We start from the raw sequence: 69583 nt of genomic DNA, 5'->3' as shown, positions 1-69583 counted from the left end.
CCCCAGTGCTCTGCCAGCTCTCCAGGACAACAGCAACTCTGGGGCTCTGTGCTTCCTTTCGTTCTGAACAAGTGTTACTGTTTTCTGCACAAAAGCGATTCTGCGAAGCAATGGGAACACTTCTGCTTCCCAGGCACAGAGAAGGTGCTAGCAGGGAATTCTCTGCCTGCCTTTCCCCAGTGCTCTTCAAGCTCTCCAGGACAACATAAAATGTGGGGCTCTGTGCTTTCTTTCGTTCTGAACAAGTGTTACTGTTTTCTGCACAAAAGCGATTCTGCGAAGCAATGGGAACACTTCTGCTTCCCAGGCACAGAGAAGGTGCTAGCAGGGAATTCTCTGCCTGCCTTTCCCCAGTGCTCTGCAAGCTCTCCAGGACAACATAAAATCTGGGGCTCTGTGCTTTCTTTCGTTCTGAACAAGTTTTAGTGTTTTTTGCACAAAAGCGATTCTGCGAAGCAGTGTGAATACTTCTGCTTCCCAGGCACAGAGAAGGTTCTAGGAGGAATTCTCTGCCTGCCTTTCCCCAGTGCTCTGCAAGCTCTCCAGGACAACATAAAATGTGGGGCTCTGTGCTTTCTTTCGTTCTGAACAAGTGTTACTGTTTTCTGCATAAAAGCGATTCTGCGAAGCAATGGGAACACTTCTGCTTCCCAGGCACAGAGAAGGTGCGAGCAGGGAATTCTCTACCTGCATTTCCCCAGTGCTCTGCAAGCTCTCCAGGACAACATAAAATGTGGGGCTCTGTGCTTTCTTTCGTTCTGAACAAGTGTTACTGTTTTCTGCACAAAAGCGATTCTGCGAAGCAATGGGAACACTTCTGCTTCCCAGGCACAGAGAAGGTGCTAGCAGGGAATTCTCTGCCTGCCTTTCCCCAGTGCTCTGCAAGCTCTCGAGGACAACTTAAAATCTGGGGCTCTGTGCTTTCTTTCGTTCTGAACAAGTTTTAGTGTTTTTTGCACAAAAGCGATTCTGCGAAGCAGTGTGAACACTTCTGCTTCCCAGGCACAGAGAAGGTGCTAGGAGGAATTCTCTGCCTGCCTTTCCCCAGTGCTCTGCAAGCTCTCCAGGACAACAGCAAATCTGGGGCTCTGTGCTTTCTTTCGTTCTGAACAAGTGTTACTGTTTTCTGCACAAAAGCGATTCTGCGAAGCAATGGGAACACTTCTGCTTCCCAGGCACAGAGAAGGTGCTAGCAGGGAATTCTCTGCCTGCCTTTCCCCAGTGCTCTGCAAGCTCTCCAGGACAACAGCAAATCTGGGGCTCTGCGCTTTCTTTCGTTCTGAACAAGTGTTACTGTTTTCTGCACAAAAGCGATTCTGCGAAGCAATGGGAACACTTCTGCTTCCCAGGCACAGAGAAGGTGCGAGCAGGGAATTCTCTACCTGCCTTTCCCCAGTGCTCTGCAAGCTCTCCAGGACAACATAAAATGTGGGGCTCTGTGCTTTCTTTCGTTCTGAACAAGTGTTACTGTTTTCTGCACAAAAGCGATTCTGCGAAGCAATGGGAACACTTCTGCTTCCCAGGCACAGAGAAGGTGCTAGCAGGGAATTCTCTGCCTGCCTCTCCCCAGTGTTCTGCAAGCTCTCCAAGACAACAGCAAATCTGGGGCTCTGTGCTTTCTTTCGTTCTGAACAAGTGTTACTGTTTTCTGCACAAAAGCGATTCTGCGAAGCAATGGGAACACTTCTGCTTCCCAGGCACAGAGAAGGTGCGAGCAGGGAATTCTCTACCTGCATTTCCCCAGTCCTCTGCAAGCTCTCCAGGACAACATAAAATGTGGGGCTCTGTGCTTCCTTTCGTTCTGAACAAGTGTTACTGTTTTCTGCACAAAAGCGATTCTGCGAAGCAATGGGAACACTTCTGCTTCCCAGGCACAGAGAAGGTGCGAGCAGGGAATTCTCTACCTGCCTTTCCCCAGTACTCTCCAAGCTCTCCAGGACAACAGCAAATCTGGGGTTCTGTGCTTTCTTTCGTTCTGAACAAGTGTTACTGTTTTCTGCACAAAAGCGATTCTGCGAAGCAATGGGAACACTCCTGCTTCCCAGGCACAGAGAAGGTGCTAGGAGGAATTCTCTGCCTGCCTTGCCCCAGTGCTCTGCAAGCTCTCCAGGACAACAGCAAATCTGGGGCTCTGTGCTTTCTTTCGTTCTGAACAAGTGTTACTGTTTTCTGCATAAAAGCGATTCTGCGAAGCAATGGGAACACTTCTGTTTCCCAGGCACAGAGAAGGTGCTAGCAAGCAATTCTCTGCCTGCCTTTCCCCAGTGCTCTGCAAGCTCTCCAGGACAACAGCAAATCTGGGGCTCTGTGCGTCCTTTCATTCTGAACAAGTTTTAGTGTTTTCTGCACAATAGCGATTCTGCGAAGCAGTGTGAACACTTCTGCTTCCCAGGCACAGAGAAGGTGCTATCAGGGAACTCTCTGCCTGCCTTTCCCCAGTGCTCTGCAAGCTCTCCAGGACAACATAAAATCTGGGGCTCTGTGCTTTCTTTCGTTCTGAACAAGTGTTACTGTTTTCTGCACAAAAGCGATTCTGCAAAGCAATGGGAACACTTCTGCTTCCCAGGCACAGAGAAGGTGCTAGCAGGGAATTCTCTGCCTGCCTTTCCCCAGTGCTCTGCAAGCTCTCCAGGACAACATAAAATCTGGGGTTCTGTGCTTTCTTTCGTTCTGAACAAGTGTTACTGTTTTCTGCACAAAAGCGATTCTGCGAAGCAATGGGAACACTTCTGTTTCCCAGGCACAGAGAAGGTGCTAGCAGGGAATTCTCTACCTGCATTTCCCCAGTGCTCTGCAAGCTCTCCAGGACAACATAAAATGTGGGGCTCTGTGCTTTCTTTCGTTCTGAACAATTGTTAGTATTTCCTGCACAAAAGCGATTCTGCGAAGCAATGGGAACACTTCTGTTTCCCAGGCACAGAGAAGGTGCTAGCAGGGAATTCTCTACCTGCCTTTCCCCAGTGCTCTGCCAGCTCTCCAGGACAACAGCAACTCTGGGGCTCTGTGCTTCCTTTCGTTCTGAACAAGTGTTACTGTTTTCTGCACAAAAGCGATTCTGCGAAGCAATGGGAACACTTCTGCTTCCCAGGCACAGAGAAGGTGCTAGCAGGGAATTCTCTGCCTGCCTTTCCCCAGTGCTCTTCAAGCTCTCCAGGACAACATAAAATGTGGGGCTCTGTGCTTTCTTTCGTTCTGAACAAGTGTTACTGTTTTCTGCACAAAAGCGATTCTGCGAAGCAATGGGAACACTTCTGCTTCCCAGGCACAGAGAAGGTGCTAGCAGGGAATTCTCTGCCTGCCTTTCCCCAGTGCTCTGCAAGCTCTCCAGGACAACATAAAATGTGGGGCTCTGTGCTTTCTTTCGTTCTGAACAAGTTTTAGTGTTTTTTGCACAAAAGCGATTCTGCGAAGCAGTGTGAATACTTCTGCTTCCCAGGCACAGAGAAGGTTCTAGGAGGAATTCTCTGCCTGCCTTTCCCCAGTGCTCTGCAAGCTCTCCAGGACAACATAAAATGTGGGGCTCTGTGCTTTCTTTTGTTCTGAACAAGTGTTACTGTTTTCTGCACAAAAGCGATTCTGCGAAGCAATGGGAACACTTCTGCTTCCCAGGCACAGAGAAGTTGCTAGCAGGGAATTCTCTGCCTGCCTCTCCCCAGTGCTCTGCAAGCTCTCCAGGACAACAGCAAATCTGGGGCTCTGTGCTTTCTTTCGTTCTGAACAAGTGTTAGTATTTCCAGCACAAAAGCGATTCTGCGAAGCAATGGGAACACTTCTGTTTCCCAGGCACAGAGAAGGTGCTAGCAGGGAATTCTCTACCTGCATTTCCCCAGTGCTCTGCAAGCTCTCCAGGACAACATAAAATCTGGGGCTCTGTGCTTTCTTTCGTTCTGAACAAGTGTTACTGTTTTCTGCACAAAAGCGATTCTGCGAAGCAATGGGAACACTTCTGCTTCCCAGGCACAGAGAAGGTGCTAGCAGGGAATTCTCTGCCTGCCTTTCCCCAGTGCTCTGCAAGCTCTCGAGGACAACTTAAAATCTGGGGCTCTGTGCTTTCTTTCGTTCTGAACAAGTTTTAGTGTTTTTTGCACAAAAGCGATTCTGCGAAGCAGTGTGAACACTTCTGCTTCCCAGGCACAGAGAAGGTGCTAGGAGGAATTCTCTGCCTGCCTTTCCCCAGTGCTCTGCAAGCTCTCCAGGACAACAGCAAATCTGGGGCTCTGTGCTTTCTTTCGTTCTGAACAAGTGTTACTGTTTTCTGCACAAAAGCGATTCTGCGAAGCAATGGGAACACTTCTGCTTCCCAGGCACAGAGAAGGTGCTAGCAGGGAATTCTCTGCCTGCCTTTCCCCAGTGCTCTGCAAGCTCTCCAGGACAACAGCAAATCTGGGGCTCTGCGCTTTCTTTCGTTCTGAACAAGTGTTACTGTTTTCTGCACAAAAGCGATTCTGCGAAGCAATGGGAACACTTCTGCTTCCCAGGCACAGAGAAGGTGCGAGCAGGGAATTCTCTACCTGCCTTTCCCCAGTGCTCTGCAAGCTCTCCAGGACAACATAAAATGTGGGGCTCTGTGCTTTCTTTCGTTCTGAACAAGTGTTACTGTTTTCTGCACAAAAGCGATTCTGCGAAGCAATGGGAACACTTCTGCTTCCCAGGCACAGAGAAGGTGCTAGCAGGGAACTCTCTGCCTGCCTTTCCCCAGTGCTCTGCAAGCTCTCCAGGACAACAGCAAATCTGGGGCTCTGTGCGTCCTTTCATTCTGAACAAGTTTTAGTGTATTCTGCACAAAACCGATTCTGCGAAGCAGTGTGAACACATCTGCTTCCCAGGCACAGAGAAGGTGCTAGCAGGGAATTCTCTGCCTGCCTTTCCCCAGTGCTCTGCAAGCTCTCCAGGACAACAGCAAATCTGGGGCTCTGCGCTTTCTTTCGTTCTGAACAAGTTTTAGTGTTTTTTGCACAAAAGCGATTCTGCGAAGCAGTGTGAACACTTCTGCTTCCCAGGCACAGAGAAGGTGCTAGGAGGAATTCTCTGCCTGCCTTTCCCCAGTGCTCTGCAAGCTCTCCAGGACAACATAAAATGTGGGGCTCTGTGCTTTCTTTCGTTCTGAACAAGTGTTACTGTTTTCTGCACAAAAGCGATTCTGCGAAGCAATGGGAACACTTCTGCTTCCCAGGCACAGAGAAGGTGATAGCAGGGAATTCTCTGCCTGCCTCTCCCCAGTGTTCTGCAAGCTCTCCAAGACAACAGCAAATCTGGGGCTCTGTGCTTTCTTTCGTTCTGAACAAGTGTTACTGTTTTCTGCACAAAAGCGATTCTGCGAAGCAATGGGAACACTTCTGCTTCCCAGGCACAGAGAAGGTGCGAGCAGGGAATTCTCTGCCTGCATTTCCCCAGTGCTCTGCAAGCTCTCCAGGACAACATAAAATGTGGGGCTCTGTGCTTTCTTTCGTTCTGAACAAGTGTTACTGTTTTCTGCACAAAAGCGATTCTGCGAAGCAATGGGAACACTCCTGCTTCCCAGGCACAGAGAAGGTGCTAGGAGGAATTCTCTGCCTGCCTTGCCCCAGTGCTCTGCAAGCTCTCCAGGACAACAGCAAATCTGGGGCTCTGTGCTTTCTTTCGTTCTGAACAAGTGTTACTGTTTTCTGCATAAAAGCGATTCTGCGAAGCAATGGGAACACTTCTGTTTCCCAGGCACAGAGAAGGTGCTAGCAAGCAATTCTCTGCCTGCCTTTCCCCAGTGCTCTGCAAGCTCTCCAGGACAACAGCAAATCTGGGGCTCTGTGCGTCCTTTCATTCTGAACAAGTTTTAGTGTTTTCTGCACAATAGCGATTCTGCGAAGCAGTGTGAACACTTCTGCTTCCCAGGCACAGAGAAGGTGCTATCAGGGAACTCTCTGCCTGCCTTTCCCCAGTGCTCTGCAAGCTCTCCAGGACAACAGCAAATCTGGGGCTCTGTGCTTTCTTTCGTTCTGAACAAGTGTTACTGTTTTCTGCACAAAAGCGATTCTGCAAAGCAATGGGAACACTTCTGCTTCCCAGGCACAGAGAAGGTGCTAGCAGGGAATTCTCTGCCTGCCTTTCCCCAGTGCTCTGCAAGCTCTCCAGGACAACATAAAATCTGGGGCTCTGTGCTTTCTTTCGTTCTGAACAAGTGTTACTGTTTTCTGCACAAAAGCGATTCTGCGAAGCAATGGGAACACTTCTGTTTCCCAGGCACAGAGAAGGTGCTAGCAGGGAATTCTCTACCTGCATTTCCCCAGTGCTCTGCAAGCTCTCCAGGACAACATAAAATGTGGGGCTCTGTGCTTTCTTTCGTTCTGAACAATTGTTAGTATTTCCTGCACAAAAGCGATTCTGCGAAGCAATGGGAACACTTCTGTTTCCCAGGCACAGAGAAGGTGCTAGCAGGGAATTCTCTACCTGCCTTTCCCCAGTGCTCTGCCAGCTCTCCAGGACAACAGCAACTCTGGGGCTCTGTGCTTCCTTTCGTTCTGAACAAGTGTTACTGTTTTCTGCACAAAAGCGATTCTGCGAAGCAATGGGAACACTTCTGCTTCCCAGGCACAGAGAAGGTGCTAGCAGGGAATTCTCTGCCTGCCTTTCCCCAGTGCTCTTCAAGCTCTCCAGGACAACATAAAATGTGGGGCTCTGTGCTTTCTTTCGTTCTGAACAAGTGTTACTGTTTTCTGCACAAAAGCGATTCTGCGAAGCAATGGGAACACTTCTGCTTCCCAGGCACAGAGAAGGTGCTAGCAGGGAATTCTCTGCCTGCCTTTCCCCAGTGCTCTGCAAGCTCTCCAGGACAACATAAAATGTGGGGCTCTGTGCTTTCTTTCGTTCTGAACAAGTTTTAGTGTTTTTTGCACAAAAGCGATTCTGCGAAGCAGTGTGAATACTTCTGCTTCCCAGGCACAGAGAAGGTTCTAGGAGGAATTCTCTGCCTGCCTTTCCCCAGTGCTCTGCAAGCTCTCCAGGACAACATAAAATGTGGGGCTCTGTGCTTCCTTTCGTTCTGAACAAGTGTTACTGTTTTCTGCACAAAAGCGATTCTGCGAAGCAATGGGAACACTTCTGCTTCCCAGGCACAGAGAAGGTGCTAGCAGGGAATTCTCTGCCTGCCTCTCCCCAGTGCTCTGCAAGCTCTCCAGGACAACAGCAAATCTGGGGCTCTGTGCTTTCTTTCGTTCTGAACAAGTGTTAGTATTTCCAGCACAAAAGCGATTCTGCGAAGCAATGGGAACACTTCTGTTTCCCAGGCACAGAGAAGGTGCTAGCAGGGAATTCTCTACCTGCATTTCCCCAGTGCTCTGCAAGCTCTCCAGGACAACATAAAATCTGGGGCTCTGTGCTTTCTTTCGTTCTGAACAAGTGTTACTGTTTTCTGCATAAAAGCGATTCTGCGAAGCAATGGGAACACTTCTGCTTCCCAGGCACAGAGAAGGTGCGAGCAGGGAATTCTCTACCTGCATTTCCCCAGTGCTCTGCAAGCTCTCCAGGACAACATAAAATGTGGGGCTCTGTGCTTTCTTTCGTTCTGAACAAGTGTTAATGTTTTCTGCACAAAAGCGATTCTGCGAAGCAATGGGAACACTTCTGCTTCCCAGGCACAGAGAAGGTGCTAGCAGGGAATTCTCTGCCTGCCTTTCCCCAGTGCTCTGCAAGCTCTCGAGGACAACTTAAAATCTGGGGCTCTGTGCTTTCTTTCGTTCTGAACAAGTTTTAGTGTTTTTTGCACAAAAGCGATTCTGCGAAGCAGTGTGAACACTTCTGCTTCCCAGGCACAGAGAAGGTGCTAGGAGGAATTCTCTGCCTGCCTTTCCCCAGTGCTCTGCAAGCTCTCCAGGACAACAGCAAATCTGGGGCTCTGTGCTTTCTTTCGTTCTGAACAAGTGTTACTGTTTTCTGCACAAAAGCGATTCTGCGAAGCAATGGGAACACTTCTGCTTCCCAGGCACAGAGAAGGTGCTAGCAGGGAATTCTCTGCCTGCCTTTCCCCAGTGCTCTGCAAGCTCTCCAGGACAACAGCAAATCTGGGGCTCTGTGCTTTCTTTCGTTCTGAACAAGTGTTACTGTTTTCTGCACAAAAGCGATTCTGCGAAGCAATGGGAACACTTCTGCTTCCCAGGCACAGAGAAGGTGCGAGCAGGGAATTCTCTACCTGCCTTTCCCCAGTGCTCTGCAAGCTCTCCAGGACAACATAAAATGTGGGGCTCTGTGCTTTCTTTCGTTCTGAACAAGTGTTACTGTTTTCTGCACAAAAGCGATTCTGCGAAGCAATGGGAACACTTCTGCTTCCCAGGCACAGAGAAGGTGATAGCAGGGAATTCTCTGCCTGCCTCTCCCCAGTGTTCTGCAAGCTCTCCAAGACAACAGCAGATCTGGGGCTCTGTGCTTTCTTTCGTTCTGAACAAGTGTTACTGTTTTCTGCACAAAAGCGATTCTGCGAAGCAATGGGAACACTTCTGCTTCCCAGGCACAGAGAAGGTGCGAGCAGGGAATTCTCTACCTGCATTTCCCCAGTCCTCTGCAAGCTCTCCAGGACAACATAAAATGTGGGGCTCTGTGCTTCCTTTCGTTCTGAACAAGTGTTACTGTTTTCTGCACAAAAGCGATTCTGCGAAGCAATGGGAACACTTCTGCTTCCCAGGCACAGAGAAGGTGCGAGCAGGGAATTCTCTACCTGCCTTTCCCCAGTGCTCTCCAAGCTCTCCAGGACAACAGCAAATCTGGGGTTCTGTGCTTTCTTTCGTTCTGAACAAGTGTTACTGTTTTCTGCACAAAAGCGATTCTGCGAAGCAATGGGAACACTCCTGCTTCCCAGGCACAGAGAAGGTGCTAGGAGGAATTCTCTGCCTGCCTTGCCCCAGTGCTCTGCAAGCTCTCCAGGACAACAGCAAATCTGGGGCTCTGTGCTTTCTTTCGTTCTGAACAAGTGTTACTGTTTTCTGCACAAAAGCGATTCTGCGAAGCAATGGGAACACTTCTGTTTCCCAGGCACAGAGAAGGTGCTAGCAAGCAATTCTCTGCCTGCCTTTCCCCAGTGCTCTGCAAGCTCTCCAGGACAACAGCAAATCTGGGGCTCTGTGCGTCCTTTCATTCTGAACAAGTTTTAGTGTTTTCTGCACAATAGCGATTCTGCGAAGCAGTGTGAACACTTCTGCTTCCCAGGCACAGAGAAGGTTCTATCAGGGAACTCTCTGCCTGCCTTTCCCCAGTGCTCTGCAAGCTCTCCAGGACAACATAAAATCTGGGGCTCTCTGCTTTCTTTCGTTCTGAACAAGTGTTACTGTTTTCTGCACAAAAGCGATTCTGCAAAGCAATGGGAACACTTCTGCTTCCCAGGCACAGAGAAGGTGCTAGCAGGGAATTCTCTGCCTGCCTTTCCCCAGTGCTCTGCAAGCTCTCCAGGACAACATAAAATCTGGGGCTCTGTGTTTTCTTTCGTTCTGAACAAGTGTTACTGTTTTCTGCACAAAAGCGATTCTGCGAAGCAATGGGAACACTTCTGTTTCCCAGGCACAGAGAAGGTGCTAGCAGGGAATTCTCTGCCTGCCTTTCCCCAGTGCTCTGCCAGCTCTCTAGGACAACAGCAACTCTGGGGCTCTGTGCTTTCTTTCGTTCTGAACAAGTTTTAGTGTTTTTTGCACAAAAGTGATTCTGCGAAGCAATCTGAATACTTCTGCTTCCCAGGCACAGAGAAGGTGCTAGGAGGAATTCTCTGCCTGCCTTTCCCCAGTGCTCTGCAAGCTCTCCAGGACAACAGCAAATCTGGGGCTCTGTGCTTTCTTTCGTTCTGAACAAGTTTTAGTGTTTTTTGCACAAAAGCGATTCTGCGAAGCAGTGTGAACACTTCTGCTTCCCAGGCACAGAGAAGGTGCTAGGAGGAATTCTCTGCCTGCCTTTCCCCAGTGCTCTGCAAGCTCTCCAGGACAACATAAAATGTGGGGCTCTGTGCTTTCTTTCGTTCTGAACAAGTGTTACTGTTTTCTGCACAAAAGCGATTCTGCGAAGCAATGGGAACACTTCTGCTTCCCAGGCACAGAGAAGGTGCTAGCAGGGAATTCTCTGCCTGCCTTTCCCCAGTGCTCTGCAAGCTCTCCAGGACAACAGCAAATCTGGGGCTCTGTGCTTTCTTTCGTTCTGAACAAGTGTTACTGTTTTCTGCACAAAAGCGATTCTGCGAAGCAATGGGAACACTTCTGCTTCCCAGGCACAGAGAAGGTGCGAGCAGGGAATTCTCTACCTGCCTTTCCCCAGTGCTCTGCAAGCTCTCCAGGACAACATAAAATGTGGGGCTCTGTGCTTTCTTTCGTTCTGAACAAGTGTTACTGTTTTCTGCACAAAAGCGATTCTGCGAAGCAATGGGAACACTTCTGCTTCCCAGGCACAGAGAAGGTGATAGCAGGGAATTCTCTGCCTGCCTCTCCCCAGTGTTCTGCAAGCTCTCCAAGACAACAGCAAATCTGGGGCTCTGTGCTTTCTTTCGTTCTGAACAAGTGTTACTGTTTTCTGCACAAAAGCGATTCTGCGAAGCAATGGGAACACTTCTGCTTCCCAGGCACAGAGAAGGTGCTAGCAGGGAATTCTCTACCTGCATTTCCCCAGTCCTCTGCAAGCTCTCCAGGACAACATAAAATGTGGGGCTCTGTGCTTCCTTTCGTTCTGAACAAGTGTTACTGTTTTCTGCACAAAAGCGATTCTGCGAAGCAATGGGAACACTTCTGCTTCCCAGGCACAGAGAAGGTGCGAGCAGGGAATTCTCTACCTGCCTTTCCCCAGTGCTCTCCAAGCTCTCCAGGACAACAGCAAATCTGGGGCTCTGTGCTTTCTTTCGTTCTGAACAAGTGTTACTGTTTTCTGCACAAAAGCGATTCTGCGAAGCAATGGGAACACTCCTGCTTCCCAGGCACAGAGAAGGTGCTAGGAGGAATTCTCTGCCTGCCTTGCCCCAGTGCTCTGCAAGCTCTCCAGGACAACAGCAAATCTGGGGCTCTGTGCTTTCTTTCGTTCTGAACAAGTGTTACTGTTTTCTGCACAAAAGCGATTCTGCGAAGCAATGGGAACACTTCTGTTTCCCAGGCACAGAGAAGGTGCTAGCAAGCAATTCTCTGCCTGCCTTTCCCCAGTGCTCTGCAAGCTCTCCAGGACAACAGCAAATCTGGGGCTCTGTGCGTCCTTTCATTCTGAACAAGTTTTAGTGTTTTCTGCACAATAGCGATTCTGCGAAGCAGTGTGAACACTTCTGCTTCCCAGGCACAGAGAAGGTTCTATCAGGGAACTCTCTGCCTGCCTTTCCCCAGTGCTCTGCAAGCTCTCCAGGACAACATAAAATCTGGGGCTCTCTGCTTTCTTTCGTTCTGAACAAGTGTTACTGTTTTCTGCACAAAAGCGATTCTGCAAAGCAATGGGAACACTTCTGCTTCCCAGGCACAGAGAAGGTGCTAGCAGGGAATTCTCTGCCTGCCTTTCCCCAGTGCTCTGCAAGCTCTCCAGGACAACATAAAATCTGGGGCTCTGTGCTTTCTTTCGTTCTGAACAAGTGTTACTGTTTTCTGCACAAAAGCGATTCTGCGAAGCAATGGGAACACTTCTGTTTCCCAGGCACAGAGAAGGTGCTAGCAGGGAATTCTCTGCCTGCCTTTCCCCAGTGCTCTGCCAGCTCTCTAGGACAACAGCAACTCTGGGGCTCTGTGCTTTCTTTCGTTCTGAACAAGTTTTAGTGTTTTTTGCACAAAAGTGATTCTGCGAAGCAATCTGAATACTTCTGCTTCCCAGGCACAGAGAAGGTGCTAGGAGGAATTCTCTGCCTGCCTTTCCCCAGTGCTCTGCAAGCTCTCCAGGACAACAGCAAATCTGGGGCTCTGTGCTTTCTTTCGTTCTGAACAAGTTTTAGTGTTTTTTGCACAAAAGCGATTCTGCGAAGCAGTGTGAACACTTCTGCTTCCCAGGCACAGAGAAGGTGCTAGGAGGAATTCTCTGCCTGCCTTTCCCCAGTGCTCTGCAAGCTCTCCAGGACAACATAAAATGTGGGGCTCTGTGCTTTCTTTCGTTCTGAACAAGTGTTACTGTTTTCTGCACAAAAGCGATTCTGCGAAGCAATGGGAACACTTCTGCTTCCCAGGCACAGAGAAGGTGATAGCAGGGAATTCTCTGCCTGCCTCTCCCCAGTGTTCTGCTAGCTCTCCAAGACAACAGCAAATCTGGGGCTCTGTGCTTTCTTTCGTTCTGAACAAGTGTTACTGTTTTCTGCACAAAAGCGGTTCTGCGAAGCAATGGGAACACTTCTGCTTCCCAGGCACAGAGAAGGTGCGAGCAGGGAATTCTCTACCTGCATTTCCCCAGTGCTCTGCAAGCTCTCCAGGACAACATAAAATGTGGGGCTCTGTGCTTTCTTTCGTTCTGAACAAGTGTTACTGTTTTCTGCACAAAAGCGATTCTGCGAAGCAATGGGAACACTTCTGCTTCCCAGGCACAGAGAAGTTGCGAGGAGGGAATTCTCTACCTGCCTTTCCCCAGTGCTCTGCAAGCTCTCCAGGACAACATAAAATGTGGGGCTCTGTGCTTTCTTTCGTTCTGAACAAGTGTTACTGTTTTCTGCACAAAAGCGATTCTGCGAAGCAATGGGAACACTTCTGTTTCCCAGGCACAGAGAAGGTGCTAGCAGGGAATTCTCTGCCTGCCTTTCCCCAGTGCTCTGCCAGCTCTCTAGGACAACAGCAACTCTGGGGCTCTGTGCTTTCTTTCGTTCTGAACAAGTTTTAGTGTTTTTTGCACAAAAGCGATTCTGCGAAGCAGTGTGAATACTTCTGCTTCCCAGGCACAGAGAAGGTGCTAGCAGGGAATTCTCTGCCTGCCTTTCCCCAGTGCTCTGCAAGCTCTCCAGGACAACATAAAATGTGGGGCTCTGTGCTTTCTTTCGTTCTGAACAAGTGTTACTGTTTTCTGCACAAAAGCGATTCTGCGAAGCAATGGGAACACTTCTGCTTCCCAGGCACAGAGAAGGTGATAGCAGGGAATTCTCTGCCTGCCTCTCCCCAGTGTTCTGCAAGCTCTCCAGGACAACAGCAAATCTGGGGCTCTGTGCTTTCTTTCGTTCTGAACAAGTGTTACTGTTTTCTGCACAAAAGCGGTTCTGCGAAGCAATGGGAACACTTCTGCTTCCCAGGCACAGAGAAGGTGCGAGCAGGGAATTCTCTACCTGCATTTCCCCAGTGCTCTGCAAGCTCTCCAGGACAACATAAAATCTGGGGCTCTGTGCTTTCTTTCGTTCTGAACAAGTGTTACTGTTTTCTGCACAAAAGCGATTCTGCGAAGCAATGGGAACACTTCTGCTTCCCAGGCACAGAGAAGTTGCTAGCAGGGAATTCTCTACCTGCCTTTCCCCAGTGCTCTGCAAGCTCTCCAGGACAACAGCAAATCTGGGGTTCTGTGCTTTCTTTCGTTCTGAACAAGTGTTACTGTTTTCTGCACAAAAGCGATTCTGCGAAGCAATGGGAACACTTCTGCTTCCCAGGCACAGAGAAGGTGCTAGGAGGAATTCTCTGCCTGCCTTGCCCCAGTGCTCTGCAAGCTCTCCAGGACAACATAAAATGTGGGGCTCTGTGCTTTCTTTCGTTCTGAACAAGTGTTACTGTTTTCTGCAGAAAAGCCATTCTGCGAAGCAATGGGAACACTTCTGTTTCCCAGGCACAGAGAAGGTGCTAGCAGGGAATTCTCTGCCTGCCTTTCCCCAGTGCTCTGCAAGCTCTCCAGGACAACAGCAAATCTGGGGCTCTGTGCGTCCTTTCATTCTGAACAAGTTTTAGTGTTTTCTGCACAAAAGCGATTCTGCGAAGCAGTGTGAACACTTCTGCTTCCCAGGCACAGAGAAGGTGCTATCAGGGAACTCTCTGCCTGCCTTTCCCCAGTGCTCTGCAAGCTCTCCAGGACAACATAAAATCTGGGGCTCTGTGCTTTCTTTCGTTCTGAACAAGTGTTACTGTTTTCTGCACAAAAGCGATTCTGCAAAGCAATGGGAACACTTCTGCTTCCCAGGCACAGAGAAGGTGCTAGCAGGGAATTCTCTGCCTGCCTTTCCCCAGTGCTCTGCAAGCTCTCCAGGACAACATAAAATCTGGGGCTCTGTGCTTTCTTTCGTTCTGAACAAGTGTTACTGTTTTCTGCACAAAAGCGATTCTGCGAAGCAATGGGAACACTTCTGTTTCCCAGGCACAGAGAAGGTGCTAGCAGGGAATTCTCTGCCTGCCTTTCCCCAGTGCTCTGCCAGCTCTCTAGGACAACAGCAACTCTGGGGCTCTGTGCTTTCTTTCGTTCTGAACAAGTTTTAGTGTTTTTTGCACAAAAGCGATTCTGCGAAGCAATGTGAATACTTCTGCTTCCCAGGCACAGAGAAGGTGCTAGGAGGAATTCTCTGCCTGCCTTTCCCCAGTGCTCTGCAAGCTCTCCAGGACAACATAAAATGTGGGGCTCTGTGCTTTCTTTCGTTCTGAACAAGTGTTACTGTTTTCTGCACAAAAGCGATTCTGCGAAGCAATGGGAACACTTCTGCTTCCCAGGCACAGAGAAGGTGCGAGCAGGGAATTCTCTGCCTGCCTTTCCCCAGTGCTCTGCAAGCTCTCCAGGACAACAGCAAATCTGGGGCTCTGTGCTTTCTTTCGTTCTGAACAAGTGTTAGTATTTCCAGCACAAAAGCGATTCTGCGAAGCAATGGGAACACTTCTGTTTCCCAGGCACAGAGAAGGTGCTAGCAGGGAATTCTCTACCTGCATTTCCCCAGTGCTCTGCAAGCTCTCCAGGACAACATAAAATCTGGGGCTCTGTGCTTTCTTTCGTTCTGAACAAGTGTTACTGTTTTCTGCACAAAAGCGATTCTGCGAAGCAATGGGAACACTTCTGCTTCCCAGGCACAGAGAAGGTGCTAGCAGGGAATTCTCTGCCTGCCTTTCCCCAGTGCTCTGCAAGCTCTCCAGGACAACATAAAATGTGGGGCTCTGTGCTTTCTTTCGTTCTGAACAAGTGTTACTGTTTTCTGCACAAAAGCGATTCTGCGAAGCAATGGGAACACTTCTGCTTCCCAGGCACAGAGAAGGTGATAGCAGGGAATTCTCTGCCTGCCTCTCCCCAGTGTTCTGCAAGCTCTCCAAGACAACAGCAAATCTGGGGCTCTGTGCTTTCTTTCGTTCTGAACAAGTGTTACTGTTTTCTGCACAAAAGCGATTCTGCGAAGCAATGGGAACACTTCTGTTTCCCAGGCACAGAGAAGGTGCTAGCAAGCAATTCTCTGCCTGCCTTTCCCCAGTGCTCTGCAAGCTCTCCAGGACAACAGCAAATCTGGGGCTCTGTGCGTCCTTTCATTCTGAACAAGTTTTAGTGTTTTCTGCACAATAGCGATTCTGCGAAGCAGTGTGAACACTTCTGCTTCCCAGGCACAGAGAAGGTTCTATCAGGGAACTCTCTGCCTGCCTTTCCCCAGTGCTCTGCAAGCTCTCCAGGACAACATAAAATCTGGGGCTCTCTGCTTTCTTTCGTTCTGAACAAGTGTTACTGTTTTCTGCACAAAAGCGATTCTGCAAAGCAATGGGAACACTTCTGCTTCCCAGGCACAGAGAAGGTGCTAGCAGGGAATTCTCTGCCTGCCTTTCCCCAGTGCTCTGCAAGCTCTCCAGGACAACATAAAATCTGGGGCTCTGTGCTTTCTTTCGTTCTGAACAAGTGTTACTGTTTTCTGCACAAAAGCGATTCTGCGAAGCAATGGGAACACTTCTGTTTCCCAGGCACAGAGAAGGTGCTAGCAGGGAATTCTCTGCCTGCCTTTCCCCAGTGCTCTGCCAGCTCTCTAGGACAACAGCAACTCTGGGGCTCTGTGCTTTCTTTCGTTCTGAACAAGTTTTAGTGTTTTTTGCACAAAAGTGATTCTGCGAAGCAATCTGAATACTTCTGCTTCCCAGGCACAGAGAAGGTGCTAGGAGGAATTCTCTGCCTGCCTTTCCCCAGTGCTCTGCAAGCTCTCCAGGACAACAGCAAATCTGGGGCTCTGTGCTTTCTTTCGTTCTGAACAAGTTTTAGTGTTTTTTGCACAAAAGCGATTCTGCGAAGCAGTGTGAACACTTCTGCTTCCCAGGCACAGAGAAGGTGCTAGGAGGAATTCTCTGCCTGCCTTTCCCCAGTGCTCTGCAAGCTCTCCAGGACAACATAAAATGTGGGGCTCTGTGCTTTCTTTCGTTCTGAACAAGTGTTACTGTTTTCTGCACAAAAGCGATTCTGCGAAGCAATGGGAACACTTCTGCTTCCCAGGCACAGAGAAGGTGATAGCAGGGAATTCTCTGCCTGCCTCTCCCCAGTGTTCTGCTAGCTCTCCAAGACAACAGCAAATCTGGGGCTCTGTGCTTTCTTTCGTTCTGAACAAGTGTTACTGTTTTCTGCACAAAAGCGGTTCTGCGAAGCAATGGGAACACTTCTGCTTCCCAGGCACAGAGAAGGTGCGAGCAGGGAATTCTCTACCTGCATTTCCCCAGTGCTCTGCAAGCTCTCCAGGACAACATAAAATGTGGGGCTCTGTGCTTTCTTTCGTTCTGAACAAGTGTTACTGTTTTCTGCACAAAAGCGATTCTGCGAAGCAATGGGAACACTTCTGCTTCCCAGGCACAGAGAAGTTGCGAGCAGGGAATTCTCTACCTGCCTTTCCCCAGTGCTCTGCAAGCTCTCCAGGACAACATAAAATGTGGGGCTCTGTGCTTTCTTTCGTTCTGAACAAGTGTTACTGTTTTCTGCACAAAAGCGATTCTGCGAAGCAATGGGAACACTTCTGTTTCCCAGGCACAGAGAAGGTGCTAGCAGGGAATTCTCTGCCTGCCTTTCCCCAGTGCTCTGCCAGCTCTCTAGGACAACAGCAACTCTGGGGCTCTGTGCTTTCTTTCGTTCTGAACAAGTTTTAGTGTTTTTTGCACAAAAGCGATTCTGCGAAGCAATGTGAATACTTCTGCTTCCCAGGCACAGAGAAGGTGCTAGGAGGAATTCTCTGCCTGCCTTTCCGCAGTGCTCTGCAAGCTCTCCAGGACGACAGCAAATCTGGGGCTCTGTGCTTTCTTTCGTTCTGAACAAGTTTTAGTGTTTTTTGCACAAAAGCGATTCTGCGAAGCAGTGTGAACACTTCTGCTTCCCAGGCACAGAGAAGGTGCTAGCAGGGAATTCTCTGCCTGCCTTTCCCCAGTGCTCTGCAAGCTCTCCAGGACAACATAAAATGTGGGGCTCTGTGCTTTCTTTCGTTCTGAACAAGTGTTACTGTTTTCTGCACAAAAGCGATTCTGCGAAGCAATGGGAACACTTCTGCTTCCCAGGCACAGAGAAGGTGATAGCAGGGAATTCTCTGCCTGCCTCTCCCCAGTGTTCTGCAAGCTCTCCAGGACAACAGCAAATCTGGGGCTCTGTGCTTTCTTTCGTTCTGAACAAGTGTTACTGTTTTCTGCACAAAAGCGGTTCTGCGAAGCAATGGGAACACTTCTGCTTCCCAGGCACAGAGAAGGTGCGAGCAGGGAATTCTCTACCTGCATTTCCCCAGTGCTCTGCAAGCTCTCCAGGACAACATAAAATCTGGGGCTCTGTGCTTTCTTTCGTTCTGAACAAGTGTTACTGTTTTCTGCACAAAAGCGATTCTGCGAAGCAATGGGAACACTTCTGCTTCCCAGGCACAGAGAAGTTGCTAGCAGGGAATTCTCTACCTGCCTTTCCCCAGTGCTCTGCAAGCTCTCCAGGACAACAGCAAATCTGGGGTTCTGTGCTTTCTTTCGTTCTGAACAAGTGTTACTGTTTTCTGCACAAAAGCGATTCTGCGAAGCAATGGGAACACTTCTGCTTCCCAGGCACAGAGAAGGTGCTAGGAGGAATTCTCTGCCTGCCTTTCCCCAGTGCTCTGCAAGCTCTCCAGGACAACATAAAATGTGGGGCTCTGTGCTTTCTTTCGTTCTGAACAAGTGTTACTGTTTTCTGCAGAAAAGCCATTCTGCGAAGCAATGGGAACACTTCTGTTTCCCAGGCACAGAGAAGGTGCTAGCAGGGAATTCTCTGCCTGCCTTTCCCCAGTGCTCTGCAAGCTCTCCAGGACAACAGCAAATCTGGGGCTCTGTGCGTCCTTTCATTCTGAACAAGTTTTAGTGTTTTTTGCACAAAAGCGATTCTGCGAAGCAGTGTGAACACTTCTGCTTCCCAGGCACAGAGAAGGTGCTATCAGGGAACTCTCTGCCTGCCTTTCCCCAGTGCTCTGCAAGCTCTCCAGGACAACATAAAATCTGGGGCTCTGTGCTTTCTTTCGTTCTGAACAAGTGTTACTGTTTTCTGCACAAAAGCGATTCTGCAAAGCAATGGGAACACTTCTGCTTCCCAGGCACAGAGAAGGTGCTAGCAGGGAATTCTCTGCCTGCCTTTCCCCAGTGCTCTGCAAGCTCTCCAGGACAACATAAAATCTGGGGCTCTGTGCTTTCTTTCGTTCTGAACAAGTGTTACTGTTTTCTGCACAAAAGCGATTCTGCGAAGCAATGGGAACACTTCTGTTTCCCAGGCACAGAGAAGGTGCTAGCAGGGAATTCTCTGCCTGCCTTTCCCCAGTGCTCTGCCAGCTCTCTAGGACAACAGCAACTCTGGGGCTCTGTGCTTTCTTTCGTTCTGAACAAGTTTTAGTGTTTTTTGCACAAAAGCGATTCTGCGAAGCAATGTGAATACTTCTGCTTCCCAGGCACAGAGAAGGTGCTAGGAGGAATTCTCTGCCTGCCTTTCCCCAGTGCTCTGCAAGCTCTCCAGGACAACATAAAATGTGGGGCTCTGTGCTTTCTTTCGTTCTGAACAAGTGTTACTGTTTTCTGCACAAAAGCGATTCTGCGAAGCAATGGGAACACTTCTGCTTCCCAGGCACAGAGAAGGTGCTAGCAGGGAATTCTCTGCCTGCCTCTCCCCAGTGCTCTGCAAGCTCTCCAGGACAACAGCAAATCTGGGGCTCTGTGCTTTCTTTCGTTCTGAACAAGAGTTACTGTTTTCTGCACAAAAGCGATTCTGCGAAGCAATGGGAACACTTCTACTTCCCAGGCACAGAGAAGGTGCTAGCAGGGAATTCTCTGCCTGCCTTTCCCCAGTGCTCTGCAAGCTCTCCAGGACAACAGCAAATCTGGGGCTCTGTGCGTCCTTTCATTCTGAACAAGTGTTACTGTTTTCTGCACAAAAGCGATTCTGCGAAGCAATGGGAACACTTCTGTTTCCCAGGCACAGAGAAGGTGCTAGCAGGGAATTCTCTACCTGCATTTCCCCAGTGCTCTGCAAGCTCTGCAGGACAACATAAAATGTGGGGCTCTGTGCTTTCTTTCGTTCTGAACAAGTGTTACTGTTTTCTGCACAAAACCGATTCTGCAAAGCAATGGGAACACTTCTGCTTCCCAGGCACAGAGAAGGTGCTAGCAGGGAACTCTCTGCCTGCCTTTCCCCAGTGCTATGCAAGCTCTCCAGGACAACAGCAACTCTGGGGCTCTGTGCTTTCTTTCGTTCTGAACAAGTGTTACTGTTTTCTGCACAAAAGCGATTCTGCGAAGCAATGGGAACACTTCTGCTTCCCAGGCACAGAGAAGGTGCTAGCAGGGAATTCTCTACCTGCATTTCCCCAGTGCTCTGCAAGCTCTCCAGGACAACATAAAATGTGGGGCTCTGTGCTTTCTTTCGTTCTGAACAATTGTTAGTATTTCCTGCACAAAAGCGATTCTGCGAAGCAATGGGAACACTTCTGTTTCCCAGGCACAGAGAAGGTGCTAGCAGGGAATTCTCTACCTGCCTTTCCCCAGTGCTCTGCCAGCTCTCCAGGACAACAGCAACTCTGGGGCTCTGTGCTTCCTTTCGTTCTGAACAAGTGTTACTGTTTTCTGCACAAAAGCGATTCTGCGAAGCAATGGGAACACTTCTGCTTCCCATGCACAGAGAAGGTGCTAGCAGGGAATTCTCTGCCTGCCTTTCCCCAGTGCTCTTCAAGCTCTCCAGGACAACATAAAATGTGGGGCTCTGTGCTTTCTTTCGTTCTGAACAAGTGTTACTGTTTTCTGCACAAAAGCGATTCTGCGAAGCAATGGGAACACTTCTGCTTCCCAGGCACAGAGAAGGTGCTAGCAGGGAATTCTCTGCCTGCCTTTCCCCAGTGCTCTGCAAGCTCTCCAGGACAACAGCAAATCTGGGGCTCTGTGCTTTCTTTCGTTCTGAACAAGTTTTAGTGTTTTTTGCACAAAAGCGATTCTGCGAAGCAATGGGAACACTTCTGCTTCCCAGGCACAGAGAAGGTTCTAGGAGGAATTCTCTGCCTGCCTTTCCCCAGTGCTCTGCAAGCTCTCCAGGACAACATAAAATGTGGGGCTCTGTGCTTCCTTTCGTTCTGAACAAGTGTTACTGTTTTCTGCACAAAAGCGATTCTGCGAAGCAATGGGAACACTTCTGCTTCCCAGGCACAGAGAAGGTGCTAGCAGGGAATTCTCTGCCTGCCTCTCCCCAGTGCTCTGCAAGCTCTCCAGGACAACAGCAAATCTGGGGCTCTGTGCTTTCTTTCGTTCTGAACAAGTGTTAGTATTTCCTGCACAAAAGCGATTCTGCGAAGCAATGGGAACACTTCTGTTTCCCAGGCACAGAGAAGGTGCTAGCAGGGAATTCTCTACCTGCATTTCCCCAGTGCTCTGCAAGCTCTCCAGGACAACATAAAATGTGGGGCTCTGTGCTTTCTTTCGTTCTGAACAAGTGTTACTGTTTTCTGCATAAAAGCGATTCTGCGAAGCAATGGGAACACTTCTGCTTCCCTGGCACAGAGAAGGTGCGAGCAGGGAATTCTCTACCTGCATTTCCCCAGTGCTCTGCAAGCTCTCCAGGACAACATAAAATGTGGGGCTCTGTGCTTTCTTTCGTTCTGAACAAGTGTTACTGTTTTCTGCACAAAAGCGATTCTGCGAAGCAATGGGAACACTTCTGCTTCCCAGGCACAGAGAAGGTGCTAGCAGGGAATTCTCTGCCTGCCTTTCCCCAGTGCTCTGCAAGCTCTCGAGGACAACTTAAAATCTGGGGCTCTGTGCTTTCTTTCGTTCTGAACAAGTTTTAGTGTTTTTTGCACAAAAGCGATTCTGCGAAGCAGTGTGAACACTTCTGCTTCCCAGGCACAGAGAAGGTGCTAGGAGGAATTCTCTGCCTGCCTTTCCCCAGTGCTCTGCAAGCTCTCCAGGACAACAGCAAATCTGGGGCTCTGTGCTTTCTTTCGTTCTGAACAAGTGTTACTGTTTTCTGCACAAAAGCGATTCTGCGAAGCAATGGGAACACTTCTGCTTCCCAGGCACAGAGAAGGTGCTAGCAGGGAATTCTCTGCCTGCCTTTCCCCAGTGATCTGCAAGCTCTCCAGGACAACAGCAAATCTGGGGCTCTGCGCTTTCTTTCGTTCTGAACAAGTGTTACTGTTTTCTGCACAAAAGCGATTCTGCGAAGCAATGGGAACACTTCTGCTTCCCAGGCACAGAGAAGGTGCGAGCAGGGAATTCTCTACCTGCCTTTCCCCAGTCCTCTGCAAGCTCTCCAGGACAACATAAAATGTGGGGCTCTGTGCTTTCTTTCGTTCTGAACAAGTGTTACTGTTTTCTGCACAAAAGCGATTCTGCGAAGCAATGGGAACACTTCTGCTTCCCAGGCACAGAGAAGGTGCTAGCAGGGAACTCTCTGCCTGCCTTTCCCCAGTGCTCTGCAAGCTCTCCAGGACAACAGCAAATCTGGGGCTCTGTGCGTCCTTTCATTCTGAACAAGTTTTAGTGTATTCTGCACAAAACCGATTCTGCGAAGCAGTGTGAACACTTCTGCTTCCCAGTCACAGAGAAGGTGCTAGGAGGAATTCTCTGCCTGCCTTTCCCCAGTGCTCTGCAAGCTCTCCAGGACAACATAAAATGTGGGGCTCTGTGCTTTCTTTCGTTCTGAACAAGTGTTACTGTTTTCTGCACAAAAGCGATTCTGCGAAGCAATGGGAACACTTCTGCTTCCCAGGCACAGAGAAGGTGCTAGCAGGGAATTCTCTACCTGCATTTCCCCAGTGCTCTGCAAGCTCTGCAGGACAACATAAAATGTGGGGCTCTGTGCTTTCTTTCGTTCTGAACAAGTGTTAGTATTTCCTGCACAAAAGCGATTCTGCGAAGCAATGGGAACACTTCTGTTTCCCAGGCACAGAGAAGGTGCTAGCAGGGAATTCTCTACCTGCATTTCCCCAGTGCTCTGCAAGCTCTCCAGGACAACAGCAAATCTGGGGCTCTGTGCTTTCTTTCGTTCTGAACAAGTGTTACTGTTTTCTGCACAAAAGCGATTCTGCGAAGCAATGGGAACACTTCTGCTTCCCAGGCACAGAGAAGGTGCTAGCAGGGAATTCTCTGCCTGCCTTTCCCCAGTGATCTGCAAGCTCTCCAGGACAACAGCAAATCTGGGGCTCTGCGCTTTCTTTCGTTCTGAACAAGTGTTACTGTTTTCTGCACAAAAGCGATTCTGCGAAGCAATGGGAACACTTCTGCTTCCCAGGCACAGAGAAGGTGCGAGCAGGGAATTCTCTACCTGCCTTTCCCCAGTCCTCTGCAAGCTCTCCAGGACAACATAAAATGTGGGGCTCTGTGCTTTCTTTCGTTCTGAACAAGTGTTACTGTTTTCTGCACAAAAGCGATTCTGCGAAGCAATGGGAACACTTCTGCTTCCCAGGCACAGAGAAGGTGCTAGCAGGGAACTCTCTGCCTGCCTTTCCCCAGTGCTCTGCAAGCTCTCCAGGACAACAGCAAATCTGGGGCTCTGTGCTTTCTTTCGTTCTGAACAAGTTTTAGTGTTTTTTGCACAAAAGTGATTCTGCGAAGCAATCTGAATACTTCTGCTTCCCAGGCACAGAGAAGGTGCTAGGAGGAATTCTCTGCCTGCCTTTCCCCAGTGCTCTGCAAGCTCTCCAGGACAACAGCAAATCTGGGGCTCTGTGCTTTCTTTCGTTCTGAACAAGTTTTAGTGTTTTTTGCACAAAAGCGATTCTGCGAAGCAGTGTGAACACTTCTGCTTCCCAGGCACAGAGAAGGTGCTAGGAGGAATTCTCTGCCTGCCTTTCCCCAGTGCTCTGCAAGCTCTCCAGGACAACATAAAATGTGGGGCTCTGTGCTTTCTTTCGTTCTGAACAAGTGTTACTGTTTTCTGCACAAAAGCGATTCTGCGAAGCAATGGGAACACTTCTGCTTCCCAGGCACAGAGAAGGTGATAGCAGGGAATTCTCTGCCTGCCTCTCCCCAGTGTTCTGCTAGCTCTCCAAGACAACAGCAAATCTGGGGCTCTGTGCTTTCTTTCGTTCTGAACAAGTGTTACTGTTTTCTGCACAAAAGCGGTTCTGCGAAGCAATGGGAACACTTCTGCTTCCCAGGCACAGAGAAGGTGCGAGCAGGGAATTCTCTACCTGCATTTCCCCAGTGCTCTGCAAGCTCTCCAGGACAACATAAAATGTGGGGCTCTGTGCTTTCTTTCGTTCTGAACAAGTGTTACTGTTTTCTGCACAAAAGCGATTCTGCGAAGCAATGGGAACACTTCTGCTTCCCAGGCACAGAGAAGTTGCGAGCAGGGAATTCTCTACCTGCCTTTCCCCAGTGCTCTGCAAGCTCTCCAGGACAACATAAAATGTGGGGTTCTGTGCTTTCTTTCGTTCTGAACAAGTGTTACTGTTTTCTGCACAAAAGCGTTTCTGCGAAGCAATGGGAACACTTCTGTTTCCCAGGCACAGAGAAGGTGCTAGCAGGGAATTCTCTGCCTGCCTTTCCCCAGTGCTCTGCCAGCTCTCTAGGACAACAGCAACTCTGGGGCTCTGTGCTTTCTTTCGTTCTGAACAAGTTTTAGTGTTTTTTGCACAAAAGCGATTCTGCGAAGCAATGTGAATACTTCTGCTTCCCAGGCACAGAGAAGGTGCTAGGAGGAATTCTCTGCCTGCCTTTCCGCAGTGCTCTGCAAGCTCTCCAGGACAACAGCAAATCTGGGGCTCTGTGCTTTCTTTCGTTCTGAACAAGTTTTAGTGTTTTTTGCACAAAAGCGATTCTGCGAAGCAGTGTGAACACTTCTGCTTCCCAGGCACAGAGAAGGTGCTAGCAGGGAATTCTCTGCCTGCCTTTCCCCAGTGCTCTGCAAGCTCTCCAGGACAACATAAAATGTGGGGCTCTGTGCTTTCTTTCGTTCTGAACAAGTGTTACTGTTTTCTGCACAAAAGCGATTCTGCGAAACAATGGGAACACTTCTGCTTCCCAGGCACAGAGAAGGTGATAGCAGGGAATTCTCTGCCTGCCTCTCCCCAGTGTTCTGCAAGCTCTCCAGGACAACAGCAAATCTGGGGCTCTGTGCTTTCTTTCGTTCTGAACAAGTGTTACTGTTTTCTGCACAAAAGCCATTCTGCGAAGCAATGGGAACACTTCTGTTTCCCAGGCACAGAGAAGGTGCTAGCAGGGAATTCTCTGCCTGCCTTTCCCCAGTGCTCTGCAAGCTCTCCAGGACAACAGCAAATCTGGGGCTCTGTGCGTCCTTTCATTCTGAACAAGTTTTAGTGTTTTCTGCACAAAAGCGATTCTGCGAAGCAGTGTGAACACTTCTGCTTCCCAGGCACAGAGAAGGTGCTATCAGGGAACTCTCTGCCTGCCTTTCCCCAGTGCTCTGCAAGCTCTCCAGGACAACATAAAATCTGGGGCTCTGTGCTTTCTTTCGTTCTGAACAAGTGTTACTGTTTTCTGCACAAAAGCGATTCTGCAAAGCAATGGGAACACTTCTGCTTCCCAGGCACAGAGAAGGTGCTAGCAGGGAATTCTCTGCCTGCCTTTCCCCAGTGCTCTGCAAGCTCTCCAGGACAACATAAAATCTGGGGCTCTGTGCTTTCTTTCGTTCTGAACAAGTGTTACTGTTTTCTGCACAAAAGCGATTCTGCGAAGCAATGGGAACACTTCTGTTTCCCAGGCACAGAGAAGGTGCTAGCAGGGAATTCTCTGCCTGCCTTTCCCCAGTGCTCTGCCAGCTCTCTAGGACAACAGCAACTCTGGGGCTCTGTGCTTTCTTTCGTTCTGAACAAGTTTTAGTGTTTTTTGCACAAAAGCGATTCTGCGAAGCAATGGGAACACTTCTGCTTCCCAGGCACAGAGAAGGTGCTAGGAGGAATTCTCTGCCTGCCTTTCCCCAGTGCTCTGCAAGCTCTCCAGGACAACATAAAATGTGGGGCTCTGTGCTTTCTTTCGTTCTGAACAAGTGTTACTGTTTTCTGCACAAAAGCGATTCTGCGAAGCAATGGGAACACTTCTGCTTCCCAGGCACAGAGAAGGTGGTAGCAGGGAATTCTCTGCCTGCCTCTCCCCAGTGCTCTGCAAGCTCTCCAGGACAACAGCAAATCTGGGGCTCTGTGCTTTCTTTCGTTCTGAACAAGAGTTACTGTTTTCTGCACAAAAGCGATTCTGCGAAGCAATGGGAACACTTCTACTTCCCAGGCACAGAGAAGGTGCTAGCAGGGAATTCTCTGCCTGCCTTTCCCCAGTGCTCTGCAAGCTCTCCAGGACAACAGCAAATCTGGGGCTCTGTGCGTCCTTTCATTCTGAACAAGTGTTACTGTTTTCTGCACAAAAGCGATTCTGCGAAGCAATGGGAACACTTCTGCTTCCCAGGCACAGAGAAGGTGATAGCAGGGAATTCTCTGCCTGCCTCTCCCCAGTGCTCTGCCAGCTCTCCAGGACAACAGCAACTCTGGGGCTCTGTGCTTCCTTTCGTTCTGAACAAGTGTTACTGTTTTCTGCACAAAAGCGATTCTGCGAAGCAGTGTGAATACTTCTGCTTCCCAGGCACAGAGAAGGTTCTAGGAGGAATTCTCTGCCTGCCTTTCCCCAGTGCTCTGCAAGCTCTCCAGGACAACATAAAATGTGGGGCTCTGTGCTTCCTTTCGTTCTGAACAAGTGTTACTGTTTTCTGCACAAAAGCGATTCTGCGAAGCAATGGGAACACTTCTGCTTCCCAGGCACAGAGAAGGTGCTAGCAGGGAATTCTCTGCCTGCCTCTCCCCAGTGCTCTGCAAGCTCTCCAGGACAACAGCAAATCTGGGGCTCTGTGCTTTCTTTCGTTCTGAACAAGTGTTAGTATTTCCTGCACAAAAGCGATTCTGCGAAGCAATGGGAACACTTCTGTTTCCCAGGCACAGAGAAGGTGCTAGCAGGGAATTCTCTACCTGCATTTCCCCAGTGCTCTGCAAGCTCTCCAGGACAACATAAAATGTGGGGCTCTGTGCTTTCTTTCGTTCTGAACAAGTGTTACTGTTTTCTGCATAAAAGCGATTCTGCGAAGCAATGGGAACACTTCTGCTTCCCAGGCACAGAGAAGGTGCGAGCAGGGAATTCTCTACCTGCATTTCCCCAGTGCTCTGCAAGCTCTCCAGGACAACATAAAATGTGGGGCTCTGTGCTTTCTTTCGTTCTGAACAAGTTTTAGTGTTTTTTGCACAAAAGCGATTCTGCGAAGCAGTGTGAACACTTCTGCTTCCCAGGCACAGAGAAGGTGCTAGGAGGAATTCTCTGCCTGCCTTTCCCCAGTGCTCTGCAAGCTCTCCAGGACAACAGCAAATCTGGGGCTCTGTGCTTTCTTTCGTTCTGAACAAGTGTTACTGTTTTCTGCACAAAAGCGATTCTGCGAAGCAATGGGAACACTTCTGCTTCCCAGGCACAGAGAAGGTGCTAGCAGGGAATTCTCTGCCTGCCTTTCCCCAGTGATCTGCAAGCTCTCCAGGACAACAGCAAATCTGGGGCTCTGCGCTTTCTTTCGTTCTGAACAAGTGTTACTGTTTTCTGCACAAAAGCGATTCTGCGAAGCAATGGGAACACTTCTGCTTCCCAGGCACAGAGAAGGTGCGAGCAGGGAATTCTCTACCTGCATTTCCCCAGTCCTCTGCAAGCTCTCCAGGACAACATAAAATGTGGGGCTCTGTGCTTTCTTTCGTTCTGAACAAGTGTTACTGTTTTCTGCACAAAAGCGATTCTGCGAAGCAATGGGAACACTTCTGCTTCCCAGGCACAGAGAAGGTGCTAGCAGGGAACTCTCTGCCTGCCTTTCCCCAGTGCTCTGCAAGCTCTCCAGGACAACAGCAAATCTGGGGCTCTGTGCGTCCTTTCATTCTGAACAAGTTTTAGTGTATTCTGCACAAAACCGATTCTGCGAAGCAGTGTGAACACTTCTGCTTCCCAGTCACAGAGAAGGTGCTAGGAGGAATTCTCTGCCTGCCTTTCCCCAGTGCTATGCAAGCTCTCCAGGACAACATAAAATGTGGGGCTCTGTGCTTTCTTTCGTTCTGAACAAGTGTTACTGTTTTCTGCACAAAAGCGATTCTGCGAAGCAGTGTGAACACTTCTGCTTCCCAGGCACAGAGAAGGTGCTAGCAGGGAATTCTCTACCTGCATTTCCCCAGTGCTCTGCAAGCTCTGCAGGACAACATAAAATGTGGGGCTCTGTGCTTTCTTTCGTTCTGAACAAGTGTTAGTATTTCCTGCACAAAAGCGATTCTGCGAAGCAATGGGAACACTTCTGTTTCCCAGGCACAGAGAAGGTGCTAGCAGGGAATTCTCTACCTGCATTTCCCCAGTGCTCTGCAAGCTCTCCAGGACAACAGCAAATCTGGGGCTCTGTGCTTTCTTTCGTTCTGAACAAGTGTTACTGTTTTCTGCACAAAAGCGATTCTGCGAAGCAATGGGAACACTTCTGCTTCCCAGGCACAGAGAAGGTGCTAGCAGGGAATTCTCTGCCTGCCTTTCCCCAGTGATCTGCAAGCTCTCCAGGACAACAGCAAATCTGGGGCTCTGCGCTTTCTTTCGTTCTGAACAAGTGTTACTGTTTTCTGCACAAAAGCGATTCTGCGAAGCAATGGGAACACTTCTGCTTCCCAGGCACAGAGAAGGTGCTAGCAGGGAATTCTCTACCTGCCTTTCCCCAGTCCTCTGCAAGCTCTCCAGGACAACATAAAATGTGGGGCTCTGTGCTTTCTTTCGTTCTGAACAAGTGTTACTGTTTTCTGCACAAAAGCGATTCTGCGAAGCAATGGGAACACTTCTGCTTCCCAGGCACAGAGAAGGTGCTAGCAGGGAACTCTCTGCCTGCCTTTCCCCAGTGCTCTGCAAGCTCTCCAGGACAACAGCAAATCTGGGGCTCTGTGCGTCCTTTCATTCTGAACAAGTTTTAGTGTATTCTGCACAAAACCGATTCTGCGAAGCAGTGTGAACACTTCTGCTTCCCAGTCACAGAGAAGGTGCTAGGAGGAATTCTCTGCCTGCCTTTCCCCAGTGCTATGCAAGCTCTCCAGGACAACATAAAATGTGGGGCTCTGTGCTTTCTTTCGTTCTGAACAAGTGTTACTGTTTTCTGCACAAAAGCGATTCTGCGAAGCAATGGGAACACTTCTGCTTCCCAGGCACAGAGAAGGTGCTAGCAGGGAATTCTCTACCTGCCTTTCCCCAGTGCTCTGCAAGCTCTCCAGGACAACAGCAAATCTGGGGCTCTGCGCTTTCTTTCGTTCTGAACAAGTTTTAGTGTTTTTTGCACAAAAGCGATTCTGCGAATCAGTGTGAACACTTCTGCTTCCCAGGCACAGAGAAGGTGCTAGGAGGAATTCTCTGCCTGCCTTTCCCCAGTGCTCTGCAAGCTCTCCAGGACAACAGCAAATCTGGGGCTCTGTGCTTTCTTTCGTTCTGAACAAGTGTTACTGTTTTCTGCACAAAAGCGATTCTGCGAAGCAATGGGAACACTTCTGCTTCCCAGGCACAGAGAAGGTGCTAGCAGGGAATTCTCTGCCTGCCTTTCCCCAGTGATCTGCAAGCTCTCCAGGACAACAGCAAATCTGGGGCTCTGCGCTTTCTTTCGTTCTGAACAAGTGTTACTGTTTTCTGCACAAAAGCGATTCTGCGAAGCAATGGGAACACTTCTGCTTCCCAGGCACAGAGAAGGTGCGAGCAGGGAATTCTCTACCTGCCTTTCCCCAGTCCTCTGCAAGCTCTCCAGGACAACATAAAATGTGGGGCTCTGTGCTTTCTTTCGTTCTGAACAAGTGTTACTGTTTTCTGCACAAAAGCGATTCTGCGAAGCAATGGGAACACTTCTGCTTCCCAGGCACAGAGAAGGTGCTAGCAGGGAACTCTCTGCCTGCCTTTCCCCAGTGCTCTGCAAGCTCTCCAGGACAACAGCAAATCTGGGGCTCTGTGCGTCCTTTCATTCTGAACAAGTTTTAGTGTATTCTGCACAAAACCGATTCTGCGAAGCAGTGTGAACACTTCTGCTTCCCAGTCACAGAGAAGGTGCTAGGAGGAATTCTCTGCCTGCCTTTCCCCAGTGCTATGCAAGCTCTCCAGGACAACATAAAATGTGGGGCTCTGTGCTTTCTTTCGTTCTGAACAAGTGTTACTGTTTTCTGCACAAAAGCGATTCTGCGAAGCAATGGGAACACTTCTGCTTCCCAGGCACAGAGAAGGTGCTAGCAGGGAATTCTCTACCTGCATTTCCCCAGTGCTCTGCAAGCTCTGCAGGACAACATAAAATGTGGGGCTCTGTGCTTTCTTTCGTTCTGAACAAGTGTTAGTATTTCCTGCACAAAAGCGATTCTGCGAAGCAATGGGAACACTTCTGTTTCCCAGGCACAGAGAAGGTGCTAGCAGGGAATTCTCTACCTGCATTTCCCCAGTGCTCTGCAAGCTCTCCAGGACAACAGCAAATCTGGGGCTCTGTGCTTTCTTTCGTTCTGAACAAGTGTTACTGTTTTCTGCATAAAAGCGATTCTGCGAAGCAATGGGAACACTTCATCTTCCCAGGCACAGAGAAGGTGCGAGCAGGGAATTCTCTACCTGCATTTCCCCAGTGCTCTGCAAGCTCTCCAGGACAACATAAAATGTGGGGCTCTGTGCTTTCTTTCGTTCTGAACAAGTGTTACTGTTTTCTGCACAAAAGCGATTCTGCGAAGCAATGGGAACACTTCTGTTTCCCAGGCACAGAGAAGGTGCTAGCAGGGAATTCTCTGCCTGCCTTTCCCCAGTGCTCTGCAAGCTCTCCAGGACAACAGCAAATCGGGGGCTCTGTGCTTTCTTTCGTTCTGAAGAAGTTTTAGTGTTTTTTGCACAAAAGCGATTCTGCGAAGCAGTGTGAACACTTCTGCTTCCCAGGCACAGAGAAGGTGCTAGGAGGAATTCTCTGCCTGCCTTTCCCCAGTGCTCTGCAAGCTCTCCAGGACAACATAAAATCTGGGGCTCTGTGCTTTCTTTCGTTCTGAACAAGTTTTAGTGTTTTCTGCACAAAAGCGATTCTGCGAAGCAGTGTGAATACTTCTGCTTCCCAGGCACAGAGAAGGTTCTAGGAGGAATTCTCTGCCTGCCTTTCCCCAGTGCTCTGCAAGCTCTCCAGGACAACATAAAATGTGGGGCTCTGTGCTTCCTTTCGTTCTGAACAAGTGTTACTGTTTTCTGCACAAAAGCGATTCTGCGAAGCAATGGGAACACTTCTGCTTCCCAGGCACAGAGAAGGTGCTAGCAGGGAATTCTCTGCCTGCCTCTCCCCAGTGCTCTGCAAGCTCTCCAGGACAACAGCAAATCTGGGGCTCTGTGCTTTCTTTCGTTCTGAACAAGTGTTAGTATTTCCTGCACAAAAGCGATTCTGCGAAGCAATGGGAACACTTCTGTTTCCCAGGCACAGAGAAGGTGCTAGCAGGGAATTCTCTACCTGCATTTCCCCAGTGCTCTGCAAGCTCTCCAGGACAACATAAAATGTGGGGCTCTGTGCTTTCTTTCGTTCTGAACAAGTGTTACTGTTTTCTGCATAAAAGCGATTCTGCGAAGCAATGGGAACACTTCTGCTTCCCAGGCACAGAGAAGGTGCGAGCAGGGAATTCTCTACCTGCATTTCCCCAGTGCTCTGCAAGCTCTCCAGGACAACATAAAATGTGGGGCTCTGTGCTTTCTTTCGTTCTGAACAAGTGTTACTGTTTTCTGCACAAAAGCGATTCTGCGAAGCAATGGGAACACTTCTGCTTCCCAGGCACAGAGAAGGTGCTAGCAGGGAATTCTCTGCCTGCCTTTCCCCAGTGCTCTGCAAGCTCTCGAGGACAACTTAAAATCTGGGGCTCTGTGCTTTCTTTCGTTCTGAACAAGTTTTAGTGTTTTTTGCACAAAAGCGATTCTGCGAAGCAGTGTGAACACTTCTGCTTCCCAGGCACAGAGAAGGTGCTAGGAGGAATTCTCTGCCTGCCTTTCCCCAGTGCTCTGCAAGCTCTCCAGGACAACAGCAAATCTGGGGCTCTGTGCTTTCTTTCGTTCTGAACAAGTGTTACTGTTTTCTGCACAAAAGCGATTCTGCGAAGCAATGGGAACACTTCTGCTTCCCAGGCACAGAGAAGGTGCTAGCAGGGAATTCTCTGCCTGCCTTTCCCCAGTGATCTGCAAGCTCTCCAGGACAACAGCAAATCTGGGGCTCTGCGCTTTCTTTCGTTCTGAACAAGTGTTACTGTTTTCTGCACAAAAGCGATTCTGCGAAGCAATGGGAACACTTCTGCTTCCCAGGCACAGAGAAGGTGCGAGCAGGGAATTCTCTACCTGCCTTTCCCCAGTCCTCTGCAAGCTCTCCAGGACAACATAAAATGTGGGGCTCTGTGCTTTCTTTCGTTCTGAACAAGTGTTACTGTTTTCTGCACAAAAGCGATTCTGCGAAGCAATGTGAACACTTCTGCTTCCCAGGCACAGAGAAGGTGCTAGCAGGGAACTCTCTGCCTGCCTTTCCCCAGTGCTCTGCAAGCTCTCCAGGACAACAGCAAATCTGGGGCTCTGTGCGTCCTTTCATTCTGAACAAGTTTTAGTGTATTCTGCACAAAACCGATTCTGCGAAGCAGTGTGAACACTTCTGCTTCCCAGTCACAGAGAAGGTGCTAGGAGGAATTCTCTGCCTGCCTTTCCCCAGTGCTATGCAAGCTCTCCAGGACAACATAAAATGTGGGGCTCTGTGCTTTCTTTCGTTCTGAACAAGTGTTACTGTTTTCTGCACAAAAGCGATTCTGCGAAGCAATGGGAACACTTCTGCTTCCCAGGCACAGAGAAGGTGCTAGCAGGGAATTCTCTACCTGCATTTCCCCAGTGCTCTGCAAGCTCTGCAGGACAACATAAAATGTGGGGCTCTGTGCTTTCTTTCGTTCTGAACAAGTGTTAGTATTTCCTGCACAAAAGCGATTCTGCGAAGCAATGGGAACACTTCTGTTTCCCAGGCACAGAGAAGGTGCTAGCAGGGAATTCTCTACCTGCATTTCCCCAGTGCTCTGCAAGCTCTCCAGGACAACAGCAAATCTGGGGCTCTGTGCTTTCTTTCGTTCTGAACAAGTGTTACTGTTTTCTGCACAAAAGCGATTCTGCGAAGCAATGGGAACACTTCTGCTTCCCAGGCACAGAGAAGGTGCTAGCAGGGAATTCTCTGCCTGCCTTTCCCCAGTGATCTGCAAGCTCTCCAGGACAACAGCAAATCTGGGGCTCTGCGCTTTCTTTCGTTCTGAACAAGTGTTACTGTTTTCTGCACAAAAGCGATTCTGCGAAGCAATGGGAACACTTCTGCTTCCCAGGCACAGAGAAGGTGCTAGCAGGGAATTCTCTACCTGCCTTTCCCCAGTCCTCTGCAAGCTCTCCAGGACAACATAAAATGTGGGGCTCTGTGCTTTCTTTCGTTCTGAACAAGTGTTACTGTTTTCTGCACAAAAGCGATTCTGCGAAGCAATGGGAACACTTCTGCTTCCCAGGCACAGAGAAGGTGCTAGCAGGGAACTCTCTGCCTACCTTTCCCCAGTGCTCTGCAAGCTCTCCAGGACAACAGCAAATCTGGGGCTCTGTGCGTCCTTTCATTCTGAACAAGTTTTAGTGTATTCTGCACAAAACCGATTCTGCGAAGCAGTGTGAACACTTCTGCTTCCCAGTCACAGAGAAGGTGCTAGGAGGAATTCTCTGCCTGCCTTTCCCCAGTGCTATGCAAGCTCTCCAGGACAACATAAAATGTGGGGCTCTGTGCTTTCTTTCGTTCTGAACAAGTGTTACTGTTTTCTGCACAAAAGCGATTCTGCGAAGCAATGGGAACACTTCTGCTTCCCAGGCACAGAGAAGGTGCTAGCAGGGAATTCTCTACCTGCCTTTCCCCAGTGCTCTGCAAGCTCTCCAGGACAACAGCAAATCTGGGGCTCTGCGCTTTCTTTCGTTCTGAACAAGTTTTAGTGTTTTTTGCACAAAAGCGATTCTGCGAATCAGTGTGAACACTTCTGCTTCCCAGGCACAGAGAAGGTGCTAGGAGGAATTCTCTGCCTGCCTTTCCCCAGTGCTCTGCAAGCTCTCCAGGACAACAGCAAATCTGGGGCTCTGTGCTTTCTTTCGTTCTGAACAAGTGTTACTGTTTTCTGCACAAAAGCGATTCTGCGAAGCAATGGGAACACTTCTGCTTCCCAGGCACAGAGAAGGTGCTAGCAGGGAATTCTCTGCCTGCCTTTCCCCAGTGATCTGCAAGCTCTCCAGGACAACAGCAAATCTGGGGCTCTGCGCTTTCTTTCGTTCTGAACAAGTGTTACTGTTTTCTGCACAAAAGCGATTCTGCGAAGCAATGGGAACACTTCTGCTTCCCAGGCACAGAGAAGGTGCGAGCAGGGAATTCTCTACCTGCCTTTCCCCAGTCCTCTGCAAGCTCTCCAGGACAACATAAAATGTGGGGCTCTGTGCTTTCTTTCGTTCTGAACAAGTGTTACTGTTTTCTGCACAAAAGCGATTCTGCGAAGCAATGGGAACACTTCTGCTTCCCAGGCACAGAGAAGGTGCTAGCAGGGAACTCTCTGCCTGCCTTTCCCCAGTGCTCTGCAAGCTCTCCAGGACAACAGCAAATCTGGGGCTCTGTGCGTCCTTTCATTCTGAACAAGTTTTAGTGTATTCTGCACAAAACCGATTCTGCGAAGCAGTGTGAACACTTCTGCTTCCCAGTCACAGAGAAGGTGCTAGGAGGAATTCTCTGCCTGCCTTTCCCCAGTGCTATGCAAGCTCTCCAGGACAACATAAAATGTGGGGCTCTGTGCTTTCTTTCGTTCTGAACAAGTGTTACTGTTTTCTGCACAAAAGCGATTCTGCGAAGCAATGGGAACACTTCTGCTTCCCAGGCACAGAGAAGGTGCTAGCAGGGAATTCTCTACCTGCATTTCCCCAGTGCTCTGCAAGCTCTGCAGGACAACATAAAATGTGGGGCTCTGTGCTTTCTTTCGTTCTGAACAAGTGTTAGTATTTCCTGCACAAAAGCGATTCTGCGAAGCAATGGGAACACTTCTGTTTCCCAGGCACAGAGAAGGTGCTAGCAGGGAATTCTCTACCTGCATTTCCCCAGTGCTCTGCAAGCTCTCCAGGACAACAGCAAATCTGGGGCTCTGTGCTTTCTTTCGTTCTGAACAAGTGTTACTGTTTTCTGCATAAAAGCGATTCTGCGAAGCAATGGGAACACTTCATCTTCCCAGGCACAGAGAAGGTGCGAGCAGGGAATTCTCTACCTGCATTTCCCCAGTGCTCTGCAAGCTCTCCAGGACAACATAAAATGTGGGGCTCTGTGCTTTCTTTCGTTCTGAACAAGTGTTACTGTTTTCTGCACAAAAGCGATTCTGCGAAGCAATGGGAACACTTCTGTTTCCCAGGCACAGAGAAGGTGCTAGCAGGGAATTCTCTGCCTGCCTTTCCCCAGTGCTCTGCAAGCTCTCCAGGACAACAGCAAATCGGGGGCTCTGTGCTTTCTTTCGTTCTGAAGAAGTTTTAGTGTTTTTTGCACAAAAGCGATTCTGCGAAGCAGTGTGAACACTTCTGCTTCCCAGGCACAGAGAAGGTGCTAGGAGGAATTCTCTGCCTGCCTTGCCCCAGTGCTCTGCAAGCTCTCCAGGACAACATAAAATCTGGGGCTCTGTGCTTTCTTTCGTTCTGAACAAGTGTTACTGTTTTCTGCACAAAAGCGATTCTGCGAAGCAATGGGAACACTTCTGTTTCCCAGGCACAGAGAAGGTGCTAGCAGGGAATTCTCTGCCTGCCTTTCCCCAGTGCTCTGCAAGCTCTCCAGGACAACAGCAAATCTGGGGCTCTGTGCTTTCTTTCGTTCTGAACAAGTTTTAGTGTTTTTTGCACAAAAGCGATTCTGCGAAGCAGTGTGAACACATCTGCTTCCCAGGCACAGAGAAGGTGCTAGGAGGAATTCTCTGCCTGCCTTTCCCCAGTGCTCTGCAAGCTCTCCAGGTCAACATAAAATGTGGGGCTCTGTGCTTTCTTTCGTTCTGAACAAGTGTTACTGTTTTCTGCACAAAAGCGATTCTGCGAAGCAATGGGAACACATCTGCTTCCCAGGCACAGAGAAGGTGCTAGGAGGAATTCTCTGCCTGCCTTTCCCCAGTGCTCTGCAAGCTCTCCAGGTCAACATAAAATGTGGGGCTCTGTGCTTTCTTTCGTTCTGAACAAGTGTTACTGTTTTCTGCACAAAAGCGATTCTGCGAAGCAATGGGAACACTTCTGCTTCCCAGGCACAGAGAAGGTGCTAGCAGGGAATTCTCTACCTGCCTTTCCCCAGTGCTCTGCCAGCTCTCCAGGACAACAGCAACTCTGGGGCTCTGTGCTTTCTTTCGTTCTGAACAAGTGTTACTGTTTTCTGCACAAAAGCGATTCTGCGAAGCAATGGGAACACTTCTGCTTCCCAGGCACAGAGAAGGTGCTAGCAGGGAATTCTCTACCTGCCTTTCCCCAGTGCTCTGCAAGCTCTCCAGGACAACATAAAATGTGGGGCTCTGTGCTTTCTTTCGTTCTGAACAAGTTTTAGTGTTTTTTGCACAAAAGCGATTCTGCGAAGCAATGGGAACACTTCTGCTTCCCAGGCACAGAGAAGGTGCTAGGAGGACTTCTCTGCCTGCCTTTCCCCAGTGCTCTGCAAGCTCTCCAGGACAACATAAAATGTGGGGCTCTGTGCTTTCTTTCGTTCTGAACAAGTGTTACTGTTTTCTGCACAAAAGCGATTCTGCGAAGCAATGGGAACACTTCTGCTTCCCAGGCACAGAGAAGGTGCTAGCAGGGAATTCTCTGCCTGCCTCTCCCCAGTGCTCTGCAAGCTCTCCAGGACAACAGCAAATCTGGGGCTCTGTGCGTCCTTTCATTCTGAACAAGTGTTAGTATTTCCTGCACAAAAGCGATTCTGGGAAGCAATGGGAACACTTCTGTTTCCCAGGCACAGAGAAGGTGCTAGGAGGAATTCTCTGCCTGCCTTTCCCCAGTGCTCTGCAAGCTCTCCAGGACAACATAAAATGTGGGGCTCTGTGCTTTCTTTCGTTCTGAACAAGTGTTACTGTTTTCTGCACAAAAGCGATTCTGCGAAGCAATGGGAACACTTCTGTTCCCCCAGGCACAGAGAAGGTGCTAGCAGGGAATTCTCTGCCTGCCTTTCCCCAGTGCTCTGCAAGCTCTCCAGGACAACAGCAAATCTGGGGCTCTGTGCGTCCTTTCATTCTGAACAAGTTTTAGTGTATTCTGCACAAAACCGATTCTGCGAAGCAGTGTGAACACATCTGCTTCCCAGGCACAGAGAAGGTGCTAGCAGGGAATTCTCTGCCTGCCTTTCCCCAGTGCTCTGCCAGCTCTCCAGGACAACAGCAACTCTGGGGCTCTGTGCTTTCTTTCGTTCTGAACAAGTGTTACTGTTTTCTGCACAAAAGCGATTCTGCGAAGCAATGGGAACACTTCTGCTTCCCAGGCACAGAGAAGGTGCTAGCAGGGAATTCTCTACCTGCCTTTCCCCAGTGCTCTGCAAGCTCTCCAGGACAACATAAAATGTGGGGCTCTGTGCTTTCTTTCGTTCTGAACAAGTTTTAGTGTTTTTTGCACAAAAGCGATTCTGCGAAGCAATGGGAACACTTCTGCTTCCCAGGCACAGAGAAGGTGCTAGGAGGACTTCTCTGCCTGCCTTTCCCCAGTGCTCTGCAAGCTCTCCAGGACAACATAAAATGTGGGGCTCTGTGCTTTCTTTCGTTCTGAACAAGTGTTACTGTTTTCTGCACAAAAGCGATTCTGCGAAGCAATGGGAACACTTCTGCTTCCCAGGCACAGAGAAGGTGCTAGCAGGGAATTCTCTGCCTGCCTCTCCCCAGTGCTCTGCAAGCTCTCCAGGACAACAGCAAATCTGGGGCTCTGTGCGTCCTTTCATTCTGAACAAGTGTTAGTATTTCCTGCACAAAAGCGATTCTGGGAAGCAATGGGAACACTTCTGTTTCCCAGGCACAGAGAAGGTGCTAGGAGGAATTCTCTGCCTGCCTTTCCCCAGTGCTCTGCAAGCTCTCCAGGACAACATAAAATGTGGGGCTCTGTGCTTTCTTTCGTTCTGAACAAGTGTTACTGTTTTCTGCACAAAAGCGATTCTGCGAAGCAATGGGAACACTTCTGTTCCCCCAGGCACAGAGAAGGTGCTAGCAGGGAATTCTCTGCCTGCCTTTCCCCAGTGCTCTGCAAGCTCTCCAGGACAACAGCAAATCTGGGGCTCTGTGCGTCCTTTCATTCTGAACAAGTTTTAGTGTATTCTGCACAAAACCGATTCTGCGAAGCAGTGTGAACACATCTGCTTCCCAGGCACAGAGAAGGTGCTAGCAGGGAATTCTCTGCCTGCCTTTCCCCAGTGCTCTGCAAGCTCTCCAGGACAACAGCAAATCTGGGGCTCTGTGCTTTCTTTCGTTCTGAACAAGTGTTACTGTTTTCTGCACAAAAGCGATTCTGCGAAGCAATGGGAACACTTCGGTTTCCCAGGCACAGAGAAGGTGCTAGCAGGGAATTCTCTACCTGCATTTCCCCAGTGCTCTGCAAGCTCTGCAGGACAACATAAAATGTGGGGCTCTGTGCTTTCTTTCGTTCTGAACAAGTGTTACTGTTTTCTGCACAAAAGCGATTCTGCGAAGCAATGGGAACACTTCTGCTTCCCAGTCACAGAGAAGGTGCTAGGAGGAATTCTCTGCCTGCCTTTCCCCAGTGCTCTGCAAGCTCTGCAGGACAACATAAAATGTGGGGCTCTGTGCTTTCTTTCGTTCTGAACAAGTGTTAGTATTTCCTGCACAAAAGCGATTCTGCGAAGCAATGGGAACACTTCTGTTTCCCAGGCACAGAGAAGGTGCTAGCAGGGAATTCTCTACCTGCATTTCCCCAGTGCTCTGCAAGCTCTCCAGGACAACAGCAAATCTGGGGCTCTGTGCTTTCTTTCGTTCTGAACAAGTGTTACTGTTTTCTGCATAAAAGCGATTCTGCGAAGCAATGGGAACACTTCTGCTTCCCAGGCACAGAGAAGGTGCGAGCAGGGAATTCTCTACCTGCATTTCCCCAGTGCTCTGCAAGCTCTCCAGGACAACATAAAATGTGGGGCTCTGTGCTTTCTTTCGTTCTGAACAAGTGTTACTGTTTTCTGCACAAAAGCGATTCTGCGAAGCAATGGGAACACTTCTGTTTCCCAGGCACAGAGAAGGTGCTAGCAGGAAATTCTCTGCCTGCCTTTCCCCAGTGCTCTGCAAGCTCTCCAGGACAACAGCAAATCTGGGGCTCTGTGCTTTCTTTCGTTCTGAACAAGTTTTAGTGTTTTTTGCACAAAAGCGATTCTGCGAAGCAGTGTGAACACATCTGCTTCCCAGGCACAGAGAAGGTGCTAGGAGGAATTCTCTGCCTGCCTTTCCCCAGTGCTCTGCAAGCTCTCCAGGACAACAGCAAATCTGGGGCTCTGCGCTTTCTTTCGTTCTGAACAAGTGTTACTGTTTTCTGCACAAAAGCGATTCTGCGAAGCAATGGGAACACTTCTGCTTCCCAGGCACAGAGAAGGTGCGAGCAGGGAATTCTCTGCCTGCATTTCCCCAGTGCTCTGCAAGCTCTCCAGGACAACAGCAAATCTGGGGCTCTGTGCGTCCTTTCATTCTGAACAAGTGTTAGTATTTCCTGCACAAAAGCGATTCTGGGAAGCAATGGGAACACTTCTGTTTCCCAGGCACAGAGAAGGTGCTAGGAGGAATTCTCTGCCTGCCTTTCCCCAGTGCTCTGCAAGCTCTCCAGGACAACATAAAATGTGGGGCTCTGTGCTTTCTTTCGTTCTGAACAAGTGTTACTGTTTTCTGCACAAAAGCGATTCTGGGAAGCAATGGGAACACTTCTGTTCCCCCAGGCACAGAGAAGGTGCTAGCAGGGAATTCTCTGCCTGCCTTTCCCCAGTGCTCTGCAAGCTCTCCAGGACAACAGCAAATCTGGGGCTCTGTGCGTCCTTTCATTCTGAACAAGTTTTAGTGTATTCTGCACAAAACCGATTCTGCGAAGCAGTGTGAACACATCTGCTTCCCAGGCACAGAGAAGGTGCTAGCAGGGAATTCTCTGCCTGCCTTTCCCCAGTGCTCTGCAAGCTCTCCAGGACAACAGCAAATCTGGGGCTCTGTGCTTTCTTTCGTTCTGAACAAGTGTTACTGTTTTCTGCACAAAAGCGATTCTGCGAAGCAATGGGAACACTTCGGTTTCCCAGGCACAGAGAAGGTGCTAGCAGGGAATTCTCTACCTGCATTTCCCCAGTGCTCTGCAAGCTCTGCAGGACAACATAAAATGTGGGGCTCTGTGCTTTCTTTCGTTCTGAACAAGTGTTACTGTTTTCTGCACAAAAGCGATTCTGCGAAGCAATGGGAACACTTCTGCTTCCCAGGCACAGAGAAGGTGCGAGCAGGGAATTCTCTACCTGCATTTCCCCAGTGCTCTGCAAGCTCTCCAGGACAACATAAAATGTGGGGCTCTGTGCTTTCTTTCGTTCTGAACAAGTGTTACTGTTTTCTGCACAAAAGCGATTCTGCGAAGCAATGGGAACACTTCTGTTTCCCAGGCACAGAGAAGGTGCTAGCAGGGAATTCTCTGCCTGCCTTTCCCCAGTGCTCTGCAAGCTCTCCAGGACAACAGCAAATCTGGGGCTCTGTTCTTTCTTTCGTTCTGAACAAGTTTTAGTGTTTTTTGCACAAAAGCGATTCTGCGAAGCAGTGTGAACACATCTGCTTCCCAGGCACAGAGAAGGTGCTAGGAGGAATTCTCTGCCTGCCTTTCCCCAGTGCTCTGCAAGCTCTCCAGGACAACAGCAAATCTGGGGCTCTGCGCTTTCTTTCGTTCTGAACAAGTGTTACTGTTTTCTGCACAAAAGCGATTCTGCGAAGCAATGGGAACACTTCTGCTTCCCAGGCACAGAGAAGGTGCTAGCAGGGAATTCTCTGCCTGCCTTTCCCCAGTGCTCTGCAAGCTCTCCAGGACAACAGCAAATCTGGGGCTCTGTGCTTTCTTTCGTTCTGAACAAGTTTTAGTGTTTTTTGCACAAAAGCGATTCTGCGAAGCAATGGGAACACTTCTGCTTCCCAGGCACAGAGAAGGTGCTAGGAGGACTTCTCTGCCTGCCTTTCCCCAGTGCTCTGCAAGCTCTCCAGGACAACATAAAATGTGGGGCTCTGTGCTTTCTTTCGTTCTGAACAAGTGTTACTGTTTTCTGCACAAAAGCGATTCTGCGAAGCAATGGGAACACTTCTGCTTCCCAGGCACAGAGAAGGTGCTAGCAGGGAATTCTCTGCCTGCCTCTCCCCAGTGCTCTGCAAGCTCTCCAGGACAACAGCAAATCTGGGGCTCTGTGCGTCCTTTCATTCTGAACAAGTGTTAGTATTTCCTGCACAAAAGCGATTCTGGGAAGCAATGGGAACACTTCTGTTTCCCAGGCACAGAGAAGGTGCTAGGAGGAATTCTCTGCCTGCCTTTCCCCAGTGCTCTGCAAGCTCTCCAGGACAACATAAAATGTGGGGCTCTGTGCTTTCTTTCGTTCTGAACAAGTGTTACTGTTTTCTGCACAAAAGCGATTCTGCGAAGCAATGGGAACACTTCTGTTCCCCCAGGCACAGAGAAGGTGCTAGCAGGGAATTCTCTGCCTGCCTTTCCCCAGTGCTCTGCAAGCTCTCCAGGACAACAGCAAATCTGGGGCTCTGTGCGTCCTTTCATTCTGAACAAGTTTTAGTGTATTCTGCACAAAACCGATTCTGCGAAGCAGTGTGAACACATCTGCTTCCCAGGCACAGAGAAGGTGCTAGCAGGGAATTCTCTGCCTGCCTTTCCCCAGTGCTCTGCAAGCTCTCCAGGACAACAGCAAATCTGGGGCTCTGTGCTTTCTTTCGTTCTGAACAAGTGTTACTGTTTTCTGCACAAAAGCGATTCTGCGAAGCAATGGGAACACTTCTGTTTCCCAGGCACAGAGAAGGTGCTAGCAGGGAATTCTCTACCTGCATTTCCCCAGTGCTCTGCAAGCTCTGCAGGACAACATAAAATGTGGGGCTCTGTGCTTTCTTTCGTTCTGAACAAGTGTTACTGTTTTCTGCACAAAAGCGATTCTGCGAAGCAATGGGAACACTTCTGCTTCCCAGGCACAGAGAAGGTGCTAGGAGGAATTCTCTGCCTGCCTTTCCCCAGTGCTCTGCAAGCTCTGCAGGACAACATAAAATGTGGGGCTCTGTGCTTTCTTTCGTTCTGAACAATTGTTAGTATTTCCTGCACAAAAGCGATTCTGCGAAGCAATGGGAACACTTCTGTTTCCCAGGCACAGAGAAGGTGCTAGCAGGGAATTCTCTACCTGCATTTCCCCAGTGCTCTGCAAGCTCTCCAGGACAACAGCAAATCTGGGGCTCTGTGCTTTCTTTCGTTCTGAACAAGTGTTACTGTTTTCTGCATAAAAGCGATTCTGCGAAGCAATGGGAACACTTCTGCTTCCCAGGCACAGAGAAGGTGCGAGCAGGGAATTCTCTACCTGCATTTCCCCAGTGCTCTGCAAGCTCTCCAGGACAACATAAAATGTGGGGCTCTGTGCTTTCTTTCGTTCTGAACAAGTGTTACTGTTTTCTGCACAAAAGCGATTCTGCGAAGCAATGGGAACACTTCTGTTTCCCAGGCACAGAGAAGGTGCTAGCAGGGAATTCTCTGCCTGCCTTTCCCCAGTGCTCTGCAAGCTCTCCAGGACAACAGCAAATCTGGGGCTCTGTGCTTTCTTTCGTTCTGAACAAGTTTTAGTGTTTTTTGCACAAAAGCGATTCTGCGAAGCAGTGTGAACACATCTGCTTCCCAGGCACAGAGAAGGTGCTAGGAGGAATTCTCTGCCTGCCTTTCCCCAGTGCTCTGCAAGCTCTCCAGGACAACAGCAAATCTGGGGCTCTGCGCTTTCTTTCGTTCTGAACAAGTGTTACTGTTTTCTGCACAAAAGCGATTCTGCGAAGCAATGGGAACACTTCTGCTTCCCAGGCACAGAGAAGGTGCTAGCAGGGAATTCTCTGCCTGCCTTTCCCCAGTGCTCTGCAAGCTCTCCAGGACAACAGCAAATCTGGGGCTCTGTGCTTTCTTTCGTTCTGAACAAGTTTTAGTGTTTTTTGCACAAAAGCGATTCTGCGAAGCAATGGGAACACTTCTGCTTCCCAGGCACAGAGAAGGTGCTAGGAGGACTTCTCTGCCTGCCTTTCCCCAGTGCTCTGCAAGCTCTCCAGGACAACATAAAATGTGGGGCTCTGTGCTTTCTTTCGTTCTGAACAAGTGTTACTGTTTTCTGCACAAAAGCGATTCTGCGAAGCAATGGGAACACTTCTGCTTCCCAGGCACAGAGAAGGTGCTAGCAGGGAATTCTCTGCCTGCCTCTCCCCAGTGCTCTGCAAGCTCTCCAGGACAACAGCAAATCTGGGGCTCTGTGCGTCCTTTCATTCTGAACAAGTGTTAGTATTTCCTGCACAAAAGCGATTCTGGGAAGCAATGGGAACACTTCTGTTTCCCAGGCACAGAGAAGGTGCTAGGAGGAATTCTCTGCCTGCCTTTCCCCAGTGCTCTGCAAGCTCTCCAGGACAACATAAAATGTGGGGCTCTGTGCTTTCTTTCGTTCTGAACAAGTGTTACTGTTTTCTGCACAAAAGCGATTCTGCGAAGCAATGGGAACACTTCTGTTCCCCCAGGCACAGAGAAGGTGCTAGCAGGGAATTCTCTGCCTGCCTTTCCCCAGTGCTCTGCAAGCTCTCCAGGACAACAGCAAATCTGGGGCTCTGTGCGTCCTTTCATTCTGAACAAGTTTTAGTGTATTCTGCACAAAACCGATTCTGCGAAGCAGTGTGAACACATCTGCTTCCCAGGCACAGAGAAGGTGCTAGCAGGGAATTCTCTGCCTGCCTTTCCCCAGTGCTCTGCAAGCTCTCCAGGACAACAGCAAATCTGGGGCTCTGTGCTTTCTTTCGTTCTGAACAAGTGTTACTGTTTTCTGCACAAAAGCGATTCTGCGAAGCAATGGGAACACTTCTGTTTCCCAGGCACAGAGAAGGTGCTAGCAGGGAATTCTCTACCTGCATTTCCCCAGTGCTCTGCAAGCTCTGCAGGACAACATAAAATGTGGGGCTCTGTGCTTTCTTTCGTTCTGAACAAGTGTTACTGTTTTCTGCACAAAAGCGATTCTGCGAAGCAATGGGAACACTTCTGCTTCCCAGTCACAGAGAAGGTGCTAGGAGGAATTCTCTGCCTGCCTTTCCCCAGTGCTCTGCAAGCTCTGCAGGACAACATAAAATGTGGGGCTCTGTGCTTTCTTTCGTTCTGAACAATTGTTAGTATTTCCTGCACAAAAGCGATTCTGCGAAGCAATGGGAACACTTCTGTTTCCCAGGCACAGAGAAGGTGCTAGCAGGGAATTCTCTACCTGCATTTCCCCAGTGCTCTGCAAGCTCTCCAGGACAACAGCAAATCTGGGGCTCTGTGCTTTCTTTCGTTCTGAACAAGTGTTACTGTTTTCTGCATAAAAGCGATTCTGCGAAGCAATGGGAACACTTCTGCTTCCCAGGCACAGAGAAGGTGCGAGCAGGGAATTCTCTACCTGCATTTCCCCAGTGCTCTGCAAGCTCTCCAGGACAACATAAAATGTGGGGCTCTGTGCTTTCTTTCGTTCTGAACAAGTGTTACTGTTTTCTGCACAAAAGCGATTCTGCGAAGCAATGGGAACACTTCTGTTTCCCAGGCACAGAGAAGGTGCTAGCAGGGAATTCTCTGCCTGCCTTTCCCCAGTGCTCTGCAAGCTCTCCAGGACAACAGCAAATCTGGGGCTCTGTGCTTTCTTTCGTTCTGAACAAGTTTTAGTGTTTTTTGCACAAAAGCGATTCTGCGAAGCAATGGGAACACATCTGCTTCCCAGGCACAGAGAAGGTGCTAGGAGGAATTCTCTGCCTGCCTTTCCCCAGTGCTCTGCAAGCTCTCCAGGACAACAGCAAATCTGGGGCTCTGCGCTTTCTTTCGTTCTGAACAAGTGTTACTGTTTTCTGCACAAAAGCGATTCTGCGAAGCAATGGGAACACTTCTGCTTCCCAGGCACAGAGAAGGTGCTAGCAGGGAATTCTCTGCCTGCCTTTCCCCAGTGCTCTGCAAGCTCTCCAGGACAACAGCAAATCTGGGGCTCTGTGCTTTCTTTCGTTCTGAACAAGTTTTAGTGTTTTTTGCACAAAAGCGATTCTGCGAAGCAATGGGAACACTTCTGCTTCCCAGGCACAGAGAAGGTGCTAGCAGGGAATTCTCTGCCTGCCTTTCCCCAGTGCTCTGCAAGCTCTCCAGGACAACATAAAATGTGGGGCTCTGTGCTTTCTTTCGTTCTGAACAAGTTTTAGTGTTTTTTGCACAAAAGCGATTCTGCGAAGCAGTGCGAATACTACTGCTTCCCAGGCACAGAGAAGGTGCTAGGAGGAATTCTCTGCCTGCCTTTCCCCAGTGCTCTGCAAGCTCTCCAGGACAACATAAAATGTGGGGCTCTGTGCTTTCTTTCGTTCTGAACAAGTGTTACTGTTTTCTGCACAAAAGCGATTCTGCGAAGCAATGGGAACACTTCTGCTTCCCAGGCACAGAGAAGGTGCTAGCAGGGAATTCTCTGCCTGCCTCTCCCCAGTGCTCTGCAAGCTCTCCAGGACAACAGCAAATCTGGGGCTCTGTGCGTCCTTTCATTCTGAACAAGTGTTACTATTTCCTGCACAAAAGCGATTCTGGGAAGCAATGGGAACACTTCTGTTTCCCAGGCACAGAGAAGGTGCTAGCAGGGAATTCTCTACCTGCATTTCCCCAGTGCTCTGCAAGCTCTCCAGGACAACAGCAAATCTGGGGTTCTGCGCTTTCTTTCGTTCTGAACAAGTGTTACTGTTTTCTGCATAAAAGCGATTCTGCGAAGCAATGGGAACACTTCTGCTTACCAGGCACAGAGAAGGTGCTAGCAGGGAATTCTCTACCTGCATTTCCCCAGTGCTCTGCAAGCTCTCCAGGACAACATAAAATGTGGGGCTCTGTGCTTTCTTTCCTTCTGAACAAGTGTTACTGTTTTCTGCACAAAAGCGATTCTGCAAAGCAATGGGAACACTTCTGCTTCCCAGGCACAGAGAAGGTGCTAGCAGGGAATTCTCTGCCTGCCTTTCCCCAGTGCTCTGCAAGCTCTCCAGGACAACATAAAATGTGGGGCTCTGTGCTTTCTTTCGTTCTGAACAAGTTTTAGTGTTTTTTGCACAAAAGCGATTCTGCGAAGCAGTGTGAACACTTCTGCTTCCCAGGCACAGAGAAGGTGCTAGGAGGAATTCTCTGCCTGCCTTTCCCCAGTGCTCTGCAAGCTCTCCAGGACAACATAAAATGTGGGGCTCTGTGCTTTCTTTCGTTCTGAACAAGTGTTACTGTTTTCTGCACAAAAGCGATTCTGCGAAGCAATGGGAACACTTCTGCTTCCCAGGCACAGAGAAGGTGCGAGCAGGGAATTCTCTACCTGCATTTCCCCAGTCCTCTGCAAGCTCTCCAGGACAACATAAAATGTGGGGCTCTGTGCTTTCTTTCGTTCTGAACAAGTGTTACTGTTTTCTGCACAAAAGCGATTCTGCGAAGCAATGGGAACACTTTTGCTTCCCAGGCACAGAGAAGGTGCTAGCAGGGAATTCTCTGCCTGCCTTTCCCCAGTGCTCTCCAAGCTCTCCAGGACAACAGCAAATCTGGGGCTCTGTGCTTTCTTTCGTTCTGAACAAGTGTTACTGTTTTCTGCACAAAAGCGATTCTGCGAAGCAATGGGAACACTTCTGCTTCCCAGGCACAGAGAAGGTGCGAGCAGGGAATTCTCTGCCTGCCTTTCCCCAGTGCTCTGCAAGCTCTCCAGGACAACAGCAAATCTGGGGCTCTGTGCGTCCTTTCATTCTGAACAAGTTTTAGTGTTTTCTGCACAAAAGCCATTCTGCGAAGCAATGGGAAAACTTCTGCTTCCCAGGCACAGAGAAGGTGCTAGGAGGAATTCTCTGCCTGCCTTGCCCCAGTGCTCTGCAAGCTCTCCAGGACAACATAAAATGTGGGGCTCTGTGCTTTCTTTCGTTCTGAACAAGTGTTACTGTTTTCTGCACAAAAGCGATTCTGCGAAGCAATGGGAACACTTCTGTTTCCCAGGCACAGAGAAGGTGCTAGCAGGGAATTCTCTGCCTGCCTTTCCCCAGTGCTCTGCAAGCTCTCCAGGACAACAGCAAATCTGGGGCTCTGTGCTTTCTTTCGTTCTGAACAAGTTTTAGTGTTTTTTGCACAAAAGCGATTCTGCGAAGCAATGGGAACACTTCTGCTTCCCAGGCACAGAGAAGGTGCTAGCAGGGAATTCTCTACCTGCCTTTCCCGAGTGCTCTGCCAGCTCTCCAGGACAACAGCAACTCTGGGGCTCTGTGCTTTCTTTCGTTCTGAACAAGTGTTACTGTTTTCTGCACAAAAGCGATTCTGCGAAGCAATGGGAACACTTCTGCTTCCCAGGCACAGAGAAGGTGCTAGCAGGGAATTCTCTACCTGCCTTTCCCCAGTGCTCTGCAAGCTCTCCAGGACAACAGCAAATCTGGGGCTCTGCGCTTTCTTTCGTTCTGAACAAGTTTTAGTGTTTTTTGCACAAAAGCGATTCTGCGAAGCAATGGGAACACTTCTGCTTCCCAGGCACAGAGAAGGTGCTAGGAGGACTTCTCTGCCTGCCTTTCCCCAGTGCTCTGCAAGCTCTCCAGGACAACATAAAATGTGGGGCTCTGTGCTTTCTTTCGTTCTGAACAAGTGTTACTGTTTTCTGCACAAAAGCGATTCTGCGAAGCAATGGGAACACTTCTGCTTCCCAGGCACAGAGAAGGTGCTAGCAGGGAATTCTCTGCCTGCCTCTCCCCAGTGCTCTGCAAGCTCTCCAGGACAACAGCAAATCTGGGGCTCTGTGCGTCCTTTCATTCTGAACAAGTGTTAGTATTTCCTGCACAAAAGCGATTCTGGGAAGCAATGGGAACACTTCTGTTTCCCAGGCACAGAGAAGGTGCTAGGAGGAATTCTCTGCCTGCCTTTCCCCAGTGCTCTGCAAGCTCTCCAGGACAACATAAAATGTGGGGCTCTGTGCTTTCTTTCGTTCTGAACAAGTGTTACTGTTTTCTGCACAAAAGCGATTCTGCGAAGCAATGGGAACACTTCTGTTCCCCCAGGCACAGAGAAGGTGCTAGCAGGGAATTCTCTGCCTGCCTTTCCCCAGTGCTCTGCAAGCTCTCCAGGACAACAGCAAATCTGGGGCTCTGTGCGTCCTTTCATTCTGAACAAGTTTTAGTGTATTCTGCACAAAACCGATTCTGCGAAGCAGTGTGAACACATCTGCTTCCCAGGCACAGAGAAGGTGCTAGCAGGGAATTCTCTGCCTGCCTTTCCCCAGTGCTCTGCAAGCTCTCCAGGACAACAGCAAATCTGGGGCTCTGTGCTTTCTTTCGTTCTGAACAAGTGTTACTGTTTTCTGCACAAAAGCGATTCTGCGAAGCAATGGGAACACTTCTGCTTCCCAGTCACAGAGAAGGTGCTAGCAGGGAATTCTCTGCCTGCCTTTCCCCAGTGCTCTGCAAGCTCTGCAGGACAACATAAAATGTGGGGCTCTGTGCTTTCTTTCGTTCTGAACAATTGTTAGTATTTCCTGCACAAAAGCGATTCTGCGAAGCAATGGGAACACTTCTGTTTCCCAGGCACAGAGAAGGTGCTAGCAGGGAATTCTCTACCTGCATTTCCCCAGTGCTCTGCAAGCTCTCCAGGACAACAGCAAATCTGGGGCTCTGTGCTTTCTTTCGTTCTGAACAAGTGTTACTGTTTTCTGCACAAAAGCGATTCTGCGAAGCAATGGGAACACTTCTGCTTCCCAGGCACAGAGAAGGTGCGAGCAGGGAATTCTCTGCCTGCATTTCCCCAGTCCTCTGCAAGCTCTCCAGGACAACATAAAATGTGGGGCTCTGTGCTTTCTTTCGTTCTGAACAAGTGTTACTGTTTTCTGCACAAAAGCGATTCTGCGAAGCAATGGGAACACTTCTGCTTCCCAGGCACAGAGAAGGTGCTAGCAGGGAATTCTCTGCCTGCCTTTCCCCAGTGCTCTGCAAGCTCTCCAGGACAACAGCAAATCTGGGGCTCTGTGCTTTCTTTCGTTCTGAACAAGTGTTACTGTTTTCTGCACAAAAGCGATTCTGCGAAGCAATGGGAACACTTCTGCTTCCCAGGCACAGAGAAGGTGCGAGCAGGGAATTCTCTGCCTGCCTTTCCCCAGTGCTCCGCAAGCTCTCCAGGACAACAGCAAATCTGGGGCTCTGTGCGTCCTTTCATTCTGAACAAGTTTTAGTGTTTTCTGCGCAAAAGCCATTCTGCGAAGCAATGGGAAAACTTCTGCTTCCCAGGCACAGAGAAGGTGCTAGCAGGGAATTCTCTGCCTGCCTTTCCCCAGTGCTCTGCAAGCTCTCCAGGACAACAGCAAATCTGGGGCTCTGTGCTTTCTTTCATTCTGAACAAGTGTTACTGTTTTCTGCACAAAAGCAATTCTGCGAAGCAATGGGAACACTTCTGCTTCCCAGGCACAGAGAAGGTGCTAGCAAGGAATTCTCTGCCTGCCTTTCCCCAGTGCTCTGCAAGCTCTCGAGGACAACATAAAATCTGGGGCTCTGTGCTTTCTTTCGTTCTGAACAAGTTTTAGTGTTTTTTGCACAAAAGCGATTCTGCGAAGCAGTGTGAACACTTCTGCTTCCCAGGCACAGAGAAGGTGCTAGGAGGAATTCTCTGCCTGCCTTTCCCCAGTGCTCTGCAAGCTCTCCAGGACAACAGCAAATCTGGGGCTCTGTGCTTTCTTTCGTTCTGAACAAGTGTTACTGTTTTCTGCACAAAAGCGATTCTGCGAAGCAATGGGAACACTTCTGCTTCCCAGGCACAGAGAAGGTGCTAGCAGGGAATTCTCTACCTGCCTTTCCCCAGTGCTCTGCAAGCTCTCCAGGACAACATAAAATGTGGGGCTCTGTGCTTTCTTTCGTTCTGAACAAGTTTTAGTGTTTTTTGCACAAAAGCGATTCTGCGAAGCAATGGGAACACTTCTGCTTCCCAGGCACAGAGAAGGTGCTAGGAGGACTTCTCTGCCTGCCTTTCCCCAGTGCTCTGCAAGCTCTCCAGGACAACATAAAATGTGGGGCTCTGTGCTTTCTTTCGTTCTGAACAAGTGTTACTGTTTTCTGCACAAAAGCGATTCTGCGAAGCAATGGGAACACTTCTGCTTCCCAGGCACAGAGAAGGTGCTAGCAGGGAATTCTCTGCCTGCCTCTCCCCAGTGCTCTGCAAGCTCTCCAGGACAACAGCAAATCTGGGGCTCTGTGCGTCCTTTCATTCTGAACAAGTGTTAGTATTTCCTGCACAAAAGCGATTCTGGGAAGCAATGGGAACACTTCTGTTTCCCAGGCACAGAGAAGGTGCTAGGAGGAATTCTCTGCCTGCCTTTCCCCAGTGCTCTGCAAGCTCTCCAGGACAACATAAAATGTGGGGCTCTGTGCTTTCTTTCGTTCTGAACAAGTGTTACTGTTTTCTGCACAAAAGCGATTCTGCGAAGCAATGGGAACACTTCTGTTCCCCCAGGCACAGAGAAGGTGCTAGCAGGGAATTCTCTGCCTGCCTTTCCCCAGTGCTCTGCAAGCTCTCCAGGACAACAGCAAATCTGGGGCTCTGTGCGTCCTTTCATTCTGAACAAGTTTTAGTGTATTCTGCACAAAACCGATTATGCGAAGCAGTGTGAACACATCTGCTTCCCAGGCACAGAGAAGGTGCTAGCAGGGAATTCTCTGCCTGCCTTTCCCCAGTGCTCTGCAAGCTCTCCAGGACAACAGCAAATCTGGGGCTCTGTGCTTTCTTTCGTTCTGAACAAGTTTTAGTGTTTTTTGCACAAAAGCGATTCTGCGAAGCAATGGGAACACTTCTGCTTCCCAGGCACAGAGAAGGTGCTAGGAGGACTTCTCTGCCTGCCTTTCCCCAGTGCTCTGCAAGCTCTCCAGGACAACATAGAATCTGGGGCTCTGTGCTTTCTTTCGTTCTGAACAAGTGTTACTGTTTTCTGCACAAAAGCGATTCTGCGAAGCAATGGGAACACTTCTGCTTCCCAGGCACAGAGAAGGTGCTAGCAGGGAATTCTCTGCCTGCCTCTCCCCAGTGCTCTGCAAGCTCTCCAGGACAACAGCAAATCTGGGGCTCTGTGCGTCCTTTCATTCTGAACAAGTGTTAGTATTTCCTGCACAAAAGCGATTCTGGGAAGCAATGGGAACACTTCTGTTTCCCAGGCACAGAGAAGGTGCTAGGAGGAATTCTCTGCCTGCCTTTCCCCAGTGCTCTGCAAGCTCTCCAGGACAACATAAAATGTGGGGCTCTGTGCTTTCTTTCGTTCTGAACAAGTGTTACTGTTTTCTGCACAAAAGCGATTCTGCGAAGCAATGGGAACACTTCTGTTCCCCCAGGCACAGAGAAGGTGCTAGCAGGGAATTCTCTGCCTGCCTTTCCCCAGTGCTCTGCAAGCTCTCCAGGACAACAGCAAATCTGGGGCTCTGTGCGTCCTTTCATTCTGAACAAGTTTTAGTGTATTCTGCACAAAACCGATTCTGCGAAGCAGTGTGAACACATCTGCTTCCCAGGCACAGAGAAGGTGCTAGCAGGGAATTCTCTGCCTGCCTTTCCCCAGTGCTCTGCAAGCTCTCCAGGACAACAGCAAATCTGGGGCTCTGTGCTTTCTTTCGTTCTGAACAAGTGTTACTGTTTTCTGCACAAAAGCGATTCTGCGAAGCAATGGGAACACTTCTGTTTCCCAGGCACAGAGAAGGTGCTAGCAGGGAATTCTCTACCTGCATTTCCCCAGTGCTCTGCAAGCTCTCCAGGACAACATAAAATGTGGGGCTCTGTGCTTTCTTTCGTTCTGAACAAGTGTTACTGTTTTCTGCACAAAAGCGATTCTGCGAAGCAATGGGAACACTTCTGCTTCCCAGTCACAGAGAAGGTGCTAGGAGGAATTCTCTGCCTGCCTTTCCCCAGTGCTCTGCAAGCTCTGCAGGACAACATAAAATGTGGGGCTCTGTGCTTTCTTTCGTTCTGAACAATTGTTAGTATTTCCTGCACAAAAGCGATTCTGCGAAGCAATGGGAACACTTCTGTTTCCCAGGCACAGAGAAGGTGCTAGCAGGGAATTCTCTGCCTGCATTTCCCCAGTGCTCTGCAAGCTCTCCAGGACAACAGCAAATCTGGGGCTCTGTGCTTTCTTTCGTTCTGAACAAGTGTTACTGTTTTCTGCACAAAAGCGATTCTGCGAAGCAATGGGAACACTTCTGCTTCCCAGGCACAGAGAAGGTGCGAGCAGGGAATTCTCTGCCTGCCTTTCCCCAGTGCTCCGCAAGCTCTCCAGGACAACAGCAAATCTGGGGCTCTGTGCGTCCTTTCATTCTGAACAAGTTTTAGTGTTTTCTGCGCAAAAGCCATTCTGCGAAGCAATGGGAAAACTTCTGCTTCCCAGGCACAGAGAAGGTGCTAGCAGGGAATTCTCTGCCTGCCTTTCCCCAGTGCTCTGCAAGCTCTCCAGGACAACAGCAAATCTGGGGCTCTGTGCTTTCTTTCGTTCTGAACAAGTGTTACTGTTTTCTGCATAAAAGCGATTCTGCGAAGCAATGGGAACACTTCTGTTTCCCAGGCACAGAGAAGGTGCTAGCAGAGAATTCTCTGCCTGCCTTTCCCCAGTGCTCTGCAAGCTCTCCAGGACAACAGCAAATCTGGGGCTCTGTGCTTTCTTTCGTTCTGAACAAGTTTTAGTGTTTTTTGCACAAAAGCGATTCTGCGAAGCAGTGTGAACACATCTGCTTCCCAGGCACAGAGAAGGTGCTAGGAGGAATTCTCTGCCTGCCTTTCCCCAGTGCTCTGCAAGCTCTCCAGGACAACAGCAAATCTGGGGCTCTGTGCGTCCTTTCATTCTGAACAAGTTTTAGTGTATTCTGCACAAAACCGATTCTGCGAAGCAGTGTGAACACATCTGCTTCCCAGGCACAGAGAAGGTGCTAGCAGGGAATTCTCTGCCTGCCTTTCCCCAGTGCTCTGCAAGCTCTCCAGGACAACATAAAATGTGGGGCTCTGTGCTTTCTTTCGTTCTGAACAAGTTTTAGTGTTTTTTGCACAAAAGCGATTCTGCGAAGCAGTGTGAACACTTCTGCTTCCCAGGCACAGAGAAGGTGCTAGGAGGAATTCTCTGCCTGCCTTTCCCCAGTGCTCTGCAAGCTCTCCAGGACAACAGCAAATCTGGGGCTCTGTGCTTTCTTTCGTTCTGAACAAGTGTTACTGTTTTCTGCACAAAAGCGAATCTGCGAAGGAATGGGAACACTTCTGCTTCCCAGGCACAGAGAAGGTGCTAGCAGGGAATTCTCTACCTGCCTTTCCCCAGTGCTCTGCAAGCTCTCCAGGACAACATAAAATGTGGGGCTCTGTGCTTTCTTTCGTTCTGAACAAGTTTTAGTGTTTTTTGCACAAAAGCGATTCTGCGAAGCAATGGGAACACTTCTGCTTCCCAGGCACAGAGAAGGTGCTAGGAGGACTTCTCTGCCTGCCTTTCCCCAGTGCTCTGCAAGCTCTCCAGGACAACATAGAATCTGGGGCTCTGTGCTTTCTTTCGTTCTGAACAAGTGTTACTGTTTTCTGCACAAAAGCGATTCTGCGAAGCAATGGGAACACTTCTGCTTCCCAGGCACAGAGAAGGTGCTAGCAGGGAATTCTCTGCCTGCCTCTCCCCAGTGCTCTGCAAGCTCTCCAGGACAACAGCAAATCTGGGGCTCTGTGCGTCCTTTCATTCTGAACAAGTGTTAGTATTTCCTGCACAAAAGCGATTCTGGGAAGCAATGGGAACACTTCTGTTTCCCAGGCACAGAGAAGGTGCTAGGAGGAATTCTCTGCCTGCCTTTCCCCAGTGCTCTGCAAGCTCTCCAGGACAACATAAAATGTGGGGCTCTGTGCTTTCTTTCGTTCTGAACAAGTGTTACTGTTTTCTGCACAAAAGCGATTCTGCGAAGCAATGGGAACACTTCTGTTCCCCCAGGCACAGAGAAGGTGCTAGCAGGGAATTCTCTGCCTGCCTTTCCCCAGTGCTCTGCAAGCTCTCCAGGACAACAGCAAATCTGGGGCTCTGTGCGTCCTTTCATTCTGAACAAGTTTTAGTGTATTCTGCACAAAACCGATTCTGCGAAGCAGTGTGAACACATCTGCTTCCCAGGCACAGAGAAGGTGCTAGCAGGGAATTCTCTGCCTGCCTTTCCCCAGTGCTCTGCAAGCTCTCCAGGACAACAGCAAATCTGGGGCTCTGTGCTTTCTTTCGTTCTGAACAAGTTTTAGTGTTTTTTGCACAAAAGCGATTCTGCGAAGCAATGGGAACACTTCTGCTTCCCAGGCACAGAGAAGGTGCTAGGAGGACTTCTCTGCCTGCCTTTCCCCAGTGCTCTGCAAGCTCTCCAGGACAACATAAAATGTGGGGCTCTGTGCTTTCTTTCGTTCTGAACAAGTGTTACTGTTTTCTGCACAAAAGCGATTCTGCGAAGCAATGGGAACACTTCTGCTTCCCAGGCACAGAGAAGGTGCTAGCAGGGAATTCTCTGCCTGCCTCTCCCCAGTGCTCTGCAAGCTCTCCAGGACAACAGCAAATCTGGGGCTCTGTGCGTCCTTTCATTCTGAACAAGTGTTAGTATTTCCTGCACAAAAGCGATTCTGGGAAGCAATGGGAACACTTCTGTTTCCCAGGCACAGAGAAGGTGCTAGGAGGAATTCTCTGCCTGCCTTTCCCCAGTGCTCTGCAAGCTCTCCAGGACAACATAAAATGTGGGGCTCTGTGCTTTCTTTCGTTCTGAACAAGTGTTACTGTTTTCTGCACAAAAGCGATTCTGCGAAGCAATGGGAACACTTCTGTTCCCCCAGGCACAGAGAAGGTGCTAGCAGGGAATTCTCTGCCTGCCTTTCCCCAGTGCTCTGCAAGCTCTCCAGGACAACAGCAAATCTGGGGCTCTGTGCGTCCTTTCATTCTGAACAAGTTTTAGTGTATTCTGCACAAAACCGATTCTGCGAAGCAGTGTGAACACATCTGCTTCCCAGGCACAGAGAAGGTGCTAGCAGGGAATTCTCTGCCTGCCTTTCCCCAGTGCTCTGCAAGCTCTCCAGGACAACAGCAAATCTGGGGCTCTGTGCTTTCTTTCGTTCTGAACAAGTGTTACTGTTTTCTGCACAAAAGCGATTCTGCGAAGCAATGGGAACACTTCTGTTTCCCAGGCACAGAGAAGGTGCTAGCAGGGAATTCTCTACCTGCATTTCCCCAGTGCTCTGCAAGCTCTGCAGGACAACATAAAATGTGGGGCTCTGTGCTTTCTTTCGTTCTGAACAAGTGTTACTGTTTTCTGCACAAAAGCGATTCTGCGAAGCAATGGGAACACTTCTGCTTCCCAGTCACAGAGAAGGTGCTAGGAGGAATTCTCTGCCTGCCTTTCCCCAGTGCTCTGCAAGCTCTGCAGGACAACATAAAATGTGGGGCTCTGTGCTTTCTTTCGTTCTGAACAATTGTTAGTATTTCCTGCACAAAAGCGATTCTGCGAAGCAATGGGAACACTTCTGTTTCCCAGGCACAGAGAAGGTGCTAGCAGGGAATTCTCTACCTGCATTTCCCCAGTGCTCTGCAAGCTCTCCAGGACAACAGCAAATCTGGGGCTCTGTGCTTTCTTTCGTTCTGAACAAGTGTTACTGTTTTCTGCATAAAAGCGATTCTGCGAAGCAATGGGAACACTTCTGCTTCCCAGGCACAGAGAAGGTGCGAGCAGGGAATTCTCTACCTGCATTTCCCCAGTGCTCTGCAAGCTCTCCAGGACAACATAAAATGTGGGGCTCTGTGCTTTCTTTCGTTCTGAACAAGTGTTACTGTTTTCTGCACAAAAGCGATTCTGCGAAGCAATGGGAACACTTCTGTTTCCCAGGCACAGAGAAGGTGCTAGCAGAGAATTCTCTGCCTGCCTTTCCCCAGTGCTCTGCAAGCTCTCCAGGACAACAGCAAATCTGGGGCTCTGTGCTTTCTTTCGTTCTGAACAAGTTTTAGTGTTTTTTGCACAAAAGCGATTCTGCGAAGCAGTGTGAACACATCTGCTTCCCAGGCACAGAGAAGGTGCTAGCAGGGAATTCTCTGCCTGCCTTTCCCCAGTGCTCTGCAAGCTCTCCAGGACAACATAAAATGTGGGGCTCTGTGCTTTCTTTCGTTCTGAACAAGTTTTAGTGTTTTTTGCACAAAAGCGATTCTGCGAAGCAGTGCGAATACTTCTGCTTCCCAGGCACAGAGAAGGTGCTAGGAGGAATTCTCTGCCTGCCTTTCCCCAGTGCTCTGCAAGCTCTCCAGGACAACATAAAATGTGGGGCTCTGTGCTTTCTTTCGTTCTGAACAAGTGTTACTGTTTTCTGCACAAAAGCGATTCTGCGAAGCAATGGGAACACTTCTGCTTCCCAGGCACAGAGAAGGTGCTAGCAGGGAATTCTCTGCCTGCCTCTCCCCAGTGCTCTGCAAGCTCTCCAGGACAACAGCAAATCTGGGGCTCTGTGCGTCCTTTCATTCTGAACAAGTGTTACTATTTCCTGCACAAAAGCGATTCTGGGAAGCAATGGGAACACTTCTGTTTCCCAGGCACAGAGAAGGTGCTAGCAGGGAATTCTCTACCTGCATTTCCCCAGTGCTCTGCAAGCTCTCCAGGACAACAGCAAATCTGGGGCTCTGTGCTTTCTTTCGTTCTGAACAAGTGTTACTGTTTTCTGCATAAAAGCGATTCTGCGAAGCAATGGGAACACTTCTGCTTACCAGGCACAGAGAAGGTGCTAGCAGGGAATTCTCTACCTGCATTTCCCCAGTGCTCTGCAAGCTCTCCAGGACAACATAAAATGTGGGGCTCTGTGCTTTCTTTCCTTCTGAACAAGTGTTACTGTTTTCTGCACAAAAGCGATTCTGCAAAGCAATGGGAACACTTCTGCTTCCCAGGCACAGAGAAGGTGCTAGCAGGGAATTCTCTGCCTGCCTCTCCCCAGTGCTCTGCAAGCTCTCCAGGACAACATAAAATGTGGGGCTCTGTGCTTTCTTTCGTTCTGAACAAGTTTTAGTGTTTTTTGCACAAAAGCGATTCTGCGAAGCAGTGTGAACACATCTGCTTCCCAGGCACAGAGAAGGTGCTAGGAGGAATTCTCTGCCTGCCTTTCCCCAGTGCTCTGCAAGCTCTCCAGGACAACATAAAATGTGGGGCTCTGTGCTTTCTTTCGTTCTGAACAAGTGTTACTGTTTTCTGCACAAAAGCGATTCTGCGAAGCAATGGGAACACTTCTGCTTCCCAGGCACAGAGAAGGTGCGAGCAGGGAATTCTCTGCCTGCCTTTCCCCAGTGCTCCGCAAGCTCTCCAGGACAACAGCAAATCTGGGGCTCTGTGCGTCCTTTCATTCTGAACAAGTTTTAGTGTTTTTTGCACAAAAGCGATTCTGCGAAGCAATGGGAACACTTCTGCTTCCCAGGCACAGAGAAGGTGCTAGGAGGACTTCTCTGCCTGCCTTTCCCCAGTGCTCTGCAAGCTCTCCAGGACAACATAAAATGTGGGGCTCTGTGCTTTCTTTCGTTCTGAACAAGTGTTACTGTTTTCTGCACAAAAGCGATTCTGCGAAGCAATGGGAACACTTCTGCTTCCCAGGCACAGAGAAGGTGCTAGCAGGGAATTCTCTGCCTGCCTCTCCCCAGTGCTCTGCAAGCTCTCCAGGACAACAGCAAATCTGGGGCTCTGTGCGTCCTTTCATTCTGAACAAGTGTTAGTATTTCCTGCACAAAAGCGATTCTGGGAAGCAATGGGAACACTTCTGTTTCCCAGGCACAGAGAAGGTGCTAGGAGGAATTCTCTGCCTGCCTTTCCCCAGTGCTCTGCAAGCTCTCCAGGACAACATAAAATGTGGGGCTCTGTGCTTTCTTTCGTTCTGAACAAGTGTTACTGTTTTCTGCACAAAAGCGATTCTGCGAAGCAATGGGAACACTTCTGTTCCCCCAGGCACAGAGAAGGTGCTAGCAGGGAATTCTCTGCCTGCCTTTCCCCAGTGCTCTGCAAGCTCTCCAGGACAACAGCAAATCTGGGGCTCTGTGCGTCCTTTCATTCTGAACAAGTTTTAGTGTATTCTGCACAAAACCGATTCTGCGAAGCAATGGGAACACTTCATCTTCCCAGGCACAGAGAAGGTGCTAGCAGGGAATTCTCTGCCTGCCTTTCCCCAGTGCTCTGCAAGCTCTCCAGGACAACAGCAAATCTGGGGCTCTGCGCTTTCTTTCGTTCTGAACAAGTGTTACTGTTTTCTGCACAAAAGCGATTCTGCGAAACAATGGGAACACTTCTGCTTCCCAGGCACAGAGAAGGTGCTAGCAGGGAATTCTCTGCCTGCCTTTCCCCAGTGCTCTGCAAGCTCTCCAGGACAACAGCAAATCTGGGGCTCTGTGCTTTCTTTCGTTCTGAACAAGTGTTACTGTTTTCTGCACAAAAGCGATTCTGCGAAGCAATGGGAACACTTCTGTTTCCCAGGCACAGAGAAGGTGCTAGCAGGGAATTCTCTACCTGCATTTCCCCAGTGCTCTGCAAGCTCTGCAGGACAACATAAAATGTGGGGCTCTGTGCTTTCTTTCGTTCTGAACAAGTGTTACTGTTTTCTGCACAAAAGCGATTCTGCGAAGCAATGGGAACACTTCTGCTTCCCAGTCACAGAGAAGGTGCTAGGAGGAATTCTCTGCCTGCCTTTCCCCAGTGCTCTGCAAGCTCTGCAGGACAACATAAAATGTGGGGCTCTGTGCTTTCTTTCGTTCTGAACAATTGTTAGTATTTCCTGCACAAAAGCGATTCTGCGAAGCAATGGGAACACTTCTGTTTCCCAGGCACAGAGAAGGTGCTAGCAGGGAATTCTCTACCTGCATTTCCCCAGTGCTCTGCAAGCTCTCCAGGACAACAGCAAATCTGGGGCTCTGTGCTTTCTTTCGTTCTGAACAAGTGTTACTGTTTTCTGCACAAAAGCGATTCTGCGAAGCAATGGGAACACTTCTGCTTCCCAGGCACAGAGAAGGTGCGAGCAGGGAATTCTCTGCCTGCATTTCCCCAGTCCTCTGCAAGCTCTCCAGGACAACATAAAATGTGGGGCTCTGTGCTTTCTTTCGTTCTGAACAAGTGTTACTGTTTTCTGCACAAAAGCGATTCTGCGAAGCAATGGGAACACTTCTGCTTCCCAGGCACAGAGAAGGTGCTAGCAGGGAATTCTCTGCCTGCCTTTCCCCAGTGCTCTCCAAGCTCTCCAGGACAACAGCAAATCTGGGGCTCTGTGCTTTCTTTCGTTCTGAACAAGTGTTACTGTTTTCTGCACAAAAGCGATTCTGCGAAGCAATGGGAACACTTCTGCTTCCCAGGCACAGAGAAGGTGCGAGCAGGGAATTCTCTGCCTGCCTTTCCCCAGTGCTCCGCAAGCTCTCCAGGACAACAGCAAATCTGGGGCTCTGTGCGTCCTTTCATTCTGAACAAGTTTTAGTGTTTTCTGCACAAAAGCCATTCTGCGAAGCAATGGGAAAACTTCTGCTTCCCAGGCACAGAGAAGGTGCTAGCAGGGAATTCTCTGCCTGCCTTTCCCCAGTGCTCTGCAAGCTCTCCAGGACAACAGCAAATCTGGGGCTGTGTGCTTTCTTTCATTCTGAACAAGTGTTACCGTTTTCTGCACAAAAGCAATTCTGCGAAGCAATGGGAACACTTCTGCTTCCCAGGCACAGAGAAGGTGCTAGCAAGGAATTCTCTGCCTGCCTTTCCCCAGTGCTCTGCAAGCTCTCGAGGACAACATAAAATCTGGGGCTCTGTGCTTTCTTTCGTTCTGAACAAGTTTTAGTGTTTTTTGCACAAAAGCGATTCTGCGAAGCAGTGTGAACACTTCTGCTTCCCAGGCACAGAGAAGGTGCTAGGAGGAATTCTCTGCCTGCCTTTCCCCAGTGCTCTGCAAGCTCTCCAGGACAACAGCAAATCTGGGGCTCTGTGCTTTCTTTCGTTCTGAACAAGTGTTACTGTTTTCTGCACAAAAGCGATTCTGCGAAGCAATGGGGACACTTCTGCTTCCCAGGCACAGAGAAGGTGCTAGCAGGGAATTCTCTGCCTGCCTTTCCCCAGTGCTCTGCAAGCTCTCCAGGACAACATAAAATGTGGGGCTCTGTGCTTTCTTTCGTTCTGAACAAGTGTTACTGTTTTCTGCACAAAAGCGATTCTGCGAAGCAATGGGAACACTTCTGTTTCCCAGGCACAGAGAAGGTGCTAGCAGGGAATTCTCTGCCTGCCTTTCCCCAGTGCTCTGCAAGCTCTCCAGGACAACAGCAAATCTGGGGCTCTGCGCTTTCTTTCGTTCTGAACAAGTTTTAGTGTTTTTTGCACAAAAGCGATTCTGCGAAGCAGTGTGAACACATCTGCTTCCCAGGCACAGAGAAGGTGCTAGGAGGAATTCTCTGCCTGCCTTTCCCCAGTGCTCTGCAAGCTCTCCAGGACAACATAAAATGTGGGGCTCTGTGCTTTCTTTCGTTCTGAACAAGTGTTACTGTTTTCTGCACAAAAGCGATTCTGCGAAGCAATGGGAACACTTCTGCTTCCCAGGCACAGAGAAGGTGCTAGCAGGGAATTCTCTGCCTGCCTTTCCCCAGTGCTCTGCAAGCTCTCCAGGACAACAGCAAATCTGGGGCTCTGTGCTTTCTTTCGTTCTGAACAAGTTTTAGTGTTTTTTGCACAAAAGCGATTCTGCGAAGCAATGGGAACACTTCTGCTTCCCAGGCACAGAGAAGGTGCTAGCAGGGAATTCTCTACCTGCCTTTCCCCAGTGCTCTGCCAGCTCTCCAGGACAACAGCAACTCTGGGGCTCTGTGCTTTCTTTCGTTCTGAACAAGTGTTACTGTTTTCTGCACAAAAGCGATTCTGCGAAGCAATGGGAACACTTCTGCTTCCCAGGCACAGAGAAGGTGCTAGCAGGGAATTCTCTGCCTGCCTTTCCCCAGTGCTCTGCAAGCTCTCCAGGACAACATAAAATGTGGGGCTCTGTGCTTTCTTTCGTTCTGAACAAGTTTTAGTGTTTTTTGCACAAAAGCGATTCTGCGAAGCAGTGCGAATACTTCTGCTTCCCAGGCACAGAGAAGGTGCTAGGAGGAATTCTCTGCCTGCCTTTCCCCAGTGCTCTGCAAGCTCTCCAGGACAACATAAAATGTGGGGCTCTGTGCTTTCTTTCGTTCTGAACAAGTGTTACTGTTTTCTGCACAAAAGCGATTCTGCGAAGCAATGGGAACACTTCTGCTTCCCAGGCACAGAGAAGGTGCTAGCAGGGAATTCTCTGCCTGCCTCTCCCCAGTGCTCTGCAAGCTCTCCAGGACAACAGCAAATCTGGGGCTCTGTGCGTCCTTTCATTCTGAACAAGTGTTACTATTTCCTGCACAAAAGCGATTCTGGGAAGCAATGGGAACACTTCTGTTTCCCAGGCACAGAGAAGGTGCTAGCAGGGAATTCTCTACCTGCATTTCCCCAGTGCTCTGCAAGCTCTCCAGGACAACAGCAAATCTGGGGCTCTGTGCTTTCTTTCGTTCTGAACAAGTGTTACTGTTTTCTGCATAAAAGCGATTCTGCGAAGCAATGGGAACACTTCTGCTTACCAGGCACAGAGAAGGTGCTAGCAGGGAATTCTCTACCTGCATTTCCCCAGTGCTCTGCAAGCTCTCCAGGACAACATAAAATGTGGGGCTCTGTGCTTTCTTTCGTTCTGAACAAGTGTTACTGTTTTCTGCACAAAAGCGATTCTGCGAAGCAATGGGAACACTTCTGCTTCCCAGGCACAGAGAAGGTGCTAGCAGGGAATTCTCTGCCTGCCTTTCCCCAGTGCTCTGCAAGCTCTCCAGGACAACATAAAATGTGGGGCTCTGTGCTTTCTTTCGTTCTGAACAAGTTTTAGTGTTTTTTGCACAAAAGCGATTCTGCGAAGCAATGGGAACACTTCTGCTTCCCAGGCACAGAGAAGGTGCTAGGAGGAATTCTCTGCCTGCCTTTCCCCAGTGCTCTGCAAGCTCTCCAGGACAACATAAAATGTGGGGCTCTGTGCTTTCTTTCGTTCTGAACAAGTGTTACTGTTTTCTGCACAAAAGCGATTCTGCGAAGCAATGGGAACACTTCTGCTTCCCAGGCACAGAGAAGGTGCGAGCAGGGAATTCTCTACCTGCATTTCCCCAGTCCTCTGCAAGCTCTCCAGGACAACATAAAATGTGGGGCTCTGTGCTTTCTTTCGTTCTGAACAAGTGTTACTGTTTTCTGCACAAAAGCGATTCTGCGAAGCAATGGGAACACTTCTGCTTCCCAGGCACAGAGAAGGTGCTAGCAGGGAATTCTCTGCCTGCCTTTCCCCAGTGCTCTCCAAGCTCTCCAGGACAACAGCAAATCTGGGGCTCTGTGCTTTCTTTCGTTCTGAACAAGTGTTACTGTTTTCTGCACAAAAGCGATTCTGCGAAGCAATGGGAACACTTCTGCTTCCCAGGCACAGAGAAGGTGCGAGCAGGGAATTCTCTGCCTGCCTTTCCCCAGTGCTCCGCAAGCTCTCCAGGACAACAGCAAATCTGGGGCTCTGTGCGTCCTTTCATTCTGAACAAGTTTTAGTGTTTTCTGCACAAAAGCCATTCTGCGAAGCAATGGGAAAACTTCTGCTTCCCAGGCACAGAGAAGGTGCTAGGAGGAATTCTCTGCCTGCCTTGCCCCAGTGCTCTGCAAGCTCTCCAGGACAACAGCAAATCTGGGGCTCTGTGCTTTCTTTCGTTCTGAACAAGTTTTAGTGTTTTTTGCACAAAAGCGATTCTGCGAAGCAGTGTGAACACTTCTGCTTCCCAGGCACAGAGAAGGTGCTAGCAGGGAATTCTCTGCCTGCCTTTCCCCAGTGCTCTGCAAGCTCTCCAGGACAACAGCAAATCTGGGGCTCTGTGCTTTCTTTCGTTCTGAACAAGTTTTAGTGTTTTTTGCACAAAAGCGATTCTGCGAAGCAGTGTGAACACATCTGCTTCCCAGGCACAGAGAAGGTGCTAGGAGGAATTCTCTGCCTGCCTTTCCCCAGTGCTCTGCAAGCTCTCCAGGACAACATAAAATGTGGGGCTCTGTGCTTTCTTTCGTTCTGAACAAGTGTTACTGTTTTCTGCACAAAAGCGATTCTGCGAAGCAATGGGAACACTTCTGCTTCCCAGGCACAGAGAAGGTGCTAGCAGGGAATTCTCTGCCTGCCTTTCCCCAGTGCTCTGCAAGCTCTCCAGGACAACAGCAAATCTGGGGCTCTGTGCTTTCTTTCGTTCTGAACAAGTTTTAGTGTTTTTTGCACAAAAGCGATTCTGCGAAGCAATGGGAACACTTCTGCTTCCCAGGCACAGAGAAGGTGCTAGCAGGGAATTCTCTGCCTGCCTTTCCCCAGTGCTCTGCCAGCTCTCCAGGACAACAGCAACTCTGGGGCTCTGTGCTTTCTTTCGTTCTGAACAAGTGTTACTGTTTTCTGCACAAAAGCGATTCTGCGAAGCAATGGGAACACTTCTGCTTCCCAGGCACAGAGAAGGTGCTAGCAGGGAATTCTCTGCCTGCCTTTCCCCAGTGCTCTGCAAGCTCTCCAGGACAACATAAAATGTGGGGCTCTGTGCTTTCTTTCGTTCTGAACAAGTTTTAGTGTTTTTTGCACAAAAGCGATTCTGCGAAGCAGTGCGAATACTTCTGCTTCCCAGGCACAGAGAAGGTGCTAGGAGGAATTCTCTGCCTGCCTTTCCCCAGTGCTCTGCAAGCTCTCCAGGACAACATAAAATGTGGGGCTCTGTGCGTCCTTTCATTCTGAACAAGTGTTACTATTTCCTGCACAAAAGCGATTCTGGGAAGCAATGGGAACACTTCTGTTTCCCAGGCACAGAGAAGGTGCTAGCAGGGAATTCTCTACCTGCATTTCCCCAGTGCTCTGCAAGCTCTCCAGGACAACAGCAAATCTGGGGCTCTGTGCTTTCTTTCGTTCTGAACAAGTGTTACTGTTTTCTGCATAAAAGCGATTCTGCGAAGCAATGGGAACACTTCTGCTTCCCAGGCACAGAGAAGGTGCTAGCAGGGAATTCTCTACCTGCATTTCCCCAGTGCTCTGCAAGCTCTCCAGGACAACATAAAATGTGGGGCTCTGTGCTTTCTTTCCTTCTGAACAAGTGTTACTGTTTTCTGCACAAAAGCGATTCTGCGAAGCAATGGGAACACTTCTGCTTCCCAAGCACAGAGAAGGTGCTAGCAGGGAATTCTCTGCCTGCCTTTCCCCAGTGCTCTGCAAGCTCTCCAGGACAACATAAAATGTGGGGCTCTGTGCTTTCTTTCGTTCTGAACAAGTTTTAGTGTTTTTTGCACAAAAGCGATTCTGCGAAGCAGTGTGAACACATCTGCTTCCCAGGCACAGAGAAGGTGCTAGGAGGAATTCTCTGCCTGCCTTTCCCCAGTGCTCTGCAAGCTCTCCAGGACAACAGCAAATCTGGGGCTCTGTGCTTTCTTTCGTTCTGAACAAGTGTTACTGTTTTCTGCACAAAAGCGATTCTGCGAAGCAATGGGAACACTTCTGCTTCCCAGGCACAGAGAAGGTGCGAGCAGGGAATTCTCTACCTGCATTTCCCCAGTCCTCTGCAAGCTCTCCAGGACAACATAAAATGTGGGGCTCTGTGCTTTCTTTCGTTCTGAACAAGTGTTACTGTTTTCTGCACAAAAGCGATTCTGCGAAGCAATGGGAACACTTCTGCTTCCCAGGCACAGAGAAGGTGCTAGCAGGGAATTCTCTGCCTGCCTTTCCCCAGTGCTCTCCAAGCTCTCCAGGACAACAGCAAATCTGGGGCTCTGTGCTTTCTTTCGTTCTGAACAAGTGTTACTGTTTTCTGCACAAAAGCGATTCTGCGAAGCAATGGGAACACTTCTGCTTCCCAGGCACAGAGAAGGTGCTAGCAGGGAATTCTCTACCTGCCTTTCCCCAGTGCTCTGCCAGCTCTCCAGGACAACAGCAAATCTGGGGCTCTGTGCTTTCTTTCGTTCTGAACAAGTGTTACTGTTTTCTGCACAAAAGCGATTCTGCGAAGCAATGGGAACACTTCTGCTTCCCAGGCACAGAGAAGGTGCTAGCAGGGAATTCTCTGCCTGCCTTTCCCCAGTGCTCTGCAAGCTCTCCAGGACAACATAAAATGTGGGGCTCTGTGCTTTCTTTCGTTCTGAACAAGTTTTAGTGTTTTTTGCACAAAAGCGATTCTGCGAAGCAGTGCGAATACTTCTGCTTCCCAGGCACAGAGAAGGTGCTAGGAGGAATTCTCTGCCTGCCTTTCCCCAGTGCTCTGCAAGCTCTCCAGGACAACATAAAATGTGGGGCTCTGTGCTTTCTTTCGTTCTGAACAAGTGTTACTGTTTTCTGCACAAAAGCGATTCTGCGAAGCAATGGGAACACTTCTGCTTCCCAGGCACAGAGAAGGTGCTAGCAGGGAATTCTCTGCCTGCCTCTCCCCAGTGCTCTGCAAGCTCTCCAGGACAACAGCAAATCTGGGGCTCTGTGCGTCCTTTCATTCTGAACAAGTGTTACTATTTCCTGCACAAAAGCGATTCTGGGAAGCAATGGGAACACTTCTGTTTCCCAGGCACAGAGAAGGTGCTAGCAGGGAATTCTCTACCTGCATTTCCCCAGTGCTCTGCAAGCTCTCCAGGACAACAGCAAATCTGGGGCTCTGTGCTTTCTTTCGTTCTGAACAAGTGTTACTGTTTTCTGCATAAATGCGATTCTGCGAAACAATGGGAACACTTCTGCTTACCAGGCACAGAGAAGGTGCTAGCAGGGAATTCTCTACCTGCATTTCCCCAGTGCTCTGCAAGCTCTCCAGGACAACATAAAATGTGGGGCTCTGTGCTTTCTTTCCTTCTGAACAAGTGTTACTGTTTTCTGCACAAAAGCGATTCTGCGAAGCAATGGGAACACTTCTGCTTCCCAGGCACAGAGAAGGTGCTAGCAGGGAATTCTCTGCCTGCCTTTCCCCAGTGCTCTGCAAGCTCTCCAGGACAACATAAAATGTGGGGCTCTGTGCTTTCTTTCGTTCTGAACAAGTTTTAGTGTTTTTTGCACAAAAGCGATTCTGCGAAGCAGTGTGAACACATCTGCTTCCCAGGCACAGAGAAGGTGCTAGGAGGAATTCTCTGCCTGCCTTTCCCCAGTGCTCTGCAAGCTCTCCAGGACAACATAAAATGTGGGGCTCTGTGCTTTCTTTCGTTCTGAACAAGTGTTACTGTTTTCTGCACAAAAGCGATTCTGCGAAGCAATGGGAACACTTCTGCTTCCCAGGCACAGAGAAGGTGCGAGCAGGGAATTCTCTACCTGCATTTCCCCAGTCCTCTGCAAGCTCTCCAGGACAACATAAAATGTGGGGCTCTGTGCTTTCTTTCGTTCTGAACAAGTGTTACTGTTTTCTGCACAAAAGCGATTCTGCGAAGCAATGGGAACACTTCTGCTTCCCAGGCACAGAGAAGGTGCTAGCAGGGAATTCTCTGCCTGCCTTTCCCCAGTGCTCTCCAAGCTCTCCAGGACAACAGCAAATCTGGGGCTCTGTGCGTCCTTTCATTCTGAACAAGTTTTAGTGTTTTCTGCACAAAAGCCATTCTGCGAAGCAATGGGAAAACTTCTGCTTCCCAGGCACAGAGAAGGTGCTAGGAGGAATTCTCTGCCTGCCTTGCCCAAGTGCTCTGCAAGCTCTCCAGGACAACATAAAATGTGGGGCTCTGTGCTTTCTTTCGTTCTGAACAAGTTTTAGTGTTTTTTGCACAAAAGCGATTCTGCGAAGCAGTGTGAACACTTCTGCTTCCCAGGCACAGAGAAGGTGCTAGCAGGGAATTCTCTGCCTGCCTTTCCCCAGTGCTCTGCAAGCTCTCCAGGACAACAGCAAATCTGGGGCTCTGTGCTTTCTTTCGTTCTGAACAAGTGTTACTGTTTTCTGCACAAAAGCGATTCTGCGAAGCAATGGGGACACTTCTGCTTCCCAGGCACAGAGAAGGTGCTAGCAGGGAATTCTCTGCCTGCCTTTCCCCAGTGCTCTGCAAGCTCTCCAGGACAACATAAAATGTGGGGCTCTGTGCTTTCTTTCGTTCTGAACAAGTGTTACTGTTTTCTGCACAAAAGCGATTCTGCGAAGCAATGGGAACACTTCTGTTTCCCAGGCACAGAGAAGGTGCTAGCAGGGAATTCTCTGCCTGCCTTTCCCCAGTGCTCTGCAAGCTCTCCAGGACAACAGCAAATCTGGGGCTCTGTGCTTTCTTTCGTTCTGAACAAGTTTTAGTGTTTTCTGCACAAAAGCCATTCTGCGAAGCAATGGGAAAACTTCTGCTTCCCAGGCACAGAGAAGGTGCTAGGAGGAATTCTCTGCCTGCCTTGCCCCAGTGCTCTGCAAGCTCTCCAGGACAACATAAAATGTGGGGCTCTGTGCTTTCTTTCGTTCTGAACAAGTGTTACTGTTTTCTGCACAAAAGCGATTCTGCGAAGCAATGGGAACACTTCTGCTTCCCAGGCACAGAGAAGGTGCTAGCAGGGAATTCTCTGCCTGCATTTCCCCAGTGCTCTGCAAGCTCTCCAGGACAACAGCAAATCTGGGGCTCTGTGCTTTCTTTCGTTCTGAACAAGTGTTACTGTTTTCTGCATAAAAGCGATTCTGCGAAGCAATGGGAACACTTCTGCTTCCCAGGCACAGAGAAGGTGCGAGCAGGGAATTCTCTACCTGCATTTCCCCAGTGCTCTGCAAGCTCTCCAGGACAACATAAAATGTGGGGCTCTGTGCTTTCTTTCGTTCTGAACAAGTGTTACTGTTTTCTGCACAAAAGTGATTCTGCGAAGCAATGGGAACACTTCTGCTTCCCAGGCACAGAGAAGGTGCTAGCAGGGAATTCTCTGCCTGCCTTTCCCCAGTGCTCTGCAAGCTCTCCAGGACAACATAAAATGTGGGGCTCTGTGCTTTCTTTCGTTCTGAACAAGTTTTAGTGTTTTCTGCACAAAAGCGATTCTGCGAAGCAATGGGAACACATCTGCTTCCCAGGCACAGAGAAGGTGCTAGGAGGAATTCTCTGCCTGCCTTTCCCCAGTGCTCTGCAAGCTCTCCAGGACAACATAAAATGTGGGGCTCTGTGCTTTCTTTCGTTCTGAACAAGTGTTACTGTTTTCTGCACAAAAGCGATTCTGCGAAGCAATGGGAACACTTCTGCTTCCCAGGCACAGAGAAGGTGCTAGCAGGGAATTCTCTGCCTACCTTTCCCCAGTGCTCTGCAAGCTCTCCAGGGCAACAGCAAATCTGGGGCTCTGCGCTTTCTTTCGTTCTGAACAAGTGTTACTGTTTTCTGCACAAAAGCGATTCTGCGAAGCAATGGGAACACTTCTGTTTCCCAGGCACAGAGAAGGTGCTAGCAGGGAATTCTCTGCCTGCCTTTCCCCAGTGCTCTGCAAGCTCTCCAGGACAACATAAAATGTGGGGCTCTGTGCTTTCTTTCGTTCTGAACAAGTGTTACTGTTTTCTGCACAAAAGCGATTCTGCGAAGCAATGGGAACACTTCTGCTTCCCAGGCACAGAGAAGGTGCGAGCAGGGAATTCTCTACCTGCCTTTCCCCAGTGCTCTGCAAGCTCTCCAGGACAACATAAAATCTGGGGCTCTGTGCTTTCTTTCGTTCTGAACAAGTGTTAGTATTTCCTGCACAAAAGCGATTCTGCGAAGCAATGGGAACACTTCTGCTTCCCAGGCACAGAGAAGGTGCTAGCAGGGAATTCTCTGCCTGCCTTTCCCCAGTGCTCTGCAAGCTCTCCAGGACAACATAAAATGTGGGGCTCTGTGCTTTCTTTCGTTCTGAACAAGTGTTACTGTTTTCTGCACAAAAGCGATTCTGCGAAGCAATGGGAACACTTCTGCTTCCCAGGCACAGAGAAGGTGATAGCAGGGAATTCTCTGCCTGCCTCTCCCCAGTGTTCTGCAAGCTCTCCAAGACAACAGCAAATCTGGGGCTCTGTGCTTTCTTTCGTTCTGAACAAGTGTTACTGTTTTCTGCACAAAAGCGATTCTGTGAAGCAATGGGAACACTTCTGCTTCCCAGGCACAGAGAAGGTGCGAGCAGGGAATTCTCTACCTGCATTTCCCCAGTCCTCTGCAAGCTCTCCAGGACAACATAAAATGTGGGGCTCTGTGCTTTCTTTCGTTCTGAACAAGTGTTACTGTTTTCTGCACAAAAGCGATTCTGCGAAGCAATGGGAACACTTCTGCTTCCCAGGCACAGAGAAGGTGCGAGCAGGGAATTCTCTGCCTGCCTTTCCCCAGTGCTCCGCAAGCTCTCCAGGACAACAGCAAATCTGGGGCTCTGTGCGTCCTTTCATTCTGAACAAGTTTTAGTGTTTTCTGCACAAAAGCGATTCTGCGAAGCAGTGTGAACACTTCTGCTTCCCAGGCACAGAGAAGGTGCTAGGAGGAATTCTCTGCCTGCCTTGCCCCAGTGCTCTGCAAGCTCTCCAGGACAACAGCAAATCTGGGGCTCTGTGCTTTCTTTCGTTCTGAACAAGTTTTAGTGTTTTTTGCACAAAAGCGATTCTGCGAAGCAGTGTGAACACTTCTGCTTCCCAGGCACAGAGAAGGTGCTAGCAGGGAATTCTCTGCCTGCCTTTCCCCAGTGCTCTGCAAGCTCTCCAGGACAACAGCAAATCTGGGGCTCTGTGCTTTCTTTCGTTCTGAACAAGTTTTAGTGTTTTTTGCACAAAAGCGATTCTGCGAAGGAGTGTGAACACTTATGCTTCCCAGGCACAGAGAAGGTGCTAGCAGGGAATTCTCTGCCTGCCTTTCCCCAGTGCTCTGCAAGCTCTCCAGGACAACATAAAATCTGGGGCTGTGTGCTTTCTTTCATTCTGAACAAGTGTTACCGTTTTCTGCACAAAAGCAATTCTGCGAAGCAATGGGAACACTTCTGCTTCCCAGGCACAGAGAAGGTGCTAGCAGGGAATTCTCTGCCTGCCTTTCCCCAGTGCTCTGCAAGCTCTCCAGGACAACATAAAATGTGGGGCTCTGTGCTTTCTTTCGTTCTGAACA

This window comes from Strix aluco, chromosome 3 (assembly GCF_031877795.1).
Source record: "Strix aluco isolate bStrAlu1 chromosome 3, bStrAlu1.hap1, whole genome shotgun sequence".
Taxonomy (NCBI): Eukaryota; Metazoa; Chordata; class Aves; order Strigiformes; family Strigidae; genus Strix; species Strix aluco.
This window is presented reverse-complemented; position numbering follows the sequence as displayed.